Source organism: Chenopodium quinoa, unplaced genomic scaffold, assembly GCF_001683475.1.
Source record: "Chenopodium quinoa cultivar QQ74 unplaced genomic scaffold, ASM168347v1, whole genome shotgun sequence".
NCBI lineage: Eukaryota > Viridiplantae > Streptophyta > Magnoliopsida > Caryophyllales > Amaranthaceae > Chenopodium > Chenopodium quinoa.
Window position 1 is genome coordinate 12439946 of NW_018742204.1, and position 72089 is coordinate 12512034.

The following is a 72089-nucleotide window of genomic DNA, read 5'->3' on the forward strand; positions in this document are numbered from 1 at the left end:
GGCCAGAAGAGCTTGACTCAGAATCGTCCTCTGACGAGTCCGAAGAGGACGACTCCTCCCCTCTCCCGGAGGGGCCCGCCTCCTCTCTTTGAAAAGGAACAGAATTGTTAACTGTTAAATGGGAAGGGGTCACTATGACTCCCCCCACAGAATTGCCGGCATTCAGGCCGCCTTGTTTCACTTCCACATCTGGCGCCTGGTCAGATGTTTCACTAAGCGGCACCCTGTGGGAGGAGCCGTCTGAATTTGAGATCCTAGCAGTCTTTTTCGTTCTGGCCATCCTGCTCTGCATAGACACAGATACAGTCGGACTTTGTATAAAGGGCAAAGATGGGTCCGGAAAAGGGCAGGCGGCACTCCTAGTCCTAGATTCAGCCGTCCCCGGTGACCGGCTGATCACTAACCTAGGTCGTGTCGTGTGCTTCCGTGGTGCCATTTCAAAAAATAAAAAGAAAATTAAGAGTAAGAGAACTAGCAGTTACCTGAACGAGTGACGGTTGATGAAGTTCTGAAAATCCTGTGCAGTCGGCTTGTCAGAACAGGCGGTAGGCAGAAAAGGTCCGAAATGTCAGAGCAAGTTCAGGGGTCCGAATGTTCTCAAAAAGTTCTCAAAGTGTGAAAATGACTCAAGACAACTCTCCCTTATATAAGCGAAGTGAGAAGGCGAAGGGTCACTTTCAGAATTCAAAATTTAGGCGGGAAAATCTCTCGGCCTTTCGCCGCCTGTTACAGTGCGACACCTATCACAGGTAACACGTGACCAATCACGTGCCACCTGTGAGGGGCAAATGATTAGGGGATTTTGCTCCCACCAATCGGAATGCGCCACGTGGGCTAATCTGGTCCTGCCAAGTGTCCCCAGTTGGAACTGTCAGGGCTTGCCACGTGGCATGCGCTTATTTGTCCACCTTGGACCTATTATGTCATGACATGTGGCATACTCCATGCCTAATGGAGAACCCGACCACCCAGGCCCAACTTCCGAGGGAAGCCCAATCGGCCCTAGGTTAACCTAAACCTAGGATGGGCACGTTTCCCAAGGTTATAAATACCTCCCTTAATCCTCATTAAGGAAAAAAAGACGAAAAACACATTAATTACACACAGTAATAACTGGCTGATCTCGCTAACAAAGCAGATTACCTACATTAAACACTCTCACTTAGAGAGACCCAATCACTTTAATTTCCGCATTAATTACTCCTTAATCAAGTACTAACTTGACCGTTGGAGGCGGAGCTCCCAGGAGTCTCCGTTATTTTGCAGGTACAGGCGTCCGGTTCCAGTCTCGGAATTGTAACTCTCCCGCAGGACATCAGAAAACCCCGAAACAGTAACCCTTATAATACTGACTAAGTAACCTATTTAATGCTAACGAAGTAACCCTGCCCATAATGGATGGCCACACGGATATAAGAATTTGTGAAATTTTTTGAATATTTTTGTTTTGGCATTAGTTTTTTGGTGGGAAAATTTGCACTAGAAAGAGACGCGTTATTGCCGGTGTCTTTTTTTTTTTTTTTTGAACCCATTCCCGGTGTCTGATTTTACTTTAGTTATAGTATTTAGATACTACAAATTCTTAAATAGACCTGATTCACATTAATTTATTGTGGACCACTAACATTAGAGAAAGTATGGTTGTTTTAATAATAAAAAAAGGGTCACTATAATTAAAATAAAAGGTCACTATATTGAAATAAAAATCATTTTGGTATTATATAGGCCTAAGTGATTATTTTTGTAATGAAATATTTTATATACCGATCAATATGAATAATAAAAGCCACTATGTTAAAATTAGGGTAATAGCGTCGTTTTTCAAGTTCACAATATTATTAAACGTTGTAGTAGTTTTAATAAAGGTTACTATGTTAAAAATAAGGTTACTATGTTAAAAATAATGGTCACTATGTTCAATATAATGTTAGTTGCATGTGTATAGACCTCGGGTCCACAATAATATTATTATGGACCAGGTCCACACAAGTCTTTTTGTTTAGATACTAACAAGTTACAAGTATATGGATAATATTGTATTGTTTTCTTTCCTTCCCTTCCATTTTTCCACTACAAAAATAAAATTGTGCACTCCCCTATGATGAACGGAAGATCACAGTTAGAAAAAGGTTGTTGAATTTATGTTTGCATGTGTAAATTGTCTCACAGATAAAAAAAAAAAAAAAAAAAAAAAAAAAAAACCTCACGCTACTCTTCCTAGTGTAATCTGTGGTTTATACACACGGGTGTACAGTGCTCATCATACACCCGGATAAATAAAAAAAAGGCGGAAAGTACATCCTGTGTTTCATAAAGAACATACATGTATTTGACAAAGAACATGGTTGTATTTGACAAAAACATGCATTACCAAAGAACATAAAGATATAATAAAAAGAACGAGATAAAAGCTTGATAAAATTTTCTGAAAAATTACACATTATTAACGGGAAAAATTTAGAAGTGATAAATAATCGAGTAGGGTCGGGCCATATCATAATTTCTCGTGCTCAAACCCGTAGAAAAGTAGCGGGTTTTCGGGCTTTTTTCGAACCCGGATGTGAGTCCCCTATGATGAACGGAAGATCACAGTTAGAAAAAGATTTTTTAGGTTTGCCCAAACCCACCCTATTTCAGGCCGGATCGGGTCGGGATGTGAGTCATGCCAATGTTGATCACCTCTTAAAAAATCCTTACCAAAGATATCATTTCCCCAAAAAATAGTTTTCTATCTCTCCAAAAAAAAATTCAACTTCCCATAATAATTTAGTTTTTTTTACTCTAACATTATTTTCAATTAAAAATAATTTAAGATTTCAATATCAAATTTCAAAATACCAAATGTTAAAAAGAACATAATTTATATTGTAAAGTACATATAGTTAATACCTAAATAACACACTAATCAAACTCAAAGAATGTGCGATAATAAAAGTAATTTAAATATGACATGATAATAAAAAATAGAATTTGGGCGTCACTACGACCTTAAAGAACATACACGCCAAATTCAAAGAACATACTTTGTATTATTAAACCCAAAAAAAATATGTTTATCAACATATGTTAAATAACATAAGTTATAATGTAAATAACATATAATTTTACTCAAAGAACACACTGATCACACTCAAATAACATATTAAAGGTATGTTCTTTGTCAAACATAGGTATGTTCTTTATCAAACACTATATGTTCTTTCCGCCTTTTTTTGTTTACCCGGGTGCACCATGAGCATGGTGCACCCGGGTGTATTATCTAATTTTCATTCCTAGTGTATATTGACTAGGCCGAGGTCACTTAAAAAAACATATGGAGTGCTATAAAACTGCTATATGCAGGAAGTTAAATGCTTATTAGTTTATTGGCTTCTTTGTTCTACAGTTGCAACTGCCTCATCATTGGGTGTTGTTATTTTGATTGTTTCTATCATTACATACGCAAAAAGAAGGCGAACATCAAAAGGATTTAAGATTTTGGGGAATAAAACAACCACAAGGAACCGAAATGTAGAAGCCTTTCTGAAAAGCTATGGATCTCTTGCTCCAAACAGATTTGCGTACTCAGAGATTAAAAGAATGACCAATAACTTCGAAGTGAAACTTGGGGAAGGAGGCTATGGTGCTGTTTTCAAAGGCGAATTGCATGATGGTCGCTTTGTGGACGTAAAAAACTTGAAGAGTTTGAAGGAGATAAACGTGCTCTTGTGTACGAGTTTTTGCCAAATGGGTCTCTTGAAAAGTTCATATATGATGAAGCAAGTTGCCAGTCTTTGCCATCAAAAACATTGTATAGTATTTTAGTTGGCACTGCTAAGGGGCTTGACTACTTGCATCGAGGTTGTAATGCACGGATTTTACACTTTGATATCAAACCTCATAATATTCTTCTTGATGAAGAATTCTGTCCAAATATTTCAGACTTTGGCTTGGCTAGACTGTGTCCTGCAAAGGATAGGTTGGTGTCCATGTCGGAAGCAAGAGGGACAATTGGTTATATTGCTCCAGAAGTGTTCTGTAGAAATAATTTTGGTGGCGTTTCTAATAAATCAGATGTTTATAGTTATGGAATGATGCTCCTAGACTTGGTATGTGGACGAAGGAATGTAATTGCTGAAGCTCAACAGGGCAGTGAAATGTATTTTCCTGAATGGATATACCGTCAATTGGACCTTGAGGTACATGGGATCATGAATGGGGAAAAGAAAGAGTTAAAAAGAAAGATGATTTTGGTGGGATTATGGTGCATACAATCATACCCCTCAAATCGACCACCTATGGACAAAGTTATAGAAATGCTGGAAGGTTCGCTTGAATCAATACAAGTTCCTCCTATGCCACACCTATCTTCAATTCCAAATTCCGTGATCAATTCTACTTTCAGCACTACAGATAATTCCTTATTCATAGTAAAATATTATGATTTGTATAATTTTGATTTTACAAATTACATATAATAATCAAAGGGGATTTTTAACGAGCTAACCGAGAGGGGCGTAGCGAATCGCGATGCTTTTGGTTTGACACCACCTTCAATCAACTGTGATGTAAGGTACGGACAATTCGGGATTGCTTTCCAGGTTGGTTCAATGGTTCCCAAGTAAGACCTTGGTGAAGAGGTGTGAGGTCCCTGGTACGTACCACCAAGGAAGGAAGCCTTTCCCTACCATGGATACGACCTTCTCAGTAGACCGGCAAGGTGAGACTATTGAATCAAAGGTAGACAGCCTAAGAGGCTTAATTCCATAGATATGGAACAACAGACTAAAAGTCTTTAACGTTCTACAAGGACCGATCTTAGCTTACTGATGTTAATACTGGCCACCAATTTTTGCACAAATCCAATGTTGTTTTGTAATAAATCAAAATTCTGAAACCATTATGTGTTGCAATGAACAGAACAATTATTGATTCATGTTTGCACTAGCCAGCTTATACTTGAACATAATATGCATTAAATTAAGGGCAAAAGCTTCATATATTCCTGGTAGATTAATGTCATATAATTCAAACTAAAATGTCTTGTAGACTTTTCTAAGAGTACTGTGATTTAATGCATCTGAAGTTTAAACCAAACTTCCTATGTTTTGGACTGAATTTCTAAAACTGAAATATAATGTTCCCTTTACGCCGTATCACTATATTTGTGTCCAAATTAAAGAAAGGGTCCCTGTGCCAAGAAATTTCAGCTTTGACCTTTTCAACTTCAATAATGTTGCTACTACTGTATGGCTCGTGTTGTTACACGAAAAATATTTTCAATGAAAATTAGTACTAATAGCTTTTACGTAAGATAAGAACTCGTACTTTCTCAGTGTACATGAATTGACTGAGTCCAGATCTATAGTACGTCAACTCGACTACTATTAATGACTTCATAACGTCTTTGATTAATATGAAAATACACCTTATCTTTGTTGACATTTCAAATTTTCAATACAAGAGATAACAAAATGAAAAGAATATACAGTCTAACACTGTCACTATTTCTTCAATTTCATCTTCTTTTCGCTTTATCAGAAAATCATTATGGTGATTGTGAGCCCAGAAAATGTGGGAATCAAATCATAAAGTATCCATTTCATATACAAAATGATCAAAAACCATATTGTGGGCATCCTGGTTTTGGGGTGTCCTGCAATTCTGACAGTTTTCCTGTGTTCAATATATCAGGAGATGCTTATATTATTAAAAATATTTCTTATGAAAGTCAGAAGTTTCAAGTCATAAACTCAGCTCTTGTTAAAGAGGTTCCGAGTAGCCAGGGTTGTTTCCATTCTCTTCATAATCTGTCGATACAGAATGATCTGATGAAGTTCTCGACGTATCATGATTATGTATACGTGTTTCCTGATTGTCCAGAGAAGGTTTTGAAAGAATACAGGGATAAAAGAGTGAATTGTGGGAGTTTGGCAATGTATAAGAATGACTCAAAATTGCAGGATTTGGAGAAAAAGTGCAAAGGAGTTGTTATTAAAGTTCCTTATAATAATGAGGGTCAGACTAAAGGCAAAGTTATGGATATGCTTGAAAGGGGAGTGTTGTTGAACTGGAAAGCCTATAATTGTACTGCCTGCTTAGAAACTGGAGGGCAGTGTGGGTTTGATGAGCCTAATAATCAATTCAATTGTTTCTGTCTTGATCGAACTCATGCTCTTCATTGTCCTCCAATTCAACAGGTTCATAGTAAGTCTCTCCACTTTTTTCCCTCTTACTGTCTTCACCCTTGTGTGTGTGCGTGCGTGCGTGTGCGTGTGTATGTGTGGAAGTGCAATGTGTTATGAAGAGTTCGGGGCAATGAAGTTAAGATTTTGTAGCAAATTTGGTTAGAAGAGAATCTAAGGGGCAATGATGTAGTCTTTCTTTAATTTAAGTTGTATGCATTTTTATGTGGTGGTTATGCTATTTTTGTAAATGTTTGATGTTTTGTTTGTGCACTTTGTTTTTGGAATTAATATTTCCAAGAAAGGCTACAGCTTATAAGAATACTTTGGACTTGTTTTGTTGCGTAGTACGGTAATTTCTAGATTTCTTGGACAACCCTGAGTTAGTTGCTCATTAAATTCAGTTTGAAAGGGTTTCCGAATCATAAGGTATTAAGTTTAGTGGATACTACTTTGATGGTCAAGCAAATAGATCACAAAGGCCAGTAAAATGAAAGCATCATGAGCTGCTACCTGACTTTTCTGAGCTCCTATGTTAGTCCTTGACTTCGACCTTTAGTCTTGAGTTTAGAATTTAATTCATATTGTTTATGCTCAAAAAGCCAGCATTTAATGCACTTTTTTTGGCAGTCCCATAATAGTGCCCATTTTTGGCTATCTCTTTGTCCTTGCGATCTCACTCAAACCCATCTTTCACGTTTGTGCCTATCTGCAAAGATTAGCCTAATATTCACTTTTAACTCTACTGTTGTGAAGCATGTGTGCTAAGTAAATGCTGAGAAGTGGCTAGACTGGCTATCCTGATTTAGAGTGCAAGTCTTTAACTGATATGCCTTCCTATGACGCGTTCCTTCAGTCCTCAACATTACTCTGACAGTAGGAGATATTGTTACTTTGCTATGAAATTTTCACAAAGTAGCTACTAGACTAAATAGAAAGAGTAAGGCGATTTCAATCATTGCTTCCATGAGCGCCAACATAGGGTAGATTTTATTGCTTATTAGAAGTAGATTTAGCTTGCAGAGTTGGCTAGTTGACTCTGAAGATCTGTCCTCATGCAACCGTATTCTTGTCTGATTAACCAAAGAGATAGTTTATCATATTGATTGTCCAATATGCAAATCAGAATTTTGATGTGGACCAACTGTCTTTTTTAAAGCCTTATTTTTGTAGTTAAAGGTTAAAAATTTCAGAGTTCCTGAAGTCATTTTGCATAAATAAATTTCGAGTCTTTAATCAATTATAAATTATCTTAATTAGGACTTTTTTTATATTTCTTTACCAGTTTTTGACCAGATTAATCTTATCATAGCTAATAGTCTCAGTCAGAAAAGTGCTTGTTTGTAGAAACTTCCATCCCACATTCTCACTCTGTTACTTCAGTTTCATCTTCTGCTCTCATTATCAGAAAATCATTATGGTGATTGTGAGCCCAGAAAATGTGGGAATCAAATCATAAAGTATTCATTTCATATACAAAATGATCAAAAACCATATTGTGGGTATCCTGGTTTTGGGGTGTCCTGCAATTCTGACAGTTTTCCTGTGTTCAATATATCAGGAGATGCTTATATTATTAAAAATATTTCTTATGAAAGTCAGAAGTTTCAAGTCATAAACTCAGCTCTTGTTAAAGAGGTTCCGAGTAGTCAGGGTTGTTTCCATCCTCTTCATAATCTGTCGATACAGAATGATCTGATGAAGTTCTCGACGAATCATGATTATGTATATGTGTTTCCTGATTGTCCTGAGAAGGTTTTGAAAGAATACAGGGAGAAAATAGTGGAATGTGGGAAGTTGGCAGTCTACAAAAATGACTCAAAATTGCAGGATTTGAAGAAAAAGTGTAATGGAGTTGTTATTGAAGTGCCTTACTATGATGAGGGTCAGACTAAAGGCAAAGTTATGGATATGCTTGAAAGGGGAGTGTTGTTGAACTGGAAAGCCTATAATTGTACTGCCTGCTTAGAAACTGGAGGGCATTGCGGGTTTGATGAGCCTAATAATCAATTCAATTGTTTCTGTCCTGATCGAACTCATTCTCTTTTTTGTACTTCATCGCAGCCTCCTATTCAAGGTAAGAGCCTATTTAGTTCACCATATTTTGCTTATATAATTTAGGAAAAATTCATTTTATAAATCCCAACTTTGGGCGTTTTACTTTTAAAAATCCCAACTACGCGTTTTCCCTAATAAATCCCAACTTTTAGGGGTATTTTCTTTCATAAGACCCAAATGACCTGTTACCTGAAGAAAAGGTTAACTTTTTAATTTTTTTTAAAAATTGTCAATGTGTCACACAGTTAGTGGCTCAAAAAATAAAAATTAGTAATTGTTTTTAAAAAATCTGATTTATTTTTTTTTAAAAAAAAAAAAAAACCAACTACCCAGCCCCCTACCCAAACCAGCAGCCTCCATCTCGGTAAACAACCAAGACCCGACACCCGACCGGTAATTCGTCCCCCACCCCTGTAAACACCTCCCGTCACTCCGGAATTCGGCGCCCAGCCCTCCCCTGCCTCAAAACCCACCCCTATTCCTTCCCCCACCCTCGAAACCCTCCCACCTCCCCATAAAACCACCCCTCCCCAAACCTCCACCCTCGAAAAACGCCCCCTCCCTCCCCGTGGGTCGATTTCAGGGGTGAGGGAAGGGAGGTGGGGCATTTTTGAGTGTGGGGGATTAGGGGAGAGTAGTTTTACGGGATAGATTTAGGGAGGGGGAGGGTTTTGCGACGGTGGGGGTTATTTTCCGGCAACTGAAAGAGGCGGAGGGTCGGGGAAGGTAGTATCGGGATGGGGGAATTCTGGCAGGGGACGGAGGGATTCTTCCCGGGGGAGGGGGGCTGGTGGTTTTGAGGGTGGGGGTTGCTGGTTGTTTATTTTATTTTATTTTATATTACATTTTTTCTGATTTTTTTTTTAATTTTCAGATATTTTTTTTAATTTCTGATTTTTTTTATGTTGAATTTTCTGATTTTTTTTTTAAAAAAAATTCTGATTTTTTTAATTTTCTGATTTATTTTAATTTTCTGAATTTTTTAGACCAATTAAAGTGTGACACGTGGCCTAGAAACCTAAAGTAGTAGGTTTGGTGACCTGCTGGGTCCTCTAAAAGAAAATGGGTATGAAAGTTGGGATTTTTCCAAGATAACACATAGTTGGGATTTTTTTAAGTCAACCGCCCAAAGTTGGGATTTATAAAATGAATTTTTCCTATAATTTAATATAGACTAGTATTTTACAATCTGATCTAATCTTACCTATTTTTTCATATTTGATTTGATTTATTTGACTAAACTTTAACCTTAAATGTACATTAATTTTTTAGAAAAAAATATAGGAAAATTTGTAAATATTAATCCCAACTTTGTTCCATTTTCTTTTAATAATCCCAACTTTTGGGAGTTGTTTATTTTCTTCAATCCCAAACCGGTCAACAAAAGTCAATGACCTGCTATCACAAATTACGTGACACAAGTCACATTGTGATTGGTCCAAAAAAGAAAAAAAATTAAAAAAAAGAAAAAAAAATTTTAAAAATGAAATCCCCACCCAGCCCCTCCACCACCGCCTACCGGTTTCCCAAACCCCAGCCGCCCCTATCCACCTTAACCCACCGGAAAACTTACCTAACCCCATTTACCCCACCGGCAAACCCAACCCAACCTTCTCGTCGGCCAGCCGCCACCACCTGCCATACCGTTCACCCCCTCTCTCTCCTCGAAACAACTAATAAAAACCTCCCTTGCGGCTTCAAATAGTTCAAAAGCCCACGAAACCCTTTCCCCACCCACGAAACACCTGTCTCAAGAGATTCGAGGGTTGGGGGAGGGGTTTCGTGGGCTTTTGGAGCGGCGGGGGAGGTTTTAAATGCTTGCATCGAGGAGAGATAGGTGGTTTTCGGGGATGTGATTCAAGGGGAAGGAAGGGGAGGGTACGACGGGACAGGAGGAGTGGTGGCAAGGCGGCAGCGGGAGGAGGGGTACGGTGAGGTTTTCTGACGCGGGAAGGGATTGGGGCTGCTAGGGTTCCGGTGGGCGGTGGGGGCTGGGATTTTTATTTTTTAAAAAAAATTTTTTGCTTTTTTTTATTTTATTATTTTGGCTAATTGGATCTCAACACGTGGCAATATAAAGAAAATAACCTTTTCAACCGGTAACCGGTAAAAGGGATTGAAGAAAATAAAAAACCCCCAAAGTTGGGATTATTCTAGAATAATTCAAAGTTGGGATTATTAAAAGAAAATGGAGCAAAGTTGGGATTAATATTTACAAATTTTCCAAAAATATATATATCAAATGAAATCTTGTTAAATTCGTTACAATTTGCCTTTCATAGCATTAAAGATATTTAAAACCGGATATAGAATAATTGTATGTCAAAACTTATTATTATTATTACTACTACTTCCATATAGATGATAAGGTATGTCAAAACTTATTTTTAAATAAGTCGGTACAATTATATGAATTATAGGCAACTCTAAACTTATTTTATAAGCTTATAATTATATGATCACATTGCACTGAAAAGCTTATAATTACATCAAAATGGAAAAAAATGATAATTCAAAGGGTACGTCTAAACTTATTTTTTCTGATATGATTTGTAATAAGTTTTTTTTTTTTTTTTTTTTTTTTTTGGAGAATTGTAATAAGTAAAATCAGGTGAAGTAAACATAGTCTTTTGCATAGGAGTGTCTATGTACGCATGTGTGTGGAAGTGTGATGTGCTATGATGATTATGTAGCAAAGTAAATGTGGTTGGAAACGAGTTTAGAGAGTAATGCGAGTGAGGAATGATGTAGTCTGTTGGTTATGCTATCTTTGTTTTTTTGTCAAAGATGTGTCTATGTAGGCATGTGTGTGGAAGTGTAATGTGCTATGACGATTTTTATCCATTTTAATTGGTGCCAATGATTTCTTTATTAACTTAATTAGTTTGGAGGATTACATTTTGTAAGCTCGAGAAATAGTTATTCTTAATATCCCTAATGTTAGTAAATTTGGACTGCTTGATCAATTAGCATAACTGAAAAAAGCAGCTTATCGATGCAAATATGTACGTGCTGAGAGCTAATTAAGCATCAGAGTTGCTCTTTCTATATCACCATAAATTTCAATTTATTCAGACTGAAACAATCGTACAGCATTCATAGTGACCGTGACTTGTTATGATTACGCCATCATGAAATCCCATGATGATCAATCACTATATGTCATACCAATCTGCCTGACTGCTTTCTTGATTGTGTTATTAAAACATTCTCTTTATATTTCTAATTGCTAATGTATCATTTGCGTTTATAATGGAGAAGCCATGCCTTTATTTAACCAAGACTAGTAAAATATACCTTGATTAATTTTTCATTAACTGAGTGTCTGAGTTAAGTAATAAAACTATAGAATGCTGTAATAAGTTTGTGTTTAGTTGAGGCCGTTACAATACTCATATGTCATTTGAGCTGCATGATGGAGAAGCCATGCCTTTATTTTTCTTGCAGAACCTTGGATTGCAAGAGTCAGTTCACTCTCAGGTAATGAATTCTCGTTTGTTTTTACAGTACATATCCTTTACTAAGGTGACTTCTATGCTCTGCAAAACACTTGATACAAGTCATACAACAACAGCTTTTACTATGAAATACTTATCAGAGGGTGCCCCAGTTTCTCACGATAAGAAACAGATTTTGTTTCTCACATTACATTTTCGTAAATAAATCAACAACTTTATTCAACTGTGGAGCCCACAATAATGAAAGAGTTATTGATTTATTCACGAAATTGCCCCCATGAGAAACAAATTTCGTTTCTCACCAAAGAAACAGGGAATTTCTCATACTTATCATGAATTCCATCTTCCTTAGTAAAAATATATTATTTGTATAGTGTGCACTGGTGCAGTCATGCAGATGCTAACTGCAGGGTTGAAAGATAGAAAATGCTCTCTTTTATTGTGGATTTTAGATCTTGTATTATTGCTTACCAGAATTATAACTTGTTTTTCTCCATAGTTGTATTAGGTTCATCACTTGGGGCTGTGGTTTTGGTCACTTTAATCGTCATCATTATTTGTGGAAAACGAAGACAACGAACAAAAAGATTTACAGCTCTGTGGAATAAAGGGACTGCAATGAACCAAAATGTGGAAGCTTTTCTAAAAAGCTATGGATCTTTAGCCCCAAAAAGATACACCTATAGAGAGATAAGGAAAATGACCAGTAATTTCAAACACAAACTTGGTGAAGGAGGCTACGGTGCTGTTTACAAAGGAAACCAACATGACAGTCGTTTGGTGGCCGTAAAGAAGTTAAAGAAGTTGGAAGGTGATGGAGATGATTTTATCAACGAGGTTGTAAGCATGGGTAGAACTAATCATGTCAACATTGTGACCCTCTTAGGCTTTTGTTTTGAAGGAAACAAACGAGCTCTTGTCTTTGAGTTCTTGCCCAACGGATCTCTTGAAAAGTTTATATATAGTTCAGCAAGTGGTCAGTCGTTGCCATCAAATACATTATACAGCATTGCGGTTGGAATTGCCAAGGGACTTGACTACTTGCATAGAGGTTGTAATACGCGAATTTTACACTTTGACATTAAGCCTCATAATATACTTCTTGATGAAGAGCTCCGTCCAAAGATTTCAGACTTTGGTTTGGCTAGACTGTGTTGTCCAAAGGAAAGTTTGATATCAATGTCAGAAGCAAGAGGGACAATTGGTTACATTGCCCCAGAAGTTTTCTGCAGAAATTTTGGTGGCGTTTCTCATAAATCAGATGTTTATAGCTACGGAATGATGCTCCTAGACATGGTATGTGGTCGGAACAATGTAGTTGCTGAAGCACAGCGTACTAGTGATATGTATTTCCCTGATTGGATATACCGTCGATTGGAGCTCAGAGATGAAATTGAGAACGATGGGATAATAGAAGATGATGAAGCGAAGCAATTACAAAGAAAGATGATTTTGGTGGGCTTATGGTGTATACAATCATATCCTTCAAATCGACCACCTATGAACAGAGTTTTAGAAATGCTAGAAGGTCAACTGGAGTCACTAAAAGTGCCACCAAAGCCACATATATCATGTCCTCCAAATCCAGTATTTGATCCTTCCGAAAATTCTATGTTAAGCATGGGAAACTAGATTCTTCAAGGTTTGCTACCTTTATGTAAAACTTAAGTTTACCAGCTGGGTGGTGTTGCTAAACTAGAAGCCAAGATTAGCATGACCATATTTAAAAATTTGGTCCAACTAACAGAATATCATTAAGGATTATCTCTAAGAGTTTAAGCTCTAAAAGGGCTGTTGTAATACTTGTAAATATGTAATCCTGTTTATAAGTTTTGAATTTTTGATGTTCAGGTGACCAGCTTATATTCTAATGAGCTTTTTTTTTTTTTTTTTTTTTTTGACAGGAAATTCAATTGGCCATTTACTAACATACGAAGTGCAATGCAAGCTCGTTTACTTCCCTGGGAACTTCTTCTTAGCACCCTCTCCTCTTTATATTTCTTCATTTTTTTTGTGTTTTTTGCATTTAGCCAAAAAGGAATCTCAAATCAGGGAAGCAGAGTACACTAAAAAAAATGCAAAATCCAAATCCAAAAAAAATCCAATCCTGACACTTCAAGCTAGAGGGACTATACAAGAAGTAATAATAAAAGTTACAAAGTTCTTCGTATAAAACAATACTACAAGTGTTAAACCATTTCCAATTTTGAAGTGATCAGTTTAACTAAACCATGGACAACCATGTTTCAAACATTTGAGATAAGCAAAACTAATATGAACAAATCAAAAACGATTGTAAATTTAAAGCAGAATCTCCTTCCACCACCTCCACAATGCTGTCCCCATAAATACAATCATAACAACTGAAATATATACTTTGTATATGGTATACTAAATACGAAGTATAAAACTAATCCAAAAGGAAAAAAAAAAAAAAAAAAAAAAAAAAAAAAAAAAAACCCGAAGTATAAAACTGTCTAGTTATAAAATCTAAACCAAAAGGATAGCAGAAAAATGGCACACAAAATCAATTATTAAGAGCTTATGAACATATTCCATATCAAATCATTCTATGATTTAAAACATAAATAACATTACCCCGGTCAGACTAGAAAAATGTCAGTAATGTTATCTGCAATTCTACATTCTATACTCCTAATGGTAATCAACCGTATCTTTATCTTGCAAATTACAGTACCTTTCATAAACCATCTTTATCTTGAAACGAAACAAGGATGCCAATTAATATTTGCACTCCCCTTCTATTACCTCCCTTTGGCAGCTCATGTGTCGCGATTCTTTTAACATCTTTGGACTCCAAATCATACCAAAAATAATCCCCATCATTTAGTTCAAACAAAATTCTTCTATCATCTTTCCTGTAAAGAAAAGGCTTAATCAAATTATAATAATTACGTCTCCCAATGGGGTCACTAATACTAAACAACTTAACCCAAGACTCTTTGTTTCCATAGTCCATATTCCTTCATTACCCACAATTCAACCTTTCCAATCATCAAACCACCACCACTTTCATAACATTTTCTCAACGCACATAAACACCCATGTAATTCTGTCAATGCAACAGTAGGACTATACCTAAACTTGTAAGCATAATTCGGGTAATCGATTTGCGAGAAGCTCTCAGTAAGAAGATCAAAGCTTACAATGAACTCCTTAACTTTAAAATGCAAAGCACCATTAACAAAAAACACCATGGTAACAACATTCACCAAACGAATAGTTTTGAACATTTTCTATATATCTCCATGAATTATTCTTCAAACTATACACTTGACTTTAGTGTTATAATTATCAGTCCTTTCAAACCAATAAAAAATTCCAAACCATTGAACAATCCTCAAAACTTTGTTATCGTCATTCTTGCTGTCATACCCAAACCCAGACACAACAATATGACGATCCGGGATTGAAATTTGATTTGAAGGAAGCTTACAATGTGAATTTGTGAGAGGATTGTATAACAAGATATTGTTGTTGGGGAAGTCGGAGATGCAAACGATGCCGTTGCAGGAACCAATGATATCGACTCTTTTCTGGGGTTTGAGAGGGTGGTTTTTTCTTTTTTTTTTTTTTTTTTTTTTTTTTTTTTTTGAAGAGGGTGGTTGAGCTCCGAGAATTCGAGAAAGAGATGGATTTATGGTTGATTTTGAGCTCGGAAGAGCAGAAAAGAGATTGGGAATCGATTGAAATAAGAAGATGACGATCAGAGTCAGAGATTAGGTTTGATTGAGGTGAATTTTGATGAATTTGGGGTTTTTGATTATGGAATTCCACGATTTGCAGACGGATTTATAGCGAAGAAGCGTTTGAACAGGAAGTTGTGACAGTATGTCTTCATACTCTTAATAAAAACTTGTACAATTTATACCTTTTTGTTGGGCCGAACTCATGCAACTTATTGGGCCCAAGTCATGCAACTTATTGGGCCCAAATCAAGCATATTCCACACGCACTTCACATTCAAATGATAATGTCCATATTAAGCATATTCCGGAAAATTTGTCAATTGCAACCATTTAAAATTTATATTTTACAAATCTAATACTCTCTCCGTATTTTATTAAGTGTTATAATTTGTTTATTTCACTATTTACATTATGGTTTTGACTTGATTAATTTAATATATATAAAAAAATTGTTATTGTATGACATTGTTGGATTCTTTATAATGTATACTTTCATAATATCAATTTTTCTATAATTTTATTAACATATAATTAGATAAATTAATGATCAAAGTTGTGTCTCAACATGCATGTTTGGTCAAATTGTAACACTTAATTTAAACACGGAGGGTGTATTTAATATCATATCAAATCACTAATATATTATATAAAGTTGGTCTTAGAGCCAGGCCAAGAGACGACACTTAGCATTCCAGTTTTTGGCCAAGTGTCGAGCCACGTAAGGTACAAATATATTTAATTTTGACACGTATGATGCTAAGTAAGCAAATTTTGGATAGATTTTTTTGAGAATAAGGGTCTATTCACTTCAGCTTAATTTCAGTTCAGTTCAGCTCCAATCGATTCAGTTCAATTCCTAATTTCTTTCTCTTATAAAATATTCATTTCAGCTCTATTCAGTTCAGTTCAGTTTAGCTACAATCAGTTCAGTTTAGTTCTGTTCTGTTCAGTTTAGTTTAATAAATGTGAACAGGCTCTAAAATGTTGTATAGAGTTTTATTATCACTATACTTCTTTTTATTATCTGTATACTTCTAATAATATTTCATATACACAAAATTAATCATAACTTTTAATAAATATCTTATAACTCAGTTTTATTTCCATCATAAAATTCATTTTGAAAAATTATTTACAATAAGATTCATTTATAATATATTTAATTTAGTTAACAATCGAGATAATTAAGCTTAGTAAGTATTATAGTTTATAAAATGAAGAATTCAACATGAAAACAAGAAATTTTAGAGAAAAAGTTTAAATGAGGTTCATTTATAATATATTTAAAAAAAATAAAAAATCAGCAAAAAAAAAATAATAATAATAATAATAATAATAAATTTTAACCAAAAAAATAATTTTAGTTTAGTAAAAATACTTTCAGTTCATGAGAAATAATTTAATTGCAATAAGAAAAAATTCAAATTGATAATAACATAGATATATATTTACAAATAAAACTACAAATAGTTTCCTTTTAAGCTAAAAAGTTTAAGACAATCCGGACATCGTCCTAGCACAAAAAAAGTATATAAATAAAGTAGGCATTTTTCAGGAGCATTCGGCGCGCCACATAAACAAAGAAATCATTTTGACCAATTAAAATTAGATTTGTATTTTATTTTAGAATTAAAAATTCACTCACCACCTAAGTAAAAATTACAAATGAGATTTTAGAGTTTTCCACTTAGGTAAAAACAACGAATAGTGATTAATTAAGATTTAAATTATGTAAAAAAAAAAACTAATAATTATCTTTTTTTTAAGAACTAAAAATTATCTTGGGCTATTATAATTTAAATTATTTAAAAAACTAAAAAAACTTATTTACTGTTATAAAAAATAAGGAATATGGAAAAACATCAGGGATTGGGAGAGAATAGATCAGTCTCAATTATTCCATATAGTGGGGATATATATATACATACAATATAACTAGGGTTTGTTTAAATAACATTAAACCCTAGATATAGAACATTCTGGATGATAAAATAGGATAATGGATATCCACACAATATTTCATAACACTCCCCCTTAGATGTCCATTATATTATCGAATATTGTGCCTCGTTAAAACCTTATTAGAAAAAACCCTGTGGGATAAAAACCTAATGAAGGAAAAAAGAGTACAACATTCTTCGTAATACGCTCGAGATGCTGCCTCATTAAAAACCTTACCAGGAAAACCCAATGTCGGACAAAATCATGGTCAAGGGAAAAAGAGTGCAGCGCGTATATTTCTCCCCCTGATGAATACATAACTTGAGATCTTCTAGTGACGCAACAATGAATCCAGTATGTTGTATATCTTCTCATGTGTAGTAAAATATCACTCGTTGATATGATCTTCGATCCTCCTAAACTGAAATTGCATCTTCAAGTCTTCACACTAACATGTGAAATGTCTTCATTTCACCATATATGTGTTTTTCTCTAATATCAATATTTCAAATCTCTGTTTAACAATTGATTTAAAGGTTAAGCTTATGTAGTTATGATTTCTTCTGGAAGTCGTTATTGATGATATTTACTTGATCAAACATTCATTAATAATAATTTGATGACAAAACTTGATATTATTGTCATTTTTAAATCTCATATGAATTATATAATATAACACATGTAATTATATACGCTAATCATGGTTCTTCTGGACCATAAGAAAACATTCTCACGCATAGTTATTCCATTGATATTCTTTAGACGTTTCATAATTGACACGATAGGTCTCTTGCAAATACAAATAGTAAATCTCATTAACTCTCATATGCTCAAACTTCAGGTTGAGATGTCACTGATGTAGTTACATAAACTTTTCAAGAGTTTGATAGTAATTGCATTATTCAAGAGATAAACTTTGTAGAGATGGATATTTAAATACGTCGTATATAAGTTCTTTAGGAACTCTTTTTTCATGATTCATAACGTGCAGTTAAATAAGTGTCATCAATAATTTCATTACAATTATAAGCCCATTGGAATATAAATATCTCTTTCTAATTTTTCATCAACGTTGTAAATATGTCTTACTATACTTTGAATGAACATTCACATACACCACATCCATTGTAAGAAATTAATCCATGCAATATGAGATATATAAAACATGATAACATATTAAACAAATTATGCAATGAGTAATTCATCTAACTTCCTACATATGCAATAAACCATTAACCTATGACTCACATGCACATAAAAATAAGACTCAAAATAATGCAAGACATTGTACAGTGTGGATTTAAAATTCCATATTTCATTGGACTTCGGGTCCATGATAAACTTATGATCATTATCATTATGTCAACATCAAAATGTACATATATTTCAAATCCCTTACTCATTAGTCCATTCCATTATGCATATGCATTTTATTCATTGGTTCCATAATGTATCGGTATCATAAAATTCCTTTAACTTATATTCCGCATGCTATTTTACTATGATATCTGAATACATTTTTCATTGGTACCATCATAACTTTTCTTACATCATAGGCCATCTATTATAATAATTCAAATATCTATACCACTTTTAGGGTATTTCATACACTATGGTATTTATATACTATTACACTATTAGTGTCAACTGCACTATCTTGCCAAATATCATATCTATTAGACATATCTTTATTTATTTATTTATTTATTTATTTATTTAAAACCGATCATACAACCTACACTTCAGGTGTAGTGATTCAAGTATAATTGGCAAGAATCTATCTCAATGTATATACATAATTAATATGACCAAAATGTATCTTCAACGCTATGCAACATGAGTCCTAACTGAATACAAATCAAATCATAAATGTGCAACATATCTTGATAATATATATACCAAAGTTGGCATATAACTTTTCAAACTACCATTATAGGGATCATATTTATTATTTATTTATTTTAATTAATTTTTCCAACTTTTGCTATTTCGTTCTTCTCTCCCTAAGTTGGTAAAATATCTCATTTATAGGGGCATCTTATTATATACCAACTTAGTAGACAAATTTGCATTAATAAAATTCACTTCATTAGGAGGATCACAATCAAAATTTATTTCTCAGAAGATTTGTATTAAACAAGTTTCATCTCTTCTGGAGAACAACTTTAATGAAGAATCATTTCTTCATTAATTTTACATTGCAGGTGTATTTATTATATATTACCCTTTTCATAATATCTTCTGGAAAATAATGTCAATGGGGAGACATTTGTTGTGCAGTTATACGTTTTCCATTCTTTTCCAATTTCTTATGTGCTGACATATAATAGCCCCAATCAAAAGAATTGTTATACAAGCATAGATCACTTGCTTGTAATTCTACTAGGTGGTGATCTTCTAGATCTTTAAAGCTTTAAATAATGTATTTGTTGAGCTTTTGGTTCTCTGATAGTTTACAATAATATATACGTTACTTTGGTGAACTTCTGGTCACCCATTACTCCTTTTTATAACCTATTTATTAACTCTTGAAATTTTCATCATACAAATTAGTATGAATCACAATCCAAATATATATAGCTCAATCTCAATGTTATGTCTTGTAATTCAATTCAATTCATTTCATACATCTAACATTGAGAGAGCGTCAACATAGTATCAAACGAAACTTCAGGTTTCCATAACGGGTAATTATTAAACCCATATGGCCTAATTTAATTATCACATCCAGTCACTTCTCTAAATTTGAACTCTGGTCAATTATCTAACACTAGTGATTACTTTATTAAACTTACTTTAAGGATGGCCATGAAATATGATGTGATATTATAATACCAACATGTGTTTCTTTATACAATGGGCAAGACAATCAATTAATATTTTATCTAATAATTACTCATACTCTAACTGGGTTTAAACTATAAACTTGATACATGTTAATCTTGTTGAATATTTCATACTCTTTTGGAGTCTTTTATATAATCATGAAACATATGAACTTTACTAAAAAGTAATTTCTTCTAGAAATGTAATTAGATTTACCACTTCCTCAAATTTTTCATTGTCAATAGTGACTCCTTTCCTTTTCAAAGATACTTAATTATCTTTAGAACCTATTGATTTATCACGCTTCAGGCATGCTATAGGTTCATCAACAATTGATGTTGTACTTTTAGGACATCGATTTTAAATTAGAGTATTTACAACTAGTATATGATAAATATCATTTGTTTATATCCATCTTCGGGATGGTATCATTTTAAAATATTTAATTAATATGTGGCCACTTCTATTAAATAAATCGTTGATATTTAAGTTATTGTATGTATCAAACTGACCATCAATATATTTTATTATTTATATGCAAGGACTACATACAATCTCCCCCTAATCCTTGCATATGGGGGTATGGAATGAATCAATCCAACAACCTTTGAAATTCTTGTAACTTTTAAGCCATAAATTCTTTTGGAAATGTCATGTATCAAGTAACGTGTTTCTTTTAGCAAAAACATGCTTATATAATTTTATACTTATAGAACACTTATCATGTTCCTCACGCCCTATTGCATTTATATTAAAAAAAACAAAACCTCTTATATTTATGGGCATAATGAAACGTTGATTATGTATAGTTTCTCACAATGTCATATTGCAATTTATAAACTTAAATGCTTCCTTTTAATCACATGAACTCTCATTCACTTATGGAGTGAGTAAATATAGTAATTTATGTATCTTCAATACTCATTTAGAGTTCAATACCTAAAATACATTCAAAACCTTTTGTAAATTCTTTCTCATGGAATTGTGTCTATATATAGACACATTAGTATCGCGGATGCTTTTTAGCAACATCATTTATTAGAAACTAATAGAATTTTCTAGGTCATATATGTATCTTTATATCATTTTTTTCAGGTCCATATATGTGTAAGTATTTCATGTTCAATTTATTTATTATTCTTATAATCCAATTCGACTTCATGTATATAGGTATATAAACAAAATCAATCCTACGCAAATTAACATTTCCAAGTTTTTAAGACATAAGGAGTACGCATTTATAGAGTATTAGTTTACAAGTTAATAGTATATACACTTTAAGCCGCAATTCATAATTTTATATTATTCGATGCTTTAAGTTGCACAGTGATGCATATCCCCTTAACAAACTTTACCTAGTTCACTATAAAAAGTCACATATAAGTTTCAAACAATTAGGGGCGGTTTATATATAATTGATAGTTGTATTACCGACTCTTATAAACAATACTAGAAACAAGTCCATATATTTCACTTATAGTTTAGTAAGTCAGAAGTCACAAAAATTTAATTTATGTAAGATTCTAATTCAATACATATTGTTACATAGAAAAATATTAATTGTGAATTGACTGAATTAACAAACTATAATCACATGTACATAACTGAAAAGATTTAGTCAAGTTTTAGGACTTCCAAAAATTTGAAAAGATTTAGTCAAGTTTTAGGAATTCCAAAAATTTGTGAGAAATGAACTAATTAAGAATAACAATTGTATACTACGAGTACAAAATACATAGATTTTATTATTATAACATGTAAATATTGCTTTATCTTAAAAAAATAGAAAGTAAATAAATATTTTTCTTAGAAAATATGTAAATATCTTTTATAACCATCTTTATGTTATGTATTTTTTTTTCCTCCTTATCAGATTGGGATCAGGAGATAAATTTATCCTTTTGGATAAAAAGGATAGTTAAGAAAAACAAAACAAAACATGGATTAACTCCCTTTAAAAGGAAAGATAAGAAAATAGAATATCCAAAAATAGAATATCAAAGCGCATGAACACATACACTCAACGTCCAAGCAAAACAACTAAACAAGTATAATCAAAGTTAGGCCATGCAAGGAATTAATTAATTAACCAACCATTAAACAGGTTGTACACCAATACTCCATGATCTAGAAGATCGACAAACATATTTGCAACTTTGATTTCAATATATGCAAAATCAAAATCTAGTACCTTATCATTATTCAATATATGCAAAATCATAGCAGGTTTGATTAATATAGGAGAAATAAATTAATATACGCAGTATTTCCCTAATAGTGGTGCAAGTCCACAAAATTAAGATTAACAATCCAAATCATCAGATCATAAATTCATGGTCATTATATTGACACATATATATGTACTCCATAATATCTTCAACGGCAATTAGAGAAGTAATATTGTAGAATAATATTAACTTACCTCGGTTCAACGATATGATCAGATCTATTTAATAAAATTGAAGATTCTCGCCACTCATAGACTCCACATCCTCCCGGAACTTAGCGTGAAAAAGCTAAAATCAATTTAATTATCCCAAAATTGTATTATATTTAGATTAATACCACAAAACAATAATAAGCCCGACCGATTATTGTGACACGATTATTGCATAAATTGGAACATAAGTTTGAGCATCTGAAGGAATTATTTAAAGGTTGGTTTTTGGTGGCTTAGAGCTTGATGCTGATAACGTGTTATAAAAAATAAGGAATAGGGAAAAACATCAGGGATTGGGAGAGAATAGATCAGTCTCAATTATTCCATATAGTGGGAATATATATATACATACAATATAACTAGGGTTTGCTTAAATAGCAATAAACCCTAGATCCAGAATATTCCGGATGATAAAATAGGATAATGGCCTGGATATCCACACAATATTTCATAACATTTACAAGATTCAAATTTTTTATCGCAAATATCTTTAATCTCACAATAGAAAATGTTATAAAAATTAGATATTAATAATGTACTTACAAATAAAACTAAATCTCATACGATTATGTTTGTTCTTATATATAGAGAAATTTAGAAGATTTCCTCTAATTTTTAATAGTCAAACGATTCTAAATGGAATAACATTTTAAACAGAGGGTGTATTTTAAAAACGCATAAGCAAAGGGCTTATTTCAACCAATAAAAAAAAAGATTTGTAATTTACTTTTGAATTAAAAATTTCAATCGCCACACAAGCAAAATTAATGAATTTGAAATTGTAAATTCAAATGCCAAGTAAAGTAAATAAAACAACAAAAGATAGGTTTATTTTAAAAAAAATGGGTTATCATATGATATTAGGAATTTTATCCAAATATTCAGTGAATGAGATATATAAATATACAAAATTTTAAATTAAATAAAAGGATTACAATTTAATTAAGAATTAAAATATAGCAAAATAACGAACGTAATATTAAATTTTTTAAATCATAAAAGTAATTGTTTATTCATAAAGAAAAAAAAATTTACAACTTTGAATAATTGTACAATACTTAAATGAGACTGTAAAAACAATATATCAAATATTTTTTTAAAAAAATATTTTTCAAGATTCACAATAAAAATGATTTTGAACATAACTATTGTGATTTTTAAAAATCATAGCGATCCACACATCATAATAACTAAAACCATGCAACACACAGGCTTACATCTAGTTACAGCTATTTAAAAAAATTGCAAATTGTAGCACAAAAGAACCAAAAAAAAAAAAAAAAAATTGTAAATTGCAACTCAATTCAATTTTTTCATAAATTTATGTGCCAAAAAATATTCTGTTAAGGTTTTGAGGGACATTTTAGCCCTTAAGGATTAAAATTGAGCTCTAAAGTTGCCAAAAAAAAAACATAAATGACTTATTTTACATTTAAAAAATGTATCGATTTGTGTGTAACTATTTTTTTCCATGAAAACGAGGCACCTACGTTAATTTTTCCCCAATTCTAAGCTCAATCTACACCTTAAAATTGAATTGGATTGCAATTAACAATTTAGCGAGATATTGAATTGGTCCCTAAAATCTATAATCGATAAAAAAATCTTAGCAAAATCTTAGCGAGATATTGAATTGGATTGCAATTAATATGGTCCCTAAAATCTTAGCGAGATATTTTTTGGCACGCTAATCGATAAAAAAATTGAATTGGATTGCAATTAACAATTTATTACTCGTAGTACTTTTGGGCTATAATTAGCAAAATACATAATTTAAATACCTGCAATTGGAAAAAATTTCGCATATCCCACATGGCCACATGGATTTGTTTTGGATACCTTTTTAAGGGATTTGTTAAACATCGCCCACAAATTACTACATAAAGCCCACAAAATTCACTTGGTTTGACAATATTGCCCTTAACCTAAAAAAAAAAAACACTCACACCCTCATCACTCAAACTCTCATCGCTCATCTTCTTTGAACCTCTCTAAAAAAAAAAAAAATTTCAAACAACGGCAATGTCGAGGCGGCAAGGCAAGGAATTGGCGGCGGCGGCGGAGGGAAGGAGGTCGCAAGGAGGCAAGGTACAATTTGTAAAAAAAAAAAAAAAAAAAAAAAGGAAAAACCGCCGTGACGGAGGAGGGGCGCGCTGGCTGGACGCCCAGCAAGCGGTGGTGGCGCCAGCTGCAGACGCCGCCACCAGTAGGCTGGCGCCTGGGGTGGACGCCATAGCCACGGTTGTGGCGTTTATTCAAGGCGCCGCAGCCGTGGCCTTGGCGTCCAGCCCAGGCGCCAGCCCACTGGTGGCGGCGTCTGCAGCTGGCGCCACCACTGCTGGCTGGGCGTCCAGCCAAGGCGCCCCCCCTTTTTTTTTTTTTTTTTTTTTTGAAATAAAATATTGTTTTTTTTTTTTTTTTGTGTAATATATTTTTGAAATGTTTTTATATTTTGTTGTTTATTTTTATAAATTTTTTCAATTTTGTCATATTTTTTCTATGTTTATATTTTGTTTACAATTATTTGTATGGTTTTAGTTTATTTGATTTGGGAGTGGTAGCTATTTTTCGTATAAATTTTTGTATGTTTATATATTTTAAAATTTTGTGTAGAATTTACTGGGTCGTCATGGTGCGGGGAAGAATGTAGAGCTTCTTAGTAGAAGCTATTCAGTGGAGAGGTCGGGGCATAGACATGTCAGATCCCGTGGTATTTCGGCCTCAGCTCGTAGAGAACGGATCCACCGTCGGGATGAGGATGACGATGACGATGATGATGCTGAGGAGGGTGACCAGGAGGAGGAGCAGGAGGAGGGCGCAGATGAGGATGAGGATGTGGACGATGGCAGTGGACCGTATGATGATTACGGTCCATTCAGTCAGAGGGTTGATGACATGTATGAGACACATATGGTGGAGGTGCGTAAGGGTAGGGGTGGTAGGTTTGTTAGTAGATCTGGCACATCATCTGCGTCCACTGTATCTGGGGCAAGCAGGAAACGGTCGAGGGCCGGTAATGATTCTTGGGTTGTTAGGAGTGAGGTGCCCGGTGGGCCTGTTGACGGGAGTGTGATTCCTAGCTTTCTAGGACACATAGCTGCCCGTATTTGGGAGGACCAGGATAGGCCTTCAGTTACGGGGTTGTTGAAATGTCATACCCGGGAAAAGACTTGTAGCTTTTTGCGTACATGGGCTGAGGCTTGGCCGGCGGAGAGCGAGATGTTCGAGCCACTGGAGGGCACTGGGGTGAATCACGTTCCTGCCACCATGCACGATAAGATTGACAGTACGCTGATCACGGCTTTCATTGAGCGATGGCAGCCGGATACAAACTCTTTCCACCTTCCGTTCGGTGAGATGACGATCATGTTACATGACGTCGAGGCCATTCTGGGGATTCGTGTTGAGGGTAAACGACTTTGTGCTGTGGCTGATGCGGATCAGGCAGATTTGCTGGCGGAGTTGTTGGCGGTGGACAGGGCTGCACTGTACACCGAGGCGCTAGGTGTTTGGGAACACGGAGGTGTGAAGATCGCATCCGTGTTGCAGCGGTGTTTGTACCCCAGTGCACGTAGGACGCACGACGCACAACTGAGTGCTTATGTTTTTCTACTCCTCGGATGTACCTTGTTTCCGGATAAGAGCGGCGGAAACAAGCTCAGGCCACGCGACATAGTGGAGGCGTGTGACCCCGACAGTGTAGGCCAGTTTTCCTGGGGATCGGCTACGTTGGCGTATTTGTATCGCCAACTAGGATTTGCGAGTCAGGCTGACGCGGCAGGTATAACTGGGTGTCTGACTCTATTGAAGACCTGGATATACGAGTACTTTCCTGCATTGCGACCACATCGTGACCCAGTTCCTATTGATGAGGGGATTCCGCGTGCTTGTGCGTGGAGTCCGCGCTCGGAGAAGAAGTCCGTTGACCGCCTCCGATCGATACGGTTATTGCTGGACAGGCTGTCCCCCTTAGAGGTAACGTTCATAAATTGTTTCTACATTTTATTATTTGCACATATTATATTCATGTTATTAAATTTTATATGTTGTTATTGTACAGGTGAACTGGATGCCTTTCGGCCCGAACCCTAGTGTTAGGCTACCCAGGACCCTGTACACGGGACTCATTCAGTATCGTGAGATCGTCGAGGCGTACATGCCCCAGCGTTGTCTTCGCCAGCTTGGATTTGTCCAAGTTGTCCCTCCTCCCCCGGCATGCCCGATGAAGGCGGTCCGACCTGCATCGTCGAGGGACTACGTCGTGCAATGGCCGGATATCATGACCGGGACGTGGGACCAGTTTCCGATGGTGGCCCGCTTATGGACTGCGGAGTTGCAGCGGCCGCCCTCTGGGGTTACTCCCATGTGTGACCATTACTACATGGAATGGTTCAACCGGTATTCGCACCCGAGGTTGATCGCAGATCTCGACCACAGCGATGATGATTATGTGCCACCGCCTACTGCCACGGAAGCGGTATGTCTTTTATTATATTTATCGTTGTCTTTTAATTAAGTTTTATATGTTGTTATTGTATTTCATCTTCTGTTTTTTGTTGTATGCAGTGGATGGGAAAGATAATGCAGGACGTACAGAAACTCTCTCTTGAGAAGGACAGCATGAGTGCAACAGGGAGAGCTGTTGTTGATAGTCTGGAACAGACCCTTGCGCAGTGGGAGTCGTCGTCGAGGAGGGATTACTGATGGTAATGTCATTTTATTTATAGAGCATTATGTTGGACATTATGTTGTAAGATTGTAACATTTTAGATGGGAAAGATAATGAATCCGCAGTTACCATCTCCGATTACATCATTCCACCCTTCCAAGTACGACATGATGATCGCAGGTATCCTTTCCTTGTACGGAAACTGATCAACATCGTTTCTTCCTATTCACCATATAATTATAGACAGTTAAGAAGGCAGGAGTAACACTTTAAAACTATGTGCAATAAAAACAACCAAAACGTACCAGTTCTCAGGGGCATATTCACAGACGATGAAGATTGACTACGACTAGATGACGATGTCCGACCACGAGAACGACCACGACCAAGACCACGGATATACTCAAACGCACTCCTGTTCCGCCGTTGTCGACCTCGAGGACGGTCAACTCCTTCGGGTTCCTCATAATCTAAGGTAGACGGGTGGAACATGTCATGAAGTACATGAGTAGCCCTGTTCAGCTCAGTGAGAATCAACCCCAAGCAGTAGTGCGACACACGACCATGGAGAATCTTAAATATAAAATGGCTATACATCGTACCATGTCGTCGTCTGGAGTCCTCTAGAGAGTTCCTGATGTCGTTCTTCTGAGTTTCAATTGACTTGTTCAGTCTAGCGAACAGTGTATCCAAAGCAGCGGTCGATGAATCAATCCAGTCCTTGGTAGCTCTATGAGCGCTCTCAACTCTACATGTTGTAGTGTTCCCAAAATGAAGTACCTGGTTTGTCCAATATTTGACAAACTTTTCCCTGTGAGGGACCCATTGATGCATCACATAGTCCACCAGTGCCGGACACCACTGGTACGAATCCCTGAAGTTAGCCAATGCTCGCTCATACGCTTCCTCTGTGGTAGCCTGTAGGATCTTCCGCCACTTACCATTCACCAATCTCTCTGCCATTTCCAAATTCTTCTTGAAAAGGTTGTAGGCTTTCACTTTCACGCAGTTGTTGATGTGCCATGTGCACAATAAGTGGTTCGATTCGGGAAACAGCTCTGCTATGGGGGCAAAGAGACCTCCCTCACAGTCGCTGACGATGGCTGCTGGATGAACATTAGGCCCGATGTAGTTTCTCAACTTCTCCAACACCCAATAATAACTTGGAGCCGTCTCATCCTTGATGATTGCATGACCAATCAGAAATTTCTGGTTCGTTGGAGCCATCCCAACCATCTCAACCAGTGGGAACTTGTACTTGTTTGTCTTGTACGTTGAGTCGATCAAAATCACAAATGGCCAAGACTTGATCATATCAGCACAATCAGGATGCACAAGGAAAAGATGAGTCACCTCCGCTGTATCTTCATCAGAATCAAACCAGAACAGGTAACCACGTGATTGTGCCTGGTGTAGCAGCTGCTGTATAGGGTTCCTTCCCTCTGACCGTTCAAACCTGAGTTGCTGTCTAACGTTGTAGATGTGTCTTCGGTTTGGATGGTCTTCTGGAAATTTCTCTAACACAGATGCTAATATTTTAGCAGGCTTCACTTGAGCATCACTCATTTCTTTCACAACTAGTTTTGTAGCAGGACTTAAGCCGCTCAGTTGTCGATGACCCTCTTCATATACTATCATCTCATGGTTGTGATACCCCCATTTAGAGTAACCAATCACTTCCCAACCGTCACGACTCCGTAGTTGTCGAACCTTTACTCTGAACTCACACCCACAACCTTTCCGCTTTGTATCAAACCGAGTGGCTGTACGAAAATCTCTTTCTTCTCTTTTGCGATAACGGTCACATCTCAAAATGCGATCCATTCTACCATCCCGTTGAGATTTATGAGTTACTACTACCAAGCAAAATCCAGCTGCAATTGCAACCTGTTTTGCCCAATCAATCGCCTGTTGAGCTTCTTCGAATGGACCATCATGTCCAAATATCCCACTGTAATCATTTCCGTCTCCACCATATTCCTGCATCAATTATATATTACAATAAATACATTTAACGGATAATACATTTAATTTCTATATTTACACAGAATTAACACAAAAAAAGCGTAATTATATATAATCAAACTTAATTTTTATAAAAATCCAATTCGAATTTTCAAACTAAATTTAAAAATATACCATTTCGAATTTTCAAATTTAATTTTAAAAAAACCTATTTCGAATTTTCAAATTTAATTTAAAAAAAAAACCATTTCGAATTTTTTTAAAAAATCATTTTCGTTTTTTTTTTTTAAAAAAAATTAAATAAAAAACAACAACAAAATCAAAAAAGAAAAAAAAAATTAATTTATAAGGGTGGCGTCTGCCAGGGCTGCCACAGCCACTAGACTGGCGCCTGGCAGGGCAGCCTCAGCCAGTAGAGTGGCGCCTGGCCAGGACGCCAGTCTGGTGGTCTGGGCGTCTGGGCTGAACGCCACTCTGGTGGTTCTGGCGTCTGGCTTGGACGTCCAGGCTACGGTATGGGCGTCCATCCTAGGCGCCGGAGCCACTCCGACGGTAAACCGTGAATTTTAACGGTGACTTACCTCGTTTTCCGTCGACGACGACGTACCTCCGGCGTCCCCCGCATCTCCGGCCTGCCCTCCGGTCTCCCCCGACGAGCCAGTACGGCTCCACATTTTTTACACCGAGATTATTTCAATTTTAGAAAATGGGCATAATGGTCAAACCATATCATATTTGTGGGCTTTATATGGTAAATTGCGGGCGATGTTTAGCGTTTCACAATTTTAAAGCTAGTGTGACTACCGCGTGCATACCTCTTTAAAACTAGTGTGACTAACCATGCTATACGTTTCCCTCAAAAAAAAAAAAACAAAAAAAAAAAAAAAAACCATGCTATACGTATGTCATAACAAGCATGTCAAGGAAGTTTTTTCAATTTAGTGTTATTTTATAACTTTAATTGTAACCCAAACTATTTAGCTATACAAATGTCCATAAACTTTTCTTAATGTTTCAAAAAAAAAAAAAAAAAACATGTATGAGGGAAAATATGTAAATGTACATTTTAGAGACATAATCGTCTAACATTATTCATAAAAGTGCATTCATACTTTTAAAAGGGGTAGATATGTAAATATTTTTAGGGAAAATTTGTCAGGAACGACACGCTTAATAGGGGTACTTGGAAACAACTACCCACTAAAAAATTTTATCAAAAAAACTACCTCTAACATTTTCTAAATTTAAAAAGTTAGAGTAGCATTACCCATTTGCATTTTCTGGTGAGAATGTCCGGCGCATGGGCCCACTTTTTCAATTTTTTTTTAAAAGACACGATGCAATAACAAATTGGACCTTAATTCGTAACCCTAAGATAACCAATTTGAATTAAAAGCAACAAATTCAACCAATTTCAAATTATCCCCAATTTCTATGAACCTTAATTTTTCTAATCGTGACACCCTAACATCAAAATTCATAATTAATGGATTAAAAGAGAAGAATTACCTATGAATTGCATACCCTACCTGTTTTCACTTCTTCAATTAGGAATTTTCAGAAGAAAAATTGAAAAAGTGGGCCTACACGCCGGATTTTTTCGCCGGAAAATGCAAATGAGTAGTGCTGCTCTAACTTTTTAAATTTAAGGGGTAGTTTTTTTGATAAAAATTTTTATTGGGTAGTTTCCAAATACCCTTATTAAGCATGCATGTAGTTCTTGACAATTTTTTCTATTTTTAGGGGCATAATCGTTTCAATTCTATTCATAAGATGTTAATCATACTTTTATAAAGGTATGGAAGCATATAATCATACTTTTATAAAGGTATGGAAGCATATAGACTAATTGGAGTATGTACTCAATTATAAGTAAGGCCATGTTTGGCAATGACTTTTTGATTAACTTTTGGCTTATTTATGTGGTCAAACCGTCAAAAAAATTGTTTGGTACTTGGCTTTTCAGTTAACGAAAAAGCTGGCTTTTAAGCCAAAATGAAAAAACAAGCCCACAATTATCTAATAAACAACCAAAAAAATTGTTTGGTAATTGGCTTTTCGGTCAACGTAAAAGCTGGTTTTTTATCAAAAAAAAGCAAGCCCACAAATTATCTAATAAATAGCCAACAACTTAACTCACTAAACAGTCATCTTAAATACAGTAGCCAGTTGAGCATCAAAAAATACGTACAGTAGCCAATTTCAAAAGCCATTATAAACAACCAAACATTCTAGCTGTGACACATGACAAATAACTGGATTGCTAAGTGTCACTGTCTTGTGGCCTGACTACGAAATGTCGAGATCGCCTTTATATATTAGTAATATGATATATTGTAGGGTGTTTCGAAGGAGGGTTATTTACAAAATTTTCTTAATTATATACTTCCTCCGTTTCTTTATAGTTGCAACACTTCCTTAAAATGAAAATGTCATAATAGTTGTAACACACTATAACTGTAAAGTATTTTATGTCAATAGTTTTACTATTATCCTTATTATAATCTCATGGCCTACTAAATTAACTCTTAACTAGAGAGTGAGGGATAGTTCAAGTGGTTAGAGCTTCCCTTCCGATTCCAGAAGATCCTGGGATCGATTCTCACCCCCGCCCTTGTGGTTCTTTAAACACCAAAAAAATTAACTCTTAACTATCTTTATCTTCCATTTTAATTGTTTTAAATTACATGAGACGCACTTTTCTAAAAAAAACCCGTGAAAAATAATGTGTTGCAACTTACAAGTATTAAAAAACAACGAAAGTATACATTGTACTCCGTATATTTGTATTTAACTGTATCTATTATTCAGGCACGTACAAATAATCTTAAATTTCTTTTACCGTACTCCACAACAGTTAATATTTTTTTTTTACCGTTGCACAACATTTTTGTCATTTACTCCACACCCTTATTCTCCAACCGTTTCTCTTCACTCCACCTCAACAACCCCTCACTAGTCACTTGTTCTTCTCACTACAGACTACACTCCTTCTCAGTACTCTCTTACACTCACACACTTCTTCAGTTCTCCCTCACTTTCTGACCACCATTAATGGCGAACAACCCTCCCTTCCACCACCACCTCTTCCACTCCACCCTTCTCCTTCTCCTCTTCACCACCCTCTACCACACCACCGCCATTACCCACCCCGACATACAACCCTTACTCTCCTTCAAATCCTCTGCCGACGTCTCCAACTCCCTCTCCTGGAACACCACGGCCACCCCGTGCTCATGGCACGGCGTCTCCTGTCTTCAAAACCGCGTCTCTAAGCTCGTCCTTGAAGACCTCAACCTCACCGGCACCTTCCCAACCTCCTTACTTTCACTTACCCATCTTCGTGTCCTCTCTCTAAAACACAACCACTTCTCCGGCGAACTCCCACCGGATTTCTCCCCTCTCTCCAACCTCAAACTCCTGTTTCTGTCCTACAACAACTTTTCCGGCGACTTTCCCGCCTCCGTCACCTCCATCTTCCGCCTCTACCGCCTTGATCTTTCCCATAACACCTTCTCCGGTGTAATCCCGCAAAATGTCAATCGTTTGACTCATCTGTTGACCCTTCGGTTAGAGGAGAATGCGTTTTCCGGCGGAATTATCGGGTTGAATCTCCCCCACATTCAGGATTTCAACGTTTCTGGAAACAAATTAGGTGGTCAAATACCCAAATCTCTCTCTACTTTCCCAGATTCTGCGTTTTCCGGCAACAAAGCTCTTTGTGGACTGCCATTATTGAGCTGCAAGGAGGTTTCCAACGACCCGGCAAAACCCGGAAACGACGCCGTTCCACCACCGGTGGGACCCACCACCGCCGTCGTCTCATCCTCTCCGGTATCCACCGTGCCGTCGAGAGATTACCCGGTGAAAAATCCGGGTCATAATCACGGTAGATTGAGTTTATGGGCTATTATTGCAATTATTGTCGGAGATATTTTGGTGTTAGCAGCTATTAGTTTACTCCTGTACTGTTACTTCTGGAGGAGTAATAAGAACAAGAATTCAGGGGTAGTTTCAGGAGGAGAGAAAATTGTGTACTCGGCGAGTCCATACCCGAGTGGACTTGCCGGGTTGGACCGGCCGGGTCGGATGGTGTTCTTCGAAGGAGGAAAGAGTTTTGAGTTAGAAGACTTGTTACGAGCGTCGGCGGAGATGTTGGGGAAAGGGGTGTTTGGGACGGCGTATAAGGCTGTTTTGGATGACGGAAGTGTAGTGGCGGTAAAGAGGTTGAAAGAGGCTCAGGTTGGTGGGAAGAAAGAGTTTGAGCAACTAATGGAGGTTTTAGGGAGGTTGAGGCATCCAAATTTGGTTAGTTTGAAGGCTTATTATTTTGCTAGGGATGAGAAATTGTTGGTGTTTGATTACTTGCCTAATGGCAGCTTGTTCTGGCTTCTTCATGGTAAATATATTTTCTCTTTTCTCCTTATTTTGATTATATTTTGTTTTAATTAACAGCATTTTAGTTCTTTGAAGTTATTCTAGTTGATTTGTGTCACATACTTGAATTAGATACTTGTATATTAGATACTTTACTTGTATGTTTAGGAATCGATTTTTTGTTTTAATTAACAGCTTTTTAGTTTTTTGAAGTAATTCTAGTTGATTTGTGTAACATAATCGCATTACAAATATTAGATACTTTACTTGTATGTTTAGGAATCGACTCGCATGACTTGTCTTATAACTAAGTTGGAACTGAAATTAGATGACTTGATTTTGATCCGATTTTCATGGGTAATCTTAGATGATATTGAGATATGGGGCTAAAAATCTTAAAATAAATCGATCAATATATATCTTTGCCTGAAACCAAGTTGTATTCGATATTAGATGACTCGATTTTGGCCCGACTAGCCGGTTGTTAAAACACAAGGTTAAAAAAAGTTGATCAATTGGTTACTTAGCCCTCGTTTTGTTTGTTTGTTTGTTTGTTTTTTTGTGGGTTTTAGTTAGTTGAATGATTGAATCATTAAATGTTGTATCGAAGTAGGAGTAGGTTCTAACGTATACTTCACTAGTGAGAGTAATGATAAGCTAGAGAATAGCATAAAAAATGAGGTAGTACATATAAAATGGGATGTACCATGTATGTAGTATACTAATCAGGCAAATCAAGAAATTAATTTTGGCAATATTAGAAGATGAAGGTATTAAGGAATTAGCTGGAAGAGTGTAAGATGAAATATTGTACCCTTAAATGGAAGCAAGTAGGTGGTAATTGAATTGTAAAGATAATTAATTAGCATAACCACTAATAATTAATATTGCGTTAATTAAGAAATTATGAATGGCCATTTATTGGCCAGCTTGGAAGTAGCGTCATGGCAGAATATGCATGTGATGTGTGTTAATGTTCAACTTTATTCTAAAATTCTATACCAAGTTAAGGTCTTGTTTTTTTGGTTTAAAGTATGAATGTACGATTTCTTTTTGTAATGTAGCTAATATAAGATATTAAGAAGGGTCAAGTTTATAGTACTCTGTAGGAAAAAAACAATTTGGAGGTCAATTCCATTGGTGTGTATGTATAATTTTATTGGATTCTTAGACACAAAAGGTCCAAAGTAGACACATGTATGTTTTATTGTTTATACTGATATTGAATTCCTTCTTCTCAATTTATTAATTAATATTCTTATTAAATCATAAACATGATACAGGGGTAATTTGGTCTAATAATAATTTTGCCACAGTTTGACTTTGGTAATATTTATACACAGAGTACTAATTTTGATCATAATATTTAAGTCAATTATAAGAACAATTATGTGAAATGCTATTGAAATAGCCTAGATGGATTTTTTAAGAAAATATAAAATCTTTATAGTTTTACTAATCATTAATTAATGGTCAAAGTTTTGTGTTAGGCATATGTGGAAGTCAAACTATTGTAAATAAAAAACTTGTAGTTCAATATCAAGGGTATTCTGGTGGTTTTGTTGGAGCTTTTGAAGATGTTTTGAGATACCTTAGAACATAAGGAGCATGTTTTGGATAGCTGAGGGTGTTATTGGATGAACTCCTATGCATTTTGTGTCTTTTTCAAATTAGACCTAAAGATATGTACATTGGCATACACATCATTCAGTTTGGATCATATAGTTAGACTCTGATTTGCTTCGTGTCTATTAAATTCAATTTATATATTACGGATTATTGAGTTTTATATATTCATATGAGTCGGTTTTGCCTGGTCTACCTAGCGAATAAAATAATCACTATGAGTACCTTATTTGGGGGGACGGGGATTAAAGAAAGGAGATTGCATGGGGGCCAAGAAAGAAAAAACAGTTCTGTTATTGTACTGTAGTAGTAGTTCAGTTTTTTGTACAAAGTGAAAATGAATTCTACCCCTCACATAAACATCATTGCTCCATTTTGGGGAAAGGGGAAGATACTAAGATAATGATGTGGGAGCGTTTATGTGATACTCACACGACCGTGTTTACATCAAAACCTTTAAAACCCTCAAAATCAGAATTATAGGAGAGCGTTTATCTTCATTTCATCATAAAGTACCTAATAATATTGCCTTTTTGTTCTTTTCATGGCTTAATTATGTTATTTTTCACTCAAAAGAACCCCACCCCAGAAAATCTGCTTATATTTCTAAAACTAATTATGTGCTCCACTTACAACTCACAAGCTAACAGTTCAAGCACACCCATTGTGGGCCCCTCTCTTGGTGGTGGTCTTCACAGTTGAAGGTGTTGCTTCACTTTGTTTTCTTACATTCTTCATATTATTTGGATATCGATGTTACACTTGTCTAATTGTCCTACTCGGTTAATTGGTTATTTTGTTTTCTTACATTCTACCCATATTTGAATGTTAAGGGTCCGATACGAGTATTTGAAAGGAATTAATCAAAAATCTCTTTTTTTTTTTTATTATAGAATTATCATATCATTGACCACATGAAACAGTTAGAAATCTCTTCTTTAATGATGGGTATTGCCGTATTGGCATGAGTAACGCTCAACTACATAAAATTTTCTAGCCAAAAGGTGGCAATTTTCAGTTTGTTACTTACTTTATCTACTTTGTTTTGAAAAAGTAAAGGGTAGTCAGTGTAATTTCGCTCCCTTTTTTCTATCAAAAATTTGCTGTTATAGAGTCTACACTATTTTATATTTCGTGGTAAGATCGGAGCAAATTATTAATTAAAATATTCACAAATAATTAAACGAGGACTCCAATTTGATTTTAGTGTTTGTTCCCATTCCATATTTGATGTCTTTTCCAGCTCGAGGCATATGATCTTGATCTGCTAAACTGTTTGTCTTTGTATCATGTGACCATCTACATTATGCCTGTGTGAAATTTTGATCTATAAAATGACTAGTTTCTACTTTCTAGTATTATATTGAATTTGATAGTCTTGAAGTTTGGGGACATGGAAATTTGAATCACTTGTTTAATGATTAATTTAAACATATGATTACTCTCGATAACTCAACAACATGCATTTGTAAAGTAAAACTTCTTGACCGAGTAGTATAAACTTATAATTAGAATACTTGTTACTATTACTGTTTAGATTTTCTCAGGAAGTAAAAACCACATTTTTTTTTATGTGGCAGGAAACAGAGGACCTGGACGAACCCCATTAGACTGGACAACGAGATTAAAGATAGCTGCAGGAGCAGCGAGAGGAGTTGCATTCATCCATAACTCGTGCAAAACCCTCAAACTGATCCATGGTGATATCAAATCGACAAATATCCTCATTGATAAAACTGGTGATGCTTGTGTGTCTGACTTTGGTCTCTCAAGCTTTGCCCCTAATTCAACCACCAATGCAAGATCAAATGGCTACCGTGCTCCTGAATCACTTGATGGTCGCAGGCTCAACCAAAAGGCTGACGTCTATTCTTTTGGGGTTTTGCTGCTTGAGCTTCTAACAGGTATTTGGAATAATGATAACTATATCGTTAAACAAGTAGTTTATGTGATTCTAGGGATTATGTCTACTTGCCATTAAAAATGACAAATATGACGTATAAATTACAAAAAGATATCGTGAAAGAAAGAAACATGCTCATGAAGTCATATTCCATATGCAAACATCCCTATTACATATCTGGCTGCAATCATTTACTTATTGCTGCACTCTCTAAAATGTTGTTACTCTGACTGGTTGATCGGCCTTTCTATACCCATGGTAGGCATGTATCCTACAGGTTGCTACATGTTATTTTGACGAGCCCCTCAATCAAGTATCAAAGAGTAGCGCTTGAGATATAGTGTTGATAAACTTAGACACCATTATGTCACACTAATCACATTTTGTGTTTTTGGCTTACAGGAAAGTATCCATCAATAGTAGAGGGAAGTGGACCTTATGGCACAGTAGGAGTTGGTGGGGTGGTGGATCTTCCGAGATGGGTGCAGTCAGTAGTAAGGGAAGAATGGACTGCTGAGGTTTTCGATCTAGAGTTAATGAGGTACAAGGACATTGAGGAGGAGATGGTGGGCTTATTGCAGATTGCCATGGCCTGTACCACTGCATCTCCTGACCATCGGCCTAGAATGGGGCAAGTGGTCAAAATGATCGAGGAGATACGTGGCGTAGAAGTATCACCATCACACGATAACTTTGACTCTGATTCACCTTCTATCTCTGAGGATACAGGGGGCGTTAGCCAATGAATCAATGATTATGCAACACAAGTTGTACGATGTGAATCTTCTCAAAGCCATTATATAAACTCTCAGACTCTTGAGTGATGTAAATTAGGTTTAACCAGTTAAAATGCCGGTTTCATTTCCATTTGATTCTAGGCTTTCTAGCTTACTATATAGGTAATATTATTTATATTGTAGATGGTTTGCTTGAAGCAAAAAGTGGAAATTTGCTCTTAGAAATCTGCAACGTACAAAATAGAACTCAAAGTTTCTTTTGCATAACTAGAATTTAGTATTAACATATTGTTACTCGCATCTATATCCTTGTTGAAAAAACAAATGAAATAAACATAAAAAAATATGGATGTGTTAAAGTTTTACCGATAGAAAGTTTTATAAAGGAGTAAGAGAAGATGGAGAAATTGATTATGTATATTGCTCTGGTAACATGGCTTATATAGCCAAGAGTTTTACATATAATGCCACACAAGTTCACAAGTCTTTGGACTTGTGTGAACATTGTGAAATCAAATCAAATAATTATAGGCATTCATATTTATCTTCTAACACTCCCCCTTGAATGCCCATACTTATTATACAGAAAGGTATTTGTTGCCTCATTAAAAACCTTGCTAGGTAAAACCCTTATGGGGTAAATACCATAGCTAGGGAAAAAGAGTACAACGATATAGTATTATATGCTTTGATATACTGCCTCGTTAAAAACCTTGTCAGGAAAAACCCGGCGGGATAAAAACCTGATCGAAGGGAAAAAGAGTGCAGTACATATAATACTCCCCCTGATCTCAGCATAGTTCACGAAGATGTCGCATTCCGATTTTGTGAACTAACTGTTCAAATTTCTTCGAAGGAAGTGATTTGGTGAAAAGGTCGGCAAGATTTTCACAAGACTGAATTTGCTGGATATTTATTTCCTCGTCCTTTTGCAGATCATGTGTGAAGAACAGTTTTGGGGCAATATGTTTCGTTTTATCTCCCTTAATATATCCTTCAGTTACTTGAGCGATACATGCTGTATTGTCTTCAAAGATGATGGTTGGGTCTTCTGTTATTGCGTTCATTCCACACTCCTTTTGGATATTACTGATCATCGACCTCAGCCACACACATTCCCGTCCTGCTTCATAGAGGGCTATCAATTCTGCATGATTTGATGATGTCGCGGTCAATGTCTGCTTTGTTGATTTCCATGATATTGCAGTGCCGCCATAAGTGAATACATATCCATTTTGTGACTTGGCATTTTGAGGATCTGATAAGTATCCAGCGTCTGCATACCCAATGAGAGCATCATCTTGTTTTGGTTGGTAATATAAACCAAGGTCTTGTGTCCCTCGTAGGTACCGGAGTAAGTGTCGAACTCCCTTCCAATGCCTATATGTTGGTGCATTGCTGTGCCTGGCTAACAAATTCACAGAGAAAGCTATGTCGGGTCTAGTATTGTTAGCTAAGTACATTAAGGCTCCAATTGCACTTAAGTATGGTACTTCTGGACCCAGAATCTCTTCATTTTCTTCTCGGGGTCTGAATGGATCATTTTTCATATTCAAAGAACGAACAACCATTGGGAAGTTGGTTGGGGTTGCTTTGTCCATGAAGAAACGTTTCAAAACTCTTTCTGTATAGTTTGATTGATGGACAAAAATGCCATGACTCAAGTGCTCAATTTGTAGTCCAAGGCAAAATTTAGTTTTCCCAAGGTCTTTCATCTCAAATTCTTTCATCAAGTATTTTGCAGTTTTCTCGAGTTCATTTGGGGTTCCGATGATATTTAAATCATCAACATAAACTGCAATGATAGCGAATCCTGATTGTGATCTCTTTATGAAAACACAGGGACTAACTTGGTTGTTTTTGAATCCTTCTCTCATAAGGTATTCACTCAGACGGTTGTACCACATCCTTCCTGATTGTTTCAATCCATAAAGTGACCTTTTTAGTTTTATGGAAAACAGTTGTCTAGGCTTGTGGTTTTCTGGTAGTTTTAGTCCTTCGGGGACTTTCATGTAAATGTCCGTATCGAGTGACCCATACAAATACGCAGTCACTACATCCATTAATCGCATTTGCAGTCCTTTTGTGACTGTCAAACTTACCAGAAATCTTAATGTAGTTGCATCAACCACTGGAGAATATGTTTCTTCATAATCAATCCCTGGAATTTGAGAAAATCCTTGGGCTACAAGTCTTGCCTTGTATCTAACTATTTCATTTTTCTCATTACGTTTTCTTACAAATACCCATTTGTATCCAACGGGTTTTACACCTGCTGGTGTAAGGGTTATTTTTCCAAAAACTTCTCGTTTTTCAAGTGACTTTAACTCAGCCAGCATTGCCTCCTTCCACTTTGGCCAAATACTCCTACGTCGACATTCTTCTACAGTTCTTGGTTCAACATCATTTTCATCAGACACGATGTCGATTGCGATGGAATTTGCAAATGTTTCATTAACGATAACATCTTTCCTATTCCACTGAGTCTTTGTAGAGACGTAATTCATTGAAATTTCATTGTTATCGATGTTTTGAACATCTTGTTCATTCCCCGTAGGGTTGTCTTCTTGTTCGTCCCCTTTTGGATTATCATCATTTTCTTTACTTTCATCCACATTTGGTTTTTCTTGACCTTCTGACGGGGGAACATCATTAGTCTCATTTTCTATTCCATCCAATCTTTTCAATTTTCTTGGCTTAGAATCTTTTGAACCAAGTGGTCTTCCACGCTTTCTGCGTGCCTGAGATTCATTTTCTATGGCCTTATTACCAGTTGGGATTTCAATACGTGCAGGGGCATTTTCTGCTGGTATATGTGATTTTGTCACCTTCTTTGTGTCTACAAATGCATCAGGCAATTGATTTGCAACACTTTGTAAATGAACAATTTTCTTAACTTCTTGTTCACACATATTTGTTCGTGGGTCTAACATCACAGTTGTGTTGCATTCCAAATGAGTTCAATTTCTTTCTTATGTGGGTCCACTTTCTCTCCCCCTAAGGCTGGGAATACTGTTTCATTAAAGTGACAGTCCGCAAATCTAGCCGTAAATAAGTCACCAGTCAATGGTTCAAGGTATTTAATTATAGAGGGGGATTCAAACCCGACATAAATTCCCAGCCTTCTTTGTGGACCCATTTTTGTTCGTTGGGGTGGAGCAATGGGAACATATACAGCACAACCAAAGATTTTTAGATGTGAGATACTTGGTTCTCGACCACAAACAAGTTGTAGTGGTGAGAATTTATGATAAGCTGTAGGTCTCAATCTAATTAGCGCTGCTGCATGTATTATAGCATGTCCCCAAGCAGATGATGGCAATCTTGACCTCATTAATAATGGTCTTGCAATCAATTGTAATCTCTTAATTAGTGATTCAGCTAGACCATTTTGTGTATGAACATGAGTTACTGGGTGTTCAACATCAATTCCAATTGACATACAATAATCATTAAATGTTTGGGATGTAAATTCCCTAGCATTGTAAAGTCTTATTTTCTTTATTGTATGATATGGGAATTGTGCTCTTAATTTGATGATTTAGGCAAGTAATTTGCTAAGACAATATTTCTACTTGAAAGCAGACTAACATGTGACCATCGTGTGGAAGCATCAATTAAAACCATGAAATATCGAAATGGTCCACATGCTGGATTAATTGGCCCACATATATCTCGCTTAATTCTTTCCAAGAATTTTGGAGATTCAGTAGCAATTTTGTTCATAGATGGCCTTATTATTAATTTGCCAAGTGAACATGCAGAGCATGTTAATTCATCTGATCGGGGAATTTGACATTTCTTATTGAATGTCCAACTGAATGTGCTACTATTCTTTGCATCATCCCAGTTGCTGGATGTCCCAAACGATCATGCCATAAAATAATCAAATGTTTGTCATCTAACTTCTGGTTAGATACCATATTGATTTCCACGGGTCGTATGTTTATACGATATAACCCCGAAAAATATGCTGGCAATTTCTCATATATATGTTTCTTGCCATGTTTTTCTGTCGTGAGGCATATATACTCTTTTTGATCTGTTGTCATTGTTTCTAGATGATAGCCATTTTGGCGTACATCTTTGAAGCTTATGAGATTTCTTCGAGATTTACTCGAATATAAAGCATTATTTATTATTAATTTGTTCCATTTGGAAGCATTATACAAGCCTTTCCAGATCCTTCAATTAATTTAGCTGACCCGGAAATGGTGTTTACATTTGCTTGAAACAACTTTAGTTGTGAAAAATATTTTCTATCTTTTAAGATAGTATGTGTTGTTCCACTGTCCAAAAGGCATTGATATTCGGAACTAACTTCAGGCAGATCCATATCTTCATAAAATAAATTTAAGATTAGTTTAGAATAATATCATACAAACTTTTATTGATGATAAAGATTTAAAGTACATGACTAGAAATTTAAAATACAGGGAACTAAGAAAATACATTAAAACATAGCATATGTTACATTAGTAGATGGGGAACCTAAGCATTGTTGTTTTCTCCAAGAATGAAATCATTTCCAATTTCAGCATTATCCATGAAATAATCAGACACATCAAGGCTGGGACAAGGAGCATTTTCCTCATTAACATAATTTGCTTCTGCATTTTTCTCTTTGCCTTTTATAGAAGCCTGGTAAAGATCTACCAAATGTTTGGCCGTACGACAAGTACGTCCCCAATGTCCTGTCATGCCACATGTAACATGTGTCTTTTCCTTTCGAAGGAGTTTGTTTGTAACTTCCAGATGACTGTCCCTTCTGTTTTTCAAAATTTTTGAAATTACTATTTCTTTGAAAATTATTTCTACCACGACCACGGCCGCGTCCGCGATAATTTCCACGGCCTCTTCCACGGCCATTGTAATTTCCACATCCACCTCTTCTTGTAGCATTTGACTCGGGTGGATAGGAATTTGTTGCATTTGCCTCATGATGAGTGGCCAAAGACCCAGTTGGTCTCAGGTTATGATTTTTCAACAAAAGTTCACTATTTTGTTCCGCAACAAGCAATATACTCATTAATTCATTGAACTTTTTAAAACCTCTTTCACGATACTGTTCTTGCAACAGTATGTTACTTGCATGAAAGGTAGTGAGTGTTTTTTCAATCATCTGTTCATCTGTAACCGGATGATCACAGTATCTCAATATAGACACTATCTCATGTATGGTTGAATTATAATCAATTACAGATTTGAAATCCTGAAACCGTAAATTTGTCCAGTCAAATAATGCCTTAGGAAGGAGCACCCTTTTGTGGTGTCCAAATCTTCATTAAGGCAATCCCATAATTCTTTGGGATCTTCAACCATCATGTACTCAGTTTTAAGGCCTTCATGTAAATGATGCCTTAACAACATTAAGGCTTTTGCCTTATCTTGTTCAGTGATAGGTTTTTCAACCGTCATTGCAGAAGAGGTAGCATCAGTTGTTTGACCAGAGGGACTTTTATTTTCTTTAACAGTGTGCTCCAAGCCTTGAGCTTTCAAATTCATCATTGCGTCCACTTTCCATTCCAGAAATTTCTTTCCAGATAAATCTAAGATGTTGAACTGTCTTTTCATAAGGTCTCCCATTTTAGCTACAACAAATTTCGTGATAATTAGATTATAATAACAAATTATATGTACAACTCACATGTTTAGTTCTTCCATATTTATAATTAAGTTAATAAGACACGTGATAATTAAATTTAATAATAATAAACCATAAATAATGTAGTCTTTTCTCCCCCTTGGTTTATTATTGTGAGTAATTATGTGATTAGGCAAAAATTAATCATGTTAGTTGCAAAAAAAAAACAGCAAAACGACAACAAGGACAGTAGTAACAATAATTATAATGATAACGGTAATATTATACAATGATGATTAATAACAACAAACATACATAATAAAACAAAAACAAGCTTTTAATATACTAAAACGACAAAATAAGTGAGTTTTACTTATACATAATGACCAAAATTAATATTGCTACTAATAAAATTACAAGCGCCGTAATTAGAAGGAAATATTGTTTTATCTTCATTAAATCTTCCTCAAAAGTGAAGTTGTGGGTGTTTTGGTTGCCGTCGTCGGGGAACATATCGGAGAAGAAGGGGGTGAAAAAAAAATTTTTTTTAGGTGATTTTTGGATAAAAAGTGGGAAGGGATAAGGGATTTGTGGTGAAATCGGGAAAAAATCCGCCTTTTATAGAGGTAGGTTTATCCGTTACTGTTCTGTACAACTGTAAAAATATCATATAACTATCTAATATACTGACAAAAATTATGGTCTAAATATATATATTTATAATTGTAAAAGGTTATCACACTGGGAATGCAAGCCATAGTGGTCCGAGAACCCTAATATTTATAAAAGATCATGGGTTCGAAAACGGAAAGAAACACAAAAAAAGTATGTAAAAGTAAGAAAAATAATAAGTATAAAAAAGGCTGCATCTTTTTGTTAATCTAGTTAATAATAATATGCATGCAAAGCTACTACTTAGCAATTAAAATAACTAAGATAAAAATTTACGTAAAATAAGTATGTAATATCAACATGGATCAAACAAAGAAACATCAACATGAATAAACAAAAGATGATAGTAGTAAATTCGCAAGTAAGAGAACTTTCACCGTTGTTTTTGAGGTATATATAGTAAATGTTTGAGTTTCTGTTATAGAGAATCCCAAATATGGGCAACTATAGAGCATACTCCTCGAAACAGTTAGAAGTAGATAGTATTATTTTGTTATAAATTTTTATAAGTAGGTATAAATATACCTGACTGAAAACTGGTGCTGATAACGTGTTAAAGTTTTACCGATAGAAAGTTTTATAAAGGAGTAAGAGAAGATGGAGAAATTGATTATGTATATTGCTCCGGTAACATGGCTTATATAGCCAAGAGTTTTACATATAATGCCACACAAGTTCACAAGTCTTTGGACTTGTGTGAACATTGTGAAATCAAATCAAATAATTATAGGCATTCATATTTATCTTCTAACAAGATGTAGTATATATCTACTTTGAAAAAAATAACATATTGTCAACCAGTAAGAGATTTTTTTTTTTCAATTTTTTTGTGAGCAAGAGATCTAGCAATAATACATGTCTAAAAGCCCATAATTAGGGGTGCCAACATTAGTAGCCTATTTAACGTTTTAGGCATGAATTTTCTTGCGAACAAGAAGCAAATGTTGGTTTTCTTCCCATTATATTGACAAGTCTTCCAATTCCTTAACTTCTTCAAAAACTCACCTGTAATATGAATTCTGTCATACTTAGTAGGGTGACATCCACCCTTGGACCAATTAACCCAAGTTATGCTTCGATTCGAGTTTCTTTGTCCAGCATTCATGTTCATCCAAGTAGGCAAGTAATGCTCATCGGCATAGCATGCAGACTTAAGGCATGCTCCCTTGAATGACAAGAAGTAACGTTGATCAGACATGACCTTGATGGCTAACTCGCGGTCCATCTCAAACCACTGAGACCCTTTTCGCCAGTCTTGGACCGTGATGTTTGGACCAAGACGGTGCTTGTACCGGCCCCTTGCTGCTGGACCACTTTTGTCATAGGCTTGGACGTAACTTTGTGTGGAATTTATAAGGTAAGAATAGATAGTTGAAAAGTTGAAGAGAGGGATGCAAGTTTCCGAGAGAAGAACAAATCTTTGGTTTGAAACGTCTTGTAGAGCGTTTGCTAGTAAGCGCAATTCTGCCTCAATCATGTTGAACTTTCCCCATTCTACTTTCTGCGTAAAATGTAATTGAGTTTAGGACAAACCATGATAACATAATAATACAGAAATAACAATTGGGGGCTTAGAGCAAGCCCTTATTTATCTCAGCTCCTTAATTGATGAACAGAAAATAGGAACTAGGCCATTTTGTAATTAAATAAAAAATTATTTTAAGGTACAACAACCTATACCTTGCTTGGTAGTTGGTACAGACAAAAAGCGCAGAAAAGGAACATGTAACTGTTTTGTAAAGAATATACCGCTGTTTTTAAAGATCATATACTCCATCCGTGTTTTTTTAAGTGTTACAGTTTGTCTGGGACATAGTTTTAGGCAATTTAATTGACTTAAATACAGTAATAGGTAAGTGGGGTAGTTGGAGTATTAAAAAATTGTAAAAGAAAAATAGTGGGGTTAATTGTTTATTAAAAAAGTAATGAATGTGAGAGGAAAAATATAATAAAAAAAGTAGCAGTGGGTTTGAGTGGAGACCATGAGAGGAGAGAGATATAATATTTTAATGCAGCTTTTTGCCAAAATAAGAAGTGTAACACTTGAAAAAACACAGCCGGAAATGGGAAGTGTAAAACTTAAAAAAAAAAAAAACACGGATGGAGTAGCAGTTTTGTAACGAACATTAATTTTATGTTTTTTTTGTATATGTAAAGAACATCTGTTATATTAATAAAGAACGTGAAAATATTATGTACTGAACATTATTTATATATATCCATCATAATTTTAAGACAAAATTCAATGAACATTTCATAATAAGCAATAAACATTATATTACATATAAAAGTTCATTACACTGACAATCAAAGAATATGGACATATGTTTTTTTCACTCTTTTTTGGTGCAAATATGTTCTTTTTAATTTAGATATATGTTCTTTACATTATAATAGTATGTTTTTTTACTGTACAATTGTATGTTATTTACATTGGTATAATATGTTCTTTTTACGCAACGGTGGTACGATGCAAATGCAGCAAGGTACCCACACCTCTAGGAACCACACACTAAAAACGAGCACAAAGCCCATAGCTCAATAGAGCTAGGCTTCAGTTCTGTTGTGAGGCCTATGACCCCGGTTTGAGGCTGGCTCGTATCCCCACTCTCCCGTGGGTAATGCCCCCTTGATATTCATGTGATAGGAAAATCAAGGTATATCAAGGTTAGAGTTTCCCTTTCGATTTCAGGAGATTCTAAGATCGATTCTCACCCCCACCCATTGTAACTCCTAATCATTCTTAATTATATAGCGTCTCAATTTGGCAATCCATCCATCCATACAATTGGTGTTTACTAATTTTCACTAGAAAAATACTACTTCATACTTCCTCCGTTCTATTAATATTGCAACAATGGACTTTTTGCACTATTCATCACTCTTGTTTAACCATATAATATGAGTTATACGTTAAGAAAAATATAGTCAAGTGGGATATTGTTGGATTCGTCTCATATAATACTTTCACAATATCAATTTTTTATAATTTTTACTCTTACACAATTATAGATATTTAGCATATAAAATGTGTTTTGGGATGCGGAATTTCCTCCTTGATGCAATATTAACAGAACGGAGGAAGTATATAATACTCCCTCTATTTTTAAATACTTGCTCCATTTCTCTTGGATGTTGGTAAAATAACTGTTGAAATCAATAACAAACAAAAAGATCATAACTTTTCTAGATTGAAGATCCCAGACTCACAGTCGCGCCGTGGAACAATAATCCACTGCCTTAGAAGCGAAATACGCCACCACCGGTACAAGTTTCCTAGTGACGCACGCCCCCCAAGTTTAACGCAACTCTCTCCGTAATCCGTGCACCCGAACCCGATCAGTGGAATTGCTCAAGAACTGTTCAGATCTCAAAGGGTAGGTTCGTGTTATTGGTTTGAAAGTGAATTGAATAATGATAAAGAGGCAATGCTCGTATTTATATGAATCCCGAAAATCGGAGACAAGTAAAACAAACCGACCTAGGAAAAAAGGCGGGCCCGATCGGGCAAACATCCGCCCGATCGGGCGCGAGATAAAGTTTTTCCAGACCTGGTGTCGCGCCCGGTCGGGCGAACACCGCCCGATCGGGAGATCTAGAAAACCCACCTCGGGCGAGCAATCGGGCGAGAGCCGCCCGATCGGACTCGTCAAAAACTCGAGTCCGTCGCCCGGTCGGGCGAGAGCCGCCCGATCGGGCGCGAGAGTCCTCCTATTTTCCTTAGCCAACTCCGCCCGGTTGGGCGAACCACCGCCCGATCGGGTGCCAGAATCCGTTTGCATTACCATTTCTAACATTGGACAAGCATGCCGATGCTAACCTTTGATCACTAATCTCTTTAATTACCCACATGACTATATTTTTTCTTATGTATAAATCACAAACATTAGTCAAAGTATGATAAATGAATAGTGCAAAAAATAGAAATGAAGCAAGTATTTAAAAACAAAGGGAGTAATATATAGTAGTATATGTCACCAAATTTGAGAAATAAAATATACTTCCTCAAATATATAGTAGTATTTAGAAATGTGGATGCAACACAGGCCCACCCATACCTGATGCAAATTAATTCTACTTTGAAGGAGAGGCGGATGAGATTTGGACCCGTAACCTTTGTGTCACGTTGGCTCCGATACCATGTTAAAGGACCAATTCAACCAAAAACTTAAGCCGATGGTTGAGACCCAGGAATATGTTTTATACTCTATCAAAATGAATAGTGCAAAAAATAGAAATGGAGAAAGTATTTAAAAACGGAGGGAGTATAATCAATGCAATGAAGGGTAGAATTTTGTGGTCAATAATGAAAAGTACAAGTATAATTTTCTTTTAATTTTTGACTCGACACATACACCCGTTCCCCATTTACGTGACCAATACGGATAAAATTCTTACAACATGTTATTATCGCTGATGTTAGTATAGGGAAATAGGGATGTTACACCATCTCATTTAAAGCTTTGTGTGATTGTTCTTGTCAAATTTAATCATGAAAGAATTGGGAGTGGACTTTTCAAATAGATTATCTTGCTACTGTAGTAATTTTGTTTTTAGCAAAAATTAACTAGATATTCTATATTTCTATTAGTCTTATTATTCTAATTAGTGTAAACTAAGTAACCAATCAAAATGGTGTACAATGTTTATTTAGGTGTTTCTTTCCACCTTAGAGGCCAGGAAAAAAATTCCTACATACCTTGAATTTGTTTCTAATATGCATCAATGAAATTAAACAAAATTTTTTAAATGTGACAAAAGTTTACTTAACATGATTAGTAAAAACAAAAAAAAAAAAGTTATTGTCAAGGGTTTATGATCTATATAATCAAATGGCCCACCACTTCAGCACGATATGGAACACTTAAAAAGTATATCAATGTCAAATGTTTTCAATTTATATATGTGATCACACAAGATTAAACTTATGAGGTTAGTATTGAGGTTTACAATACATATGCCAGCTCTAGATTTATGAAGCAATTAAAATATGTAAATTATTTAACATTAGAGGAAAGGAGCTCAAAGTACGTTTTAAAGTTACTAAAAAATCAGTTTAATTTTGCTTATAAGAATCATAAGATAATTAAATTAAGCTAATTGAGGAAAGCTAATTACTCCATAAGGGGTGGAAAAAGTAATGGAGTATTGACGATGAGTGCCAAACTGCCAATTGCCAAACATATTTGGTCAATTTTCATCCAACAATTTTCAACGCATTATTGGAATGCACCTTCGCTTTTTATTACAGTACATGTTTAACTTGTGTATCAATAACTAGCTACATCATTTACAATCCTCTATTTTTGACAATTTACGTGGTTATTTCGAAGATTTATTTTGAAACGAACAGCGTGTTATATTCTCTTTGTTTACTTATTGACTTTTATTTTTTATTTTTTTTATTTTTTTATTTTTACAAAGAGGACATGTAAAAAGTTGTATGAGCAATTATGATAGAACAAAGTTGATATTTTGATGAAAGGAACAAAATATATTCTCTTTGTTTACTTAATGATGAAAAATTAGCTTTACAAACTTATACTGACTAAATTAAATTCCCAACATACTAAACCATGAAATAGTTTTAACTAGTGATAATATTAGAAGTTGGTAAGTTGTGGTAGGCAAAATAGATTAAACTAGTTCAAAGAACATTTCAAAAAAGACTTGTCATTGAAGCATAAATAACACGTAAAAACAACATTTTGTTAAAAAAAAAAAACCGGTAAAAACAAGGATGTTTCTACAGCAGTCGTATAAAATATGACTACCTTATTATTTTAATGATAAATAATATGAGCGATCCATTTTTTCTAGTTATAAATTGGACGCAATTAGTATTTTAATTTCTACAATACAAATATAATTTTTGAAAATTTTAATCCAATATAAAATAATTTTTTTGAGAAACTGTAAAATAAGAGTAAAAATTACATAAATGAAACTAAAAATTTAATAAATTAAAAAAATATTGATAATAATATTTTATAACAAAAATAGAGTAATATAATCAATTACTTGGATAAAAATACGTTAATTATGAATTATATAATCATTAAAAAATTATGATAGTCATATTTCAAACGACCATTGTAGAATTTTCATAAAAAAACAAGTTACTACTTACTAGTAATACTTGGTGGTAACTTAAATCAATTGAAATTTTGAGTTAAATTTTAAATCCAAAATCTTTAAAAACAGAGTGATATGGAACAAACTCTTATCATCTAATCAATCAACCCAATAAGAATAAAGGTAAAAAAAAAACATTATCAACTCATGAAAAAAAAGGACAACAAATGGAACAAATAAACGTACCTTGCTAGGAATCATGCGGCCACGAAACACCCCAGAATTCAATTCAGCTGAAGATTTGTAAGAAGGATCAGAATGAACATAAATTGTGTATAATCTTTCATGTCCTTTAAACAATTTTTCCCAAAGAGGTGCCAAAGGAAGTGATCCTTTGATCAAAAACATAAAAGCAATCTTAGGCACCCCAAAATTTTCCATTCTTGTAACGTTTGATGCCCTCCTCATCAACTCTTCATCGCTCGAAGACTTGTGAATAGGGTATGATTCGATTGCGTGGTTGTCCTCGTACGAGTTGTTTTTTGATGCACTTGGTGATAAAGGGGTGTTAAGAGCATGGAGTTTTTGTGGTGTTTGTATAGTAATAATGTTTATGTTATGGAGGGGGAATCTATGTGAGTAGTATGCTAGGGTGAGTATTAAAGTTATGGTAAAAACGAGTAATACGATTGAAAAACAACATGATTTGAGGTGATTTAGATGAGCATAAATGAGTTTTACTAGTAAAAATGATCTATTGTTCTGTTTTTGATCATTCATGATTTATATGAATGAAACAGAGAAAAAGTTATAGGATTATAAGAAGGTTTTTGAAGGGACTAGAAAAGGGTTTCTTCTAATCATATACCATTAATTAAGATTAATTAAGGAAAGATTAATAATCATTCATATGTTTTTAATTATTAGAAGGAAAAGCAGGTATGAAGAGGGTTTAAAGATGAAGAATTTTGGCTAATTGGGAAAGGTATCTAGATATAAAGATTTATGTCATAAAGAAAGGTCTTATATAATACAGTATCCTAAATTCCTAATTGTTTGTCTGTGGACCACTGTAGTTGACTCCTAAATTACAAATAATAGACTAGTTCAACATTAAAAATATGTTGTATTATTAACGTTTGACCCCCAACAATTGAATTCGTAATTACATAATATTTCTAAATTCTTACTCCCATTGTCTCATAATATAGTATTTATTTTGTTTACAGGGTTAAACTTAAAAAAAATAATAATAAATGATGTTTAGTAAGCTTTTGATAAATGAGTATGTTAGACCAATTAGCCCTATTGGTATAAAAGTTACCGTCGGCGACAGATTGGTATAAAAGTTAGCCACCAGCGACATATTGATATAAAAGTTCATATGTGATGACTTATTGGCATAAAAGTTTGTAAGTGATGACGTTTAACCCTTTTTTGTTGTTAGAATAATAAGTGTATATTGTACAAATGATTATTCTTATTATTGTAGGTCAAATATATTGTTTTTCTTTACTTTTTTTTGTTTGCTTCAAATATTTATTGTAAATTTATTGGACACTATAAAAGGCAAAAAAACGAAGAAAAAAAAAGGAAAAAAGGGACAAAATTTGAGAATATAGAGAAATATCCGAGATTAGGGTCTGTTCACATTTACTGAACTGATTGAAGCTGAACTGAACTGAACTGATCTGAACTGAACTGAACTGAACTGAACTGAAATGGACTGAACTGAAATCAAGTAAATGTAAACAGATCCTTATTCATAAATATTAATCAACAAAAATTATAAGATCAAGATTTGATTAAATATTTTAAAGGTTACATCGAATTTTTTTCCCCAATATTCAATTTAATATAAATACATTTACTCCCAAATTTTTAAATATTACGACTTATTACATGTCAATTTTAACTTTTGAAGCATTAAATCATAAGAACTTCTCTTTTCATTCATTTTTTGAGTTTTTGTTTGAACTCACAATTTTTTTTATTTTTTTTATGTCGATAATCTTGGTTGCATGAGCATGGAGGAGAGAATTATTTAGCATAAAATGAGAATTGACAGCAACAAAAAATTAAAATTTGAAAAAAAAACTCTTTCGACAAAAAAAATAAAAAATGGGTGAAATGTCACAACTTGTTAATTTGTATACCAATTTGTCGATATTTGTTAACTTTTATACTAATTTTTCACCAATGCTAACTTTTATACTAATGTGTCATGAAGGTGCTAATTTTTATACCAAGGTGGAAAATTATAAAAAGAGTAAATAATGACACGAGAATTTGAGAAATTTTGGGGTATTTTATATGGAAATAAGTAAGATAAAAAGGGGGTTTATTATAGTAAATGTAAAATTAAAAAAATATTAAAAAATTAAAAATAGACACAATATGGTTTTTTTTTTAAAAAAAAATGTATAGACACAATAATTTCCCCAATTTCTTTTTTATTTGCAACACTTGACTTTTATAATTAACATGCATTACTTCAATTATTGATATTTTTTTCTTATCAATAAATGAAAACTATAATATTTGATATTATGAAGGTATTAATTGAGTCATTAGATTTTAACAAGTTTCCATATAATTATATTTCTCTTGAAATATAAATTAATAACCATATGGAGTAATCAAATTAGGGCTTGTTCACATTTACTGAAATGAGCTGAACTGAACTGAACTGATTGGAGCTGAACTGAACTGAATTGAACCGATTGGAGCTGAACTGAATTGAGCTGAAATGAATATTTTATGAGAGAGGGAAATTAAGAGCTGAACTAAACTGAACTGAACTGAACTGATTGGAGCTGAACTGAACTGAACTGATTGGAGCTGAACTGAATTGAACTGAACTGAAATTAAGTAAATGTGAACGGCCCTTGGATTATGTCAAAGTGTTTCAAGACTTGCAAGTAAAACCAAAAGAAAGAAGTGTATAGTAAGGTCAACTTTGTTAATGAATAATTCAGAAAGGCAAATATTGCAAGATTCGTTAAATAACATAGGCATATGAAAAATCAAGATTAAGTGAACTATTTGTTGATTTGTACAATAGCCAATAGGATAACATAGTTGTGCTTATGACAATAACATACCAACTTTATGACAATGCCACAATGGTGAGCTCAGTTGGGTAGTACTATTGATCGTCAAGGGAATAAAAATAACATTACAAGTTGTTGGTCAAGTTTTTATTCATTCATTTGGCGTTGGTAAATGGGAATAACATTATTACAAGTTGTTGGCTCAAGTTTTTATTCTTTCCACATTGTTTGGTTGATAAACGAAAGTATTATTACTTACTTCAGTTACTTGTATTATGTAGAGTGAGATAGCTCAATTGATTGTACTCAGTATCAATTATCATCACCTTCTCTTGTGGCTAATTTATATAAACATTAAAAAAAAATTATTACTTATCTGTCTCTAAATAAAACTTAATTAATTTTTAATTTTTTTTTCCTTAGGAGAAGAATTGTAACGAGAATAATAAAATGGAGATTTTTTTTGTGTGGTTGCCTGGCTGGCCACATCGTTTTGACAGGGTTACTCGATCCGAGTTACTCCTGACAGAGTAACTACTAAAATAACCCCTAATCGAGTAACCTCTGACCAAAACCCTCAAGTAACCTCTGACCGAGTAACTCGAGTAACTTTTGAGCGAATAACTCGAGTGGTCCTTGACCGAGTAAACCGTCAAGTAACCCCCAACCGAGTAAATCCTTAAGTAACCCTCGACTGAGTAACCACTGACCGAGTAAACCCTCAAGTAACCCCTCAAGTAACCTTAACCGAGTAACCCTTCACCGAGTAAACCCTGACCGAACACCCTCAAGTAACCCCTCTGACCAAAAAACTCGAGTAACCCCTGACTGAAAAATTCGAGTAACCCCTGCCATATGATGTGGTCAGCCACATATAATAATTTGCCTAACAAAATTAATTTAGATAAATTAGTTAGTCGATTCCCTATACTCTTTCTCATCTCTCCTTTTTCTTAAACCTAGCCTTCATTGTTGAATTTTGGAGAAATTTTTATTGGTGGAAAGCCCCATTCGTTGTTTCTTGTGAGCATATTCTCTTTGTTTTTGTTTGTTTTTTGGTATACATTAATCTTCCTCTTTTAGGAAGAACTTTTCTCCCTAAAAAGACTGGGTTAGTATTTCTTCCACTCTAGAAGAATATATCACTAGTAAAAAAAAGCAAAAAGCCACCGGTTCAAAACCCCCTTATGCCACCGGTTTTAAACCGCTGGACATTAAAGGGGTGCTAACACCTCCTTTAAAAGCCACCAGTTCAAAATTGGTGGCAAAAATTATTATTCCCATTGGTTAACCGGTGACATTATATATATTATTGCCACCAACCGGTGGCAATACTCACTTTCCGGTTAATTTTTTTTTAATTTTTTATATTAAATTTAAATGCCAACGGTGGGAATACACCATGTTTTTCTTTTGTTTTATTCACTTGAAATATAATCAAACTTTTGGTGGATATTGATTGCTGTTACAATATGAGTGCTCGTTTTTCCTCAAAAAAAAAAAAAAAAAAAAAATAAATAAAAATCAAACAATTAAATGTAAGAAACGCAACATCATAATCAACTGAAATATAATTATCATTAAATTTTTATTGTACAATTAAAAAAAAAAATTGCTACATAAAAATAAAAAATTTTACAACATCAAATTCAAAAAAAGGAAAAATTTTAATTTATCACCCAAAAATATACCTAATTTCTACCTAACCACCGGAATTTTTTTTTTATTTTAAATTAATACCCAATAATTTAATTAGTTACTCAAATTACCACCCAATTTGAAATTCCGGTGGAATTTAGTCACGTGGGCCCAGTCAACGGCTAAAAGCGACTATTTTTTTTTTGCTTTCTAACAGTTTTCCCTCCCCGATTCTTCTTATAAATCACTTCCCCTAGCTAAAATTGCCATCCCATCTTAAATTTCTTCACAAATTCCACAAATTGGAGTTGAATTGTAACAACAGTAGCATCCCTAACAACAGAAAATCAATTCGCTTCACGTAACCTTTTAATTTGTAAAAATTAGGGTTCTTGTGTCAATTAAATTGGGGGAATTTGTGTTAATTTAATTAGGGGAATTAATTAGGGCTCTGAAGGCAATTGAATTGATTAATGTAGGTTACTAGGTTATCTAGTAGTATTTAAATGGGGTTTCTGTCAAATTGTGTGATTGATTTTGAAATAATTTAGCTGAAATTGTAGTTACAAATTTTAGGGCATGTTAGGGATGATTGGAACATGTTTTCAGCTGGTGTTGTTTATTTGTTGTTGGAATTGTTGTGGCAGAAATGGAGGAGAATAAGGTGATTCTCAGATTTAAGTATTTGAGTGTTGATATTGACATTGAATATGAGATTGGTAAAAGTAACTTGCAAGATATAGCAATAGCATTTGAAGATCAACTTCGTGATATGGATGATCCATTAGAGGGATCAATTGACCTACTGTACCCCATATTCCAGTACATTTGTAAAGGGAAGTTCAGGACCTTAGAGGATGATGGTGATGTGTTCAAGATGATTAGGAGGTTACCTAATCAGGACACATACAACATACATGTTGGGAGCACAGATGACCCTGGTTTCTTGGCTGACTGTATCATTGAGTACATGATGAAACAAATTGGGACTTGGCCACCCCCTGGTTATCCTCATTTTGGTGGCCAACCACCTCAGTGAATAGGTGTGCTTGATTAAGATGTGTATAATTTGTGGTTTGGTGGATGTTGTTGCATAAACTAACATCTTTTATGGTAATTGCAGGTTTGATGTGTTGTAATAACTCTTCTCCCACAAATAAGAAGAAATGCAATTGTAGATTGCCTTTTGCAAAATTAACATCTTGGACTAGGAGAACACTGGGAGGAAATTCACGGCTTGAAAATTCTATGATTTTAACACTGAAAATAGGGGGTGCAAGTGTTTTAAATGGGTTGACACTAGAGATGGAACAGATTGGCAAAGAGATGTGATCAATCAATGTTTTCTTGACAAGAAGTTGATGAAAGCTGAAGTGAACTCTATGAAAAGGGATGTTGAAGACTTAACTGGGCAAAGAAGGTGTCTGCTGAATGAGGTGGACAATTTGAAAGTAAAATGCAAGGCTCTTAGTGGAAATAGGAATATGATCATCACCAACTCTGCCAATTTAGATAACAAGCTTCTAGTTTATTTTGTTGTTTTGTGTTCTATTCTGTTGGTTATTCTAGGTTTTGTTGTAATGCATATAATGTAATAAGTGGGAGGGGGTGTTAAGGCTTGGAATATTGTACTCTTTCATGATGAATGAAATAAATCAACTTGTTGCAACATAATTTGTGTACTGTTTTCGCTGTATAAAGCTGTGATTGAGTAAGGTGCTTTAAAAAGCTTGAAGTTGAGTGAGTTAAAGATCACTTTAAAAGCAACATGATCAAATTAGGCATAAAAACACAAGCTTGGTTAAAACATAACTTAGACAAACACAACAACAACATGATCAAATTAGGCATAAAAACACAAGTTTGGTTAAAAGTGCACTGATTAAGTGCTATTGTCAAATTGACATGCGTGCATTTGACAGCAAAAATATTTGTTCACTTTGACAGCTCAAAATACAAGCAATCTAGACCAAAATATAGGTTCACCAACACTGTTAAGTTGCTCAAAAATATTACAGACCATATCATATGTTCAGTTGGACTAAAATAAGTCAGCTAATCCCTAATTCTAATAGGATTCAACTTGGATCTTGTTTTCCTGGTAGAGGTAGAAGGGACTACTATAGTTGAAGCTTTAATCTGCTGCTTAGACTGAGTCTGCTTTTGAGTTTGAGTGTTGTGCTGGGTTTGACTTTGACTGTTCTGCTGACTTTGATTCTGCTGCTATTCCTTAGCTTCTCTTGGGGAAACCTCTTATTGGCAATGCTGTTAGGTCATGCTATTCCACCCAAAGAAGCACTCTATAAAACAAATTTAAGACTCAATAGGGTGCTGAGTAACACATAACAAATGACTAAGATCAATTCGCATTATTACCTTTTTCAAAGTTCTTTCTTCTTTCTTCTTTCTTTGGTCATTCACCTAGTCTTTATTCAAAGGTGTCCTTCCACATTCTTTCTTAGGGGAAGACACAACTACTGGTATGACAGATGGATTTTTACAAAGCTTAGCAAAGTGCCCTAGTTGCCTGTAGTTCTTGATAGTGCTCTTCATCTTCACACTCAACTACTCCTGATTCTGGTTTAGGTTTGGCACTTCTCCCTTCTCTAAATTCCTCTTCTTAGACTTAGGTCTCTCTTGCTGTACTTTGATGGCTGGTGGTAGTGGTTGCCTTAGCTTCACTTTGTCCTAGTAGTGTGGACCAGGCATTGCTGCAATTTCATACCTATATGCCAACAGCCCAACATGTATGTAGACACAAGGTAGGCTATGTCCACATAGTCTTTAGGGTAAGCCCTTTTGTCCATTATGCATGCATATGCATGGACACAAGGGGTACCAGTGAGTTCCCATGGTAGCAGTTGTATGTATGCTTACTCAGGTCAACTGTTAATAGGTCTGAGTTAAGCTCAAATTCATAACTATCACCCCTAGAAAATTGTACAACGTAGTACTTTGCAACTGATTCAATTATTTGGAATGTCTTCTTCACATATGGAGTCACCTTTCCTTCCATTCTCTGAAAGCTTTCCCACTTATCAAGATTTCTTTTCATGAAATACCTCCTAAGCCACTCCATTTGAGTCAAGATTGGTTTATCCCTACCTTCTTTAATAACAGCATTAAAAGTCTCACAAATGTTGTTGAGCAACATGTTTGACTTAGGGAAAGAACTGAAAGAATTCCTAGACCAGTGTTCAGGAGGGATATTAACAAGATAATCATAAGCTTCTTCTGACAAGAACTTTATTGACTCCATTGTTACTTCAAAGTCAAACTACATAGGTTTTATTTGAAAAATACACAAAAGGAGGCAGATTAGAACAATGACATGTAGAAAACATTAGAGTGGCATATCTTAAAAGCTTAATATTCCACTTGAAAACATACAAAAGAACAAAATTTTAGAAAACAAGGGATACCAGTGTTGTTGCCCTTGCTGCTGACCAGAACAACTCCTTGAATGTAGCTTCATTGAATTGCAACTTGATGTTTTCCCATGTATGTCTGACACAATACCTAGTTTCTGCATATGGCATAACTTGTTGCAATGCTTCAAGCAGCCCCTGTTCAGATACCAAACATAGTCAGCCAACTAAAACAAGATTTGAAATAACTTGTTCAAATTAGATAACACAAGAGTGTAAATGGTTACCTTTTGCCTATCTGACATAAAAGTATACCCCAATTCTTGATTTTAATCTTTCAGGGATTTCATGAGACTTTCAAGGAACCAAACCCAAGTCTCCGTGTTCTCTATTTCAGTTGTGGCCCATGCAATAGGGTAGATGTTGTTGTTTCCATCTTTACCAACTGCAACTAATATATGATCAGGGTATGGACCATTTAGGTGACATCCATCAACCCCAATCAGTGGTCTAAAACCTGACAGAAATCCCTTTGCTGCTGGTGCAAGGCATATGAACATTCTTAAGAATAATGGGGGCTCAGGCCTATCAATTCCATCAACTACAACATTGCATTCAGTGCTTGGGTTGTATTTCATCAAAGCCTTCCCATAGTCCCGCACTCTTGCTTATTATTCTGCTATGATCCATATATCATAAGCTTAGCCCTTCCTCTTCCCAACCAAGCTTTACGGTATGTAATTTCAATACCAAGATCACCTAAAACCCTTCTTCTAAAGCTTTTCAGTTTTCACCCTAGGTCACTCCTCCAGTTTTCAATATACTTGTCAGCTAATAATTAAGCTGTGAGGTTTAGGTTGCTTCTGACCCTTAAACAATTATGCTTCAAAATCAAATCCTTGATCTGCCAAAAATCTTGATTCATAGACCTCCTTGAAACCACCCTAAACTTTCATCTCCTTCACCCAACACAAGTGCACTTAGGAAGCCTACACTTTTTAGAATCCTATATGCACTGGCACCTTCTTCAACTACTACAAAACTTGGAAAAATGACCCCCAATTAAAGACCCGTTATTTAACTAACAGATCTGTTTGATATAAGAGATCCGATATTAATTATAACGGGTCTCTTATGTGTCCTAGGAAAGAAAAAAGAATAGATAAGAGACCCGTTCTCTAGTTTTGAGGGTCTCGAACCTTTGCTCCCTAAACTGCAATGCCCCAACCCTTTTTATTCGGTACTATTTTTATTATATTAATACATATTTCCCTTCAAACTCATTCACTTGTTCTCTCTCTTAAAAACCTCTTCCCTAACCAAGCCTAACCCCAATATAAATCCCTCATCCCTCTTGAATTCCTAATAAATCCGCCGTCACTTCCTCTACAAAAGTGAAAAGCAAGTTAGCACAGTTTCGGAAAACCCCCATTTTCACCCTCCTACCAATCACCACAACCTCCTCTTCCTCCTCCACCTCCACCCATAGCGCCGCCCACAAAAACATCCGCGAAGAAGCTCGTCGTTACGCCAAATCCCACAATTTCTCCGCCAAGTACGTCCCTTCAACGCGCCACCTGACTTCACCGAGTCCTACTCCCTCGATGAGATCGTTTATCGTTCTCGCTCCAGCGCATTGTTGGACGTTCAACATGATATGGAAGCTTTGAAGCAATTTGATGGACATTAATGGAAATCCCTTTTCAATTCGCGAGTTAGGAAGACAAATTGGCCTTATGGGTCTGGTGTTTGGTCGAAGAAAAAGTGGGTTCTTCCTGATATTGATGAGGACGACATCGTTTCGGCTTTTGAAGGTAACTCTAAAATGTTTTGGGCTGAAAGGTTTGGCAAACAGTTTCTAGGTGTAGGGAATATTTCAAGCATTACCCCAAACTTGAACCCCACTGTGATCATACACTAAAGCATGGTGGCGTCCAAAGGGAAAGAAGATAGAGCAAAAGAGTCGCCAACAAGTTTTAGAAACTTGTAAACCGTTGACGAGGTGAAGGTTACACTCCTTAACGATCCAGGAGATTGTCAACTCCAGTGGGTCTGGAACAATGACTGGTAGTTCGGGGATGAAGGTACAAATCCAACCTAAAAGAGATTGAACCTGCCCTAATAATAAGCCTCTACTTTATTCTGATCGTATTCATGTGCGCTTTCTGACTAACATGCAATCAATAGGTTTAACCCTTAACCTATTTATCTATGTTGGTTGAATATTAATGCACAAATAAAACTATTATTGGCGATCACTTGAATTATAATCAAATTAACCCTAAACAAGATTACTAATTATCTTATTAAGCGTGATTACAAGTACCACCCTTTAAACATGCATAAAAGGTGTGATCAAGCAATTACAATAAATATCAAGCAACATAATAATAATTAATAATACTAATAATTAATAACAATATTAATTATAAAAATAATAATAATTACAATCATATTAAAGCATAATATTAATAGCAAGAACCTAGGCATGATACTAGCATGTCACTAAACATCAAAGATTAAATATTTAGCCCTGACATGATACTAACATGAATATTAGGAAAGAAAATAGGAAGCATCATAGAAATCATAATAAGTATATTTGATATTATAACCTTTACCCTAAACATGATACTAGGAATCATTGTTGTCATTCAAAACATCAAGCATCCTAACATGATACTAGGAATCATAATAACAACCTAGACATGATTTCTATATCATAATATCAATAAATCAATTAAAGCACTTACTTGGATGCCTCGTATCTCTTTCTAATAACAAAATACACACGTTAGTAGCTTCAAGGAAAATAATAAAATCAAACAATTAAATCAAATAATTGAAATAGAGATTTGGGACCAAACCCTCAGAAATTAAAACCTTTCATGTCTAGGGCGAAGGCAACTTCGAATTTGGCTAGGTGTTTCCAGATCTTGTGAATGCGGAATTTTGTATGCAAAAAGCTAGAGAGAGAAAAATCAAGAGAATCTTGAAAACTAGAGAGAATAAGAAAATTAATAGTTGTTGATGATTCAAAACGGCTGTTTTTAGTGGCTATTTATATAGAAAATTAGCCGGATGGATAGAAAACGAACCAGAGTTTCGAAGAGAATAAAACAACTTAGCGCCAGACGCTAGACATTAGCGCCAGGCGCTAAGGCTAGCGCTAGACGCTAATCGTGTAATCAGGCGCTAGAAACCAGTTTCACGCGTTTTCTTAATTTTGATAAAATTTAGCCGTACAGAAGGGAAAAATCGTATTTTCCTTAAAAACACTTCTTTTATTGTGATTAAAACTCTAAAAAAGTCAACTAAAGTCAATTTATCAATGCTAATTAAATTAGGAATGAAAAGAACCTTCTAGAAGAATCTAGAAGACTAAAATCAATTCTAATTGCATTAGGAATGATAAATCAATATTAGGCCCTCCTCTAGATCATTGGACCGCACATAAATATTAAACCGGGCCCAGTTTAGTAATTTGGCCATAACTTCCTCACTATTTATCGGAATTGGGCTTATAATATATCGTTGGAAAGCTCTTTTCAAACCCCCTCCAACTATTCTATTATTGGACCCTTTCTATGGACCAAAACATACTGGATGGGCTGTTTTCTATAAGTAGGTTTTCAAAAACAGAGAGAAAGAAAAGAATTAAAAACTAACCGCAACACTAGACTTTCCACACTTTCACTTCATTCAATTATGATTCGACGTTAAAGTTACTCATCACCGGGTTTAGTTTTGGGGAGACACAAATGGGTGTCTGCAGAAACCCCCACTTTGACTGAGTTTGGAGAAACGCAAGTTTTGAAAACAAAAGTCAAAGTATCGATAGGGACGGAGAATGATTCAGAAAGTTCTGCGATCCTAAACCATTCTTGTAATGTCGATACTTGCAAAACTAGCGTTAGTTAAAACAGATAAAAGAGTAAAGAAACGTGTATCTTACACCGTCAAGCACACGTCTCTGAAAGTAACCGATTTGTTGCTGTTGCATTGCTGTTGTATTTGTGATAACCTTCCAGAGGTTAGGGAACGCCATCCTTCTATTTATTTTGACGATCTTCTACAAGCTAGAGAATACCGCCTGAAGACTGCTATGCCTGTAACTGCCTTCAATTCCGCCGTGATAGATTTTTTCAAGCTAAAGAACCCCATCGAAGATTGCTTCGCCTGAAACAACCTTTTAGCACTTTGTGACCATCTTCCACAAGTAAGGGAACACGATCGAAGATAACTTCGCCTGAAATCACCTCCAGTTGTTTGTGACAACTCTCCGCAAGCTAGGGAACGCTGTCAAAGATATCCTTGCCTGAAGTTATCTTCATTTATTGCGATAATATTGCGAGGAAAATTACCGAAGACAAACACCTGTCGATATTTTGCTTTGATATGCATGTACGTCGGCGCTTTTGCTGCTTGTGAATTATGAACCAGTATGTCGGTGCCTTTGCCATTTATGAACCCTTATGTCAGTGCCTTCGATGAGCTAATGCTTAGGCGCTTTAAGATAAGTGAGACGATCATTCATCAGGTCGACCACTTTATGAAATTGTAATCAAGCCGATTACAAAATCATGTCAAATTTCTTAGAGGGACTAACTGGCGTACCAAGGAAACCAAAATTGTTGTAAGAGGTCAAAATAACCGTTCTCAGTGGCTGAGCGTTCTGCTGCCACTAAAATATTGCTGGCGCCACAATTTTGGCTCTAGCGCCAGGCGCTAAACTCTAGCGTTTGGCGCCAAAGCTGTTGTTTGGCGCTAGAGTCTGAATTTCCGTATGTATCCCTTTTCTTCGTCATTTTCGCTGCTGCTATTTATTCTGCTTTGAAAAATCGTCGCTGAGTTTTTCTTTGGTCGTTCTTGCTCGTTTCTTAACCAAATTCGCTCAAATTTGTTGCAAATCGAAGCTTCTTTCATCTACTTTCCCAATCTATGTAAGTTTTCTTCAAAATCACTCCGGGTTTGATGAATTTTGCACATGTTGGTTCACGAATTTCTTAAAAATTCAAAACTTAAATTTCTTAATTCACTTTGTTTGTCAAATTTTATGCCATGAAATTGCTTGATTATGTTTATATATTTCCTTGGGAGTAATTTGAGACTTGTTTGACCCAATTTGGTGAAGAAACGAACAAATCACCATTGTTGGACCTTTTATGGTCAGGAATACAATGTGGCTTGTTCTTGATGTTTTTGCTAGCAATTCTTGTCCAATTTGTCACAATAATTACCATAGTATTGCAAGAAATTGTTTAGATGCTGGAAAAATGACATATATTCTCAATTTGAAATTGTGCTCTGTTTTAGTACTACGTACTCTATTTTTGCGAACATTGTATCATGCGGTTAGGCGAACGTTAGATACTATAGAACCTTAATCTATGTCGATTTTGCACAATGTAGTACGGCTAGACAGCGAGGTTTGGGTTCACGTTCCCGAGACACACAACGGGAGCATGAGCCCGTAGAGGAGGACGCCGACCCGTCCACTTCTCTCGGTCCCCTTCGGAGTGGGATGAGCGGACTTTGTACTTCTCCCCCGTCCACCACATTTTTGAAAGGGTGCGGCGTGGGATTACTGCTGGTAGGACGCGTTGCCACTGCTTGGGCAGCGATACTCTGGGCGACTTATATAGGATACACATCAGCGTCGATAGAGATGTGAGACTTCTTTGGGAGTCTTGTAGGCTAACAGCGCTGTTCGAGGCCACGGAGGCCATGATTGCTTCTGAAGGGGGTCACCGCGTGGCTCGCGCCCTGGTGGAGTTCTTCTGGGACACCACCAACACTTTCAACTTTCCTTGGAGTGAGATGATGGTCACCCCGACCGAATTCAGTCTCATTACGGGATTGGAGTTTAGTTCCACTGCACTGCCATTCGACAACAACATTAGCGTCTTCTCTCATCAGGTTGAGGAGCTGTTGGGTCCGATTGCTGTTCATGCTCGTGCTGAGGTAGAGTCGACTCAGTTCAATGCTAAGGGTATTCGCCGATCGACTGTGATGGCGGCTTATGAGGATGATGCGACCACCCGAGAGCAGCGGGTGCGCATCTTTGCACTTATCTTGTTGTCAGGGACGTTTTCCCCTGACAAGGGTAGTAGAGTGCTGCTTTACTACCTTCCTGCAGTCCGTGATCTTCACTTGATTGGGACTTATGACTGGGCCAGTTTGGCCTATGCTGATTTTGTTCGAGCGTTGCGAGACTCGTGTCAACACCGGTCCTTCACGGGGCACGTCGCTCTGTCCAGCTTCTGGAGAGTCGTAGAGGTATACTTTTATCTCCCATAAAGTTTAGCTCTAAGCTTTTGGTTAGCACTTGCTGATACTTTTGTCTTTTGTAGATCTGGTTCTACGAGTACTTTCCTTCAGTTGCGCTAGCGAGACCGTCGCCACGCGGGTTTCCGGTGAGCGCCTGTTGGGGAGGCCGCCACGTTCGGATGTCTACCGCTTATGTTCGAGATCAGATCCTCTTGGTATGGTTCTTTGCATAGTTGAACACTTTCGTATTATCTTTGGTAGATTCTTATCTCATAGGCATTCTTTGCAAGAGCCTGATGTGCAGTACCGTCCATGGAACGACTTAGTTGTCCCTGGGTTAGCTGCGTAGTACACCGCTGAGCGTCGCTACTTCTTAGGGATGTATGGAGCGGTTGCGTACCTTGGAGAGAGGGTTGCTATTCAGCATTCCTCGGATACTTTCGTCGTTCCTGCACCTCCGTCGCGTCATATGTTCAATGACGCGAGGCTGGTGAGCATGTCGGAGAGGGCTGACACCCCTTGGCGATCTCATGTGATCCCTGAGTAGTGCTATGAGGATGATCTGCTGCCGCTGTTAGCTCCGGCCCCTGTTCTGTCTGAGGAGGTGGCGGTATGATTTTCATATTTTACCTTTTGCTAAGTAGCCTCCAAGTGATATTTCACTAACTTTGATTTGCTTTTGTCAGGCTGGGCCTACTGAGTTCGTGCCACCTTGTATGTCTATCCATTATCAGGGGACATACGGGCCCATCGAGGAGATGATTCCTCCGGCTCCTAAGGATCATCGCTTCATGGAGCTTTCGATTCCTCGCCACCAGTCTCGGGTAAGTTCATTTATTGCAATTTGTTCATATATGTTATGCATTGTTACCGACTTTATTTCTTTGATAGTTCTTGTGCGAGGTGGTCACGACGATGGCACGGTGTATAGATGCCTTCCAGAGCCAGCTCGTTCCGATGAGGAATGTGGCTACATGTCGTCGCGACGACGCTGTTCAGGAGGTAGCCTTCCTTCTTATTTCTTCATTATTATGCTTCTATTTTGATTGTTTCTGACTTGGTTTCTTCTTGCAGGGTCAGCCCATTCCTTCTCGTACCCGGACAAGACCTGAGGTCCGGAGAGACCGGGCGAGGTCTAACTCGAGACGTCGCCGTACTGGCTCTGGCGGTCGGGGTGGTCGTTCTGAGGCTGCTCGGACTGAGGCTGCTCCATTCCTTCTTGGAGGGCTCGCGCTCTTTATCTGAGGGCGCACGTGCTGAGCCGGTAGGCCAGGGAGAGGCTACCTTAGCTCCTAGAGGTGGCGGGATGTACGAGGTCGGCTCATCATTGCAGCAGCCTCCGCAGCCTCAGCCTTAGGGCGATCTTGGGTGGACGGGTCCTGTGCTGAGTTTTCCACCTCCCGAGGAGACTAGAGCTGGAGCTGGTGGAGAGTTTACTCCTCGTACTGCGCAGTTCTATGACATGATGGGCGTCTCTCATCATCTCCGTCCTCCGGCGCCGTAGTTTATACCTGTTTTTTTTTTTACTTGTATAGAACTTTGCCTAATTGACTCATTTATTAGACATATTTGTATATGCATATTATTATTATGAGCTTATTTATTTATCATTTATTTTTCATTTTTATGTGCATATTTGTGTGTGCGAAGAATTGTGATAATTAATAATTTTGCCCAAAAATTCCGTCATTTTCATTATTGATGGAGGGTATCCGACTTTCTTCCCCAAAAAAAGAAAATGAAAAATAATAATTGGACTGACAACAAACTTAAAATTAAGTTAGAATAAAATCCTAAAAAGAAAAAATATAATCAATATATAAAATTAATTAAAAGGGGTATAAAAAAGGATAAAAAATCATAAGCCATTGTTCAGATTCGAATCAGCCAAAAAACGCGTTTTTTTGAAAAGCTCGCTGATAAGACACGGCAGACGCTAATGCAGGCGCTTGGCGTCAGACTCTGGCGTTTGGCGCTGGTGAGCGCTGACTCCGAATCCTTTCCGGATTGAAACTGTGCCGATGTTGTGTATAAATAGCCCCCTGGTTTGCCGATTTTTGTTATAATTTCAGCAGATTAAACATAGTCTTAGCTTTTGAAAAAATAATCATGTCTTTAAATACTAAGAGTTTTACCAACTTCACTTACAAATGGTGTCGGTCTCTAACTGCCAAGGAGAGAAAAGAATTAGACTTTTTTCATATGGGGGGTATTTATGGTGTCAAAAGGGTAGATCTTTATATAGACTTTATTCATACTGCCTTAGAATATTGGGATGTGGATACTCATTGTTTTAGACTAGGGTGTGATGAAATTTGCCCTTTACCGGAAGAATTCTGTGCTATCTTAGGCTTCCCTTCATTAGATCTTGCAGCAATCCCTAGAATAAATGAATATTATTATAAAGATTTTAAGTGTTTCTTTAATTTAAGAGACAAAGATCTAACAAATATTGTAGATGGTAGCATAGTTAATTTGAAAGAATTTGCACGCCATTATTTTGATAGACGTTATTCTGAATCTTTTCATGTTTATAGAAGAAGGGCTTTTCTCTTTTGCATGCTTAACCAATATCTTCTCACTAGTGGTAGAACTAATGAGGGCCAAGCAATTATATCAACTGTGTTGACCCTTATGAGGTTATGATGATGATGTTAAGAATTGAGCAAACTTCCTTTTAATAAGGATTTTCTAGTGTTGTGATGTTGGCAGGTTCAGTAAGCGTAGAGGGCTGAAGTAGGAACTGGAACAAAGGAACTTTAGAAGATCCATGAGGACAAGTAAAGAACAGAAGAAGAGTTCCAGCAATGGAACTTTCCGAAGTTTCTCAACAGGAACTTCAAACAGGTTGTAACGACCTGGTTCTGGTGTAATGCTGGGGCAAGCCTCAACAATCAAGGATCAACACAAAGATCAAGATATCAACCGAAGAAGATAGACTTCATAACTTATAGTTGTGTAAAAGATAAGTTTGTTTTCGTAGGATGATGTAAACATATAAATGATAGATATGCATGAAACTTATTAGAAATCAGATAAAGCTTGGCAAACTAATTAATTCATAAAATATAATTATAAGTTTTATGAAAAAGTACTTAATTGATTTTATCTTATAAAATCTGGTTTAACTTGGTTTTATCTTTTTCATAAAATTCTATCTTTTAACAAAAACGAATTTGATAAAATTTGGTTTTCATAAAAACGAAATTAAATCCGTTTGGTTTCGGTTTTAAGGAAGATAAGACCAGATTTCTATTTGATCTATCTTGTTTGCGAAAACCCTAGTTTGAGAAGCTGAGAAACTCCTATAAATATAGAAGTATTTTAGCTTAGTAAAATGAGAGTTTAAATGCGTGAAAACCACTTAGTGCTTAAGAGTAAGTTTGCCAAAGGTTTAAGCTTTATCACTTTGATTTCGGGTTTCATGTGTAGCTTTCCATTTATGTGTTAGAGTGTGTCTTTGAGTTGTAATTGGTTTTGGGGTGAGATTGTGGATTCTCTTAAATTCACACAAGTGTATGAGTTTGAATTCTCTAAAATTCGAGTGGTAGCTGTGAGTGCACAGTGAGTGAAAGGAACCTGAGAAGTGTCTTGGGTCACCTAGGAAGTGTCCTGGGTAAAGGGAGAAAAAGGGTCCTGAGAAGTGTCTTAGATCTGGTAGGAAGTGTCCTATCATAGAGTCAAGTGTCCGTGGTGGAACTTGCAAAGCAAAGGTTTGTGTAATAGGTTGTACTAGGAGAGTTGCCTGTTATAGTGGAATTTGTTTATAAGTCCCAATAGGGTCGAGGTTTTATTTCCAGTTAGGCACTAGATGGTTTCCTCGTAAAACTTGTTGTGTGCTTTAAGTTTTCTTTACATTTTAATTGCTTATTTCCGCTTAAGTTCCACGATTGGAACCTACTACTATTCACCCCCCTCTTGTAGTAGTTTATCTAAACTAACAATTGGTATCAGAGCAGGTTCTCACGAAATCACAAGCAACCTTGTAGAGTAAAGTTCCTGAAGAGATGAATGCACACGAGAAACTTGAAGAAGGGTATTTTACCCAAAGACCACCAATGTTCAATGGCAATTTTTATTCATACTGGAAGAATAGAATCGAGATATTCATCAAAGCTGAAAATTACCAAGTATGGAGAGTCATTGAAAGCGTGACTTCGAGGTAACAAAAACCAATGCAAACAAAGAGATAATCCCTAAACCACTAGCTGAATTTGATAAAGAAGATTATGAAAAATATGAGTTAAATGCTCAAGTTGTGAAAATCTTGCATTGTGGATTAGGACCTCATGAGCACAATAGGATCATGGGTTGTAAGTCTGCAAAGCAGATTTGGGATTTGCTTCAAGTAACATATGAAGGAACTAATGAAGTTAAACGTTCCAAAATTGACTTACTGATGTCAAAATATGAAAGATTTGAAATGCTACACAAAGAATCCATTCAGGATATGTTCACTAGATTTACTAACATTGTCAATGAGTTAGAATCTTTAGGCAGGTCCATACCCATTGATGAACAGGTAAGGAAAGTCCTTAAAAGTCTTCCTCAAGATGAAAGGTGGAGATCCAAGGTCACTGCCCTGCAGGAATCAAAGGATTTCACCAAGTTCAACCTTGAACAACTCAATGGATCCCTGCTCACTCATGAACTTCATCTTGGAGCAAACACTGAAAGTTCCAAGAACAAAATCCTTGCTCTAAAGGCTTACGAATCAAGTGAGTCTGAAGATGATGACATGGAGACAGCCATGCTAGTACGAAGGTTCAGGAGGATGCTGGGAAAGAGAGGAGAGAAGAACAGGAGAGGACAACCAAGTTCCAGGGAGATTAAATGCTTCGGTTGTGGTTCCAAGGACCATCTCATCAGAGACTGTCCCCAACCTAAGGAGAATGAGAAATCGAAGTACAAGGGGAAAGAGCCAAACAAATATTACAAATCATCGTTCTCCAAGGAGGATGTCAGAAAAGCCATGATGGCTGCATGGGGAAATTCTGATTCTTAAGAAGAAGCAGAAAGAAAATCCTTAGAAGAAACAACCAACTTATGTTTGATGGCCAAAACTGATGATGAAGCTCGTCTGAAGGAACTTTAATCTGAGGTATGGTATGACTATAGACAACTCAAACATTTAAATAAAGGAAATCTTATGGACATTATTCTGGAACTTCAAGATGATTGTAAATAACTAAACAGGTTGAAGTTCCAAACTGATAAAGCTTTAAAAATTCACAAAGAACATAGTGAATGGGTAGATAATATGAAAATTGACATACAAACTAGATTCTTTGACTTATATGATAAAAATGTCTTTCTAAAAGAAGAAGTTGAAAAACTGAAACATGATAATATTCTGTTGAATGTAGATTTAGCTCAACTGAAACTTGGAATTGACTCCCCTGACTCCGAAGTTCCTATTGCAAGCCAACTTCCAAATTTTGAGAAATTAAAATCTGATTTGGAAGAAGTTAAAATAAAAAATCAAACCTTGGAGGAGGAACTTGCTAGAGCCAGGAAAGGCAAAGAAGTGATTAATAATGGAATTCCATCCTGGATAGCTAATACTCATAACAAGAATAAAGAAGGACTAGGTTATAAGAAGAAGTCTAGGAGAAATAAGAAATATGTGGATCTACCTAGTCAAAACTATGTTACTATTGTGGTAGTACATGGCATCTTAAAGCTGCATGTCCTAAAAGAAATAAAGATACTCTTAAGAATACTGAGCATGCTGAACAGGTATGGTTGAAGAAATCTGAATCTTCTTCCAAAACAATGGAACCCAAGGAAACCTGGGTTCCAGAAACTAACGCTTAGTTTTCATGCAGGTTCCAGTGAGGGGGAACAACACTTGGTACCTCGACAGTGGTTGTTCTAAGCACATGACTGGAGACAAATCTAAATTTCTCTCACTGGATGCCTACTATGGTGGAACTGTGACCTTTGGTGATAATAAGAAAGGTGAAATCTGCTATAGGTAAAGTAGGAAGGTCAAGTTCCCATGCTATTGAAAATGTCTTTTTAGTCGAAGGTCTTAAACACAACTTGTTAAGTATTTCTCAATTTTGTGATAAAGGTAACTCAGTTAGCTACTTCTAATCTTTGTAGAATCATTAACAATGACACTAACAATATCATTCTTGAAGGAACCAGAAAAGGGAACACATATATTGTGGATCTCAATGAAGTTCCAAGTAGTAGTTTGACTTGTCTTAGTGTCATTGAGAATGATCCCTTATTATGGCACAAACGACTTGGCCATGCTAGTTTTTCTCTGCTTGATAAACTTAGATCAAAAGAACTTGTGGAAGGACTTCCATCCATCAAGTTCCTAAAAGAAAAAGTCTGCAGTGCATGTGTAAGAGGTAAGCAAACACGAATATCTTTCAAATCTAAGAATATGGTAAGCACCACAAAACCATAAGAACTCATCCATATGGATTTGTGTGGTCCTATGAGGATACAAAGCAGGAGTGGAAAAAGGTATGTGATGGTTATTGTAGATGATTTTTCTAGATATACCTAGGTTTTCTTTCTTGTAAGCAAGGATGATACGTTTGATCACTTTGTTGCCTTTGTGAAGAAAGAACAGAGAAGAACAGGTCATAAATTATAAGTTTGTTTTCGTAGGATGATGTAAACATATAAATGATAGATATGCATGAAACTTATTAGAAATCAGATAAAGCTTGGCAAACTAATTAATTCGTAAAACATAATTATAAGTTTTATGAAAAAGTACTTAATTGATTTTATCTTATAAATCTGGTTTAACTTGGTTTTATCTTTTTCATAAAATTCTATCTTTTAACAAAAACGAATTTGATAAAATTTGGTTTTCATAAAAACGAAATTAAATCCGTTTGGTTTCGGTTTTAAGGAAGAAGATCAGATTTCTGTTTGATCTATCTTGTTTGCGAAAACCCTAGTTTGAGAAGCTGAGAAACTCCTATAAATATAGAAGTATTTCAGCTTAGTAAAATGAGAGTTTAAATGCGTGAAAACCACTTAGTGCTTAAGAGTAAGTTTGCCAAAGGTTTAAGCTTTATCACTTTGATTTCTGGTTTCATGTGTAGCTTTCCATTTATGTGTTAGAGTGTGTCTTTGAGTTGTAATTGGTTTTGGGGTGAGATTGTGGATTCTCTTAAATTCACACAAGTGTATGAGTTTGAATTCTCTAAAATTCGAGTGGTAGCTGTGAGTGCACAATGAGTGAAAGGAACCTGAGAAGTGTCTTGGGTCACCTAGGAAGTGTCTTGGGTAAAGGGAGAAAAAGGGTCTTGAGAAGTGTCTTAGGTCTGGTAGGAAGTGTCCTATCATAGAGTCAAGTGTCTGTGGTGGAACTTGCAAAGCAAAAGTCTGTGTAATAGGTTGTACTAGGAGAGTTGCCTATTATAGTGGAATTTGTTTATAAGTCCCAATAGGTCCGAGGTTTTACTTCCAGTTAGGCACTGGATGGTTTCCTCGTAAAACTTGCTGTGTGCTTTAAGTTTTCTTTACATTTTAATTGCTTATTTCCGCTTAAGTTCCACGATTGGAAACTACTACTATTCAC

The 72089-nt window shown here is 35.7% G+C and overlaps 4 protein-coding genes and 1 pseudogene across 5 annotated transcripts; 3 read left to right on the forward strand and 2 right to left on the reverse strand.

Moving 5' to 3' along the window:
• The first annotated feature begins 3336 nt into the window (after positions 1-3336).
• Positions 3337-4457, forward strand: LOC110728282 (annotated as a pseudogene).
• Positions 4458-5413: 956 nt separating this feature from the next.
• LOC110718753 (LEAF RUST 10 DISEASE-RESISTANCE LOCUS RECEPTOR-LIKE PROTEIN KINASE-like 2.1) lies at positions 5414-14113 on the forward strand. Of its 2 annotated transcripts, none has more exons than XM_021897655.1 (4): positions 5414-6186; positions 7726-8241; positions 11670-11702; positions 12180-14113. In XM_021897655.1, exons 1-4 carry the CDS (start codon positions 5454-5456, stop codon positions 13310-13312), a joined length of 2415 nt encoding a protein of 804 aa, XP_021753347.1. In that variant the 5' UTR covers positions 5414-5453; the 3' UTR covers positions 13313-14113. The 2 variants fall into 2 exon arrangements, with proteins under 2 accessions (XP_021753347.1, XP_021753354.1); XM_021897662.1 differs by having other exon boundaries at positions 12189-14113.
• A 17566-nt stretch (positions 14114-31679) lies between these two features.
• Positions 31680-38428, forward strand: LOC110718770 (probable leucine-rich repeat receptor-like protein kinase At1g68400). The gene is made up of 3 exons (XM_021897672.1): positions 31680-33630; positions 36815-37138; positions 37540-38428. The coding sequence occupies exons 1-3, from the start codon at positions 32286-32288 to the stop codon at positions 37881-37883; spliced, it is 2013 nt and encodes a 670-aa protein (XP_021753364.1). The 5' UTR covers positions 31680-32285; the 3' UTR covers positions 37884-38428.
• Positions 38429-44728: 6300 nt separating this feature from the next.
• On the reverse strand, positions 44729-51196 carry LOC110718779. Its single transcript, XM_021897686.1, has 2 exons — positions 50452-51196; positions 44729-45631 (listed from the first exon to the last, which is right to left on the reverse strand). The coding sequence occupies exons 1-2, from the start codon at positions 50983-50985 to the stop codon at positions 44990-44992; spliced, it is 1176 nt and encodes a 391-aa protein (XP_021753378.1). The 5' UTR covers positions 50986-51196; the 3' UTR covers positions 44729-44989.
• A 6506-nt stretch (positions 51197-57702) lies between these two features.
• Positions 57703-58902, reverse strand: LOC110728366. Its single transcript, XM_021908048.1, has 3 exons — positions 58636-58902; positions 58319-58462; positions 57703-58173 (listed from the first exon to the last, which is right to left on the reverse strand). Exons 1-3 carry the CDS (start codon positions 58900-58902, stop codon positions 57703-57705), a joined length of 882 nt encoding a protein of 293 aa, XP_021763740.1.
• Positions 58903-72089: the final 13187 nt, after the last annotated feature.

What these genes read in the sequence shown, in the direction of transcription:
- LOC110718770 (XM_021897672.1), top strand. Translation starts at nt 32,286, where the DNA reads ATGGCGAACAACCCTCCCTTCCACCACCACCTCTTCCACTCCACCCTT. An exon ending in CTTGTTCTGGCTTCTTCATG is followed by an intron (nt 33,631 to 36,814) that starts GTAAATATATTT and finishes TTTATGTGGCAG; the next exon opens with GAAACAGAGGACCTGGACGA. An exon ending in GCTGCTTGAGCTTCTAACAG is followed by an intron (nt 37,139 to 37,539) that starts GTATTTGGAATA and finishes TTTGGCTTACAG; the next exon opens with GAAAGTATCCATCAATAGTA.
- LOC110718753 (XM_021897655.1), top strand. Translation starts at nt 5,454, where the DNA reads ATGAAAAGAATATACAGTCTAACACTGTCACTATTTCTTCAATTTCAT. An exon ending in TCCAATTCAACAGGTTCATA is followed by an intron (nt 6,187 to 7,725) that starts GTAAGTCTCTCC and finishes TCAATATATCAG; the next exon opens with GAGATGCTTATATTATTAAA. An exon ending in AAGAGTCAGTTCACTCTCAG is followed by an intron (nt 11,703 to 12,179) that starts GTAATGAATTCT and finishes TTTTCTCCATAG; the next exon opens with TTGTATTAGGTTCATCACTT.
- LOC110718779 (XM_021897686.1), bottom strand. Translation starts at nt 50,985, where the DNA reads ATGAATGATCAAAAACAGAACAATAGATCATTTTTACTAGTAAAACTC. An exon ending in GCCGCATGATTCCTAGCAAG is followed by an intron (nt 45,632 to 50,451) that starts GTACGTTTATTT and finishes CATTTTACGCAG; the next exon opens with AAAGTAGAATGGGGAAAGTT.
- LOC110728366 (XM_021908048.1), bottom strand. Translation starts at nt 58,902, where the DNA reads ATGAAATACAACCCAAGCACTGAATGCAATGTTGTAGTTGATGGAATT. An exon ending in TAGAGAACACGGAGACTTGG is followed by an intron (nt 58,463 to 58,635) that starts GTTTGGTTCCTT and finishes GTATCTGAACAG; the next exon opens with GGGCTGCTTGAAGCATTGCA. An exon ending in CAGCAAGGGCAACAACACTG is followed by an intron (nt 58,174 to 58,318) that starts GTATCCCTTGTT and finishes AAACCTATGTAG; the next exon opens with TTTGACTTTGAAGTAACAAT.